This window comes from Oncorhynchus nerka, linkage group LG7 (assembly GCF_034236695.1).
Source record: "Oncorhynchus nerka isolate Pitt River linkage group LG7, Oner_Uvic_2.0, whole genome shotgun sequence".
In the NCBI taxonomy this organism is placed as follows: Eukaryota; Metazoa; Chordata; class Actinopteri; order Salmoniformes; family Salmonidae; genus Oncorhynchus; species Oncorhynchus nerka.
This window is the reverse complement of record NC_088402.1, coordinates 62373205-62434152: the sequence shown is the minus strand read 5'-3', so window position 1 is coordinate 62434152 and position 60948 is coordinate 62373205. Positions and strand designations below refer to the sequence as shown.

Here is a 60948-nt window from a genome sequence, read left to right as displayed (position 1 = left end):
CTTGGCCGTGCAGCATTTACAGTGATATAGCATCTGCACAAGTCAGGGCATTCATACTTCTTGCGCTTCACAGAAGAGATGTTGTGAAAGAAGTGAGTTTGTGTTTATACAGAACCTCCTGCCCCCATCTACCATCAATCAATCATGACATTGCAGAGCTATACTGGAACCCTCCACATTGTTACAGAATTTGGGTGATGCAGTATGGTGCTCAATTTTGCCTCTGCATGCCCTCAGGAGGCTCTGCAAGTGCTTCACACCATCCATACAGCGCCTCCAACCACATTTTTGGATCAAGCATAAATTGGCTCTTAATCTACATGGGAAGCCTGTCAGACCCTAGTGCAGTTGTAAAAGCAAGCGGGTCGGATCTGCTGGTTAGCTAGCCAGTCAGTCTGCGAGTGCTCCTCTTGCTCCAGCAGAAATGTCGGATATGATCCTATTTGCTGATGTTTGGATTTCGTTTTGGACTTTGTGCCAACAATTCAAGTTTCTACAGTAAGCGTTTCGTATTGGTTAGCTAATCAGGTTGAATGTGCGGCTTTTAGTAGCTAACGTTATCTCCTAGCTAATTGTATGAGAAAATGTTTACGTCAGCTAAAGAACCACTGCACTACGAGCTAGCCATCATCAAATTAAATGGGAAAGACGTTAGCTAGCTAGTCAGAGGAAATATGACATTTATGTTACAAGCTTAGCTAAACTAGCTAGCTACATTCCCTTAGGTCTTATGCAAAGAAATTGTGAATTTAGACCCGTTTCAATAGCAAAAATAGACATTTCAGGTGCAAGTCACAAGCCCAAGATAGTCATACAAGATGACTAGCGACGAATTATAGCTGGGACATTTAAAATTATTAGGTTGCCTCGGCATATTGCAAATGTAGCCAACTACCTTTTATGTTACAATTGTAAAAACCATAGCCGATGTTACCCAACAAGCCATATTCTTGTGGGTGTGTGCAGTGGTTAAAGGTCTCCGACATAAGTGTTGATTGGTGGAAAATGGGGATTGGCTGCGTTTACACAATTATGATCTTTAAACCACTAATTGTTTGTTTGACCAATCACATCAGATATTTTCACAAAATATATTTTTCACAGATTAGATTGTTCAAAAGACCAATTAGTGAAAACAAAAGATCAGAATCGGGCTGCCTGTTTAAACGCAGCCTTAGTTACGTGTTGGATTGAGAAGTCTGGGCGCACACACGAGAGCAGGGGATTCACGACAGACAGATAGATACTCATACCACATCGAAATAGTTCATTTCCCTTCTCGGATTTTGACAGCAGGACTGGTACAATAGGATTTTTTTTAAAAGCAGCTCAGTGAAGTGTTGCCGTTGAAGACATTCCACTTTTGGTGTAGGTAGGTAAGATAACAATGTCCGTTGTAGACCGTCTGACTAGCTACGTGATGATAACATTAGATCGTTCTGTTATATGTACTGTTGGCTGGCTTTTTATCAACACTTCCTAAATCAGACGAAAATAAATTGACACTTTGATGAAACCTCAATACAAACGAATTACTGTAGTTATGTTTTGATAAAGTTGGAAGGTTACTTTGTCAGTCAATTTTTCAGTATTATTTGCCCTCAATTATATGGACGGGCTGTCATTTGATAAAAGTTACATTAAAACGCTCCATGGAATTCGGAGAATTTAGCAACACGTGCTGGTTAGCGGTGGCTTATGTAAAGTTATTACGCTCAATAGTACAGCCAATGCAACAAAGTAACCTACTAACTAGTCATTTCTAGTGTTCTTATTTTCGATTAGGAATCTTTGCTTGGAGTTCCAACTTATAAAATAGTCACTTAACGCTCCAGCCGTACTAGATAGTCCAAAATGTCACTATTATTACAATTAGAAAAGGTAAGGTGTGTATGAGGAAGATAGATGCACCTCGTTTCTCCCACGTGTTGTTTTGTGAATGGTTATAACAGGGGTCCTTGCTATCTGGGATCCTTCTGGTGTCACTACTCCATTGAACATGACATTTTAAAATGGTTAAGGTTTTTATGGTTAAAGGTTAGGGTTCAGGACCAACAGTGGTCTTACTGACACGAATGCGCAAAGTAATGACAATCACCCTATTTCTTCATAAAACATTTGTATCTACAAACAGGTTTGGTTAGGTTACATTATACATGTAATCTGTTCTAGTTACCTGTCCCAAAATGATCAGTAATGTAATTTTGAGATTACCCGAACTCGGTCAAATATTCGGATTGCTTTCAGTTACTTTTGCATTACTTTCCAGGCATTTCTCTGGATAAAAAATGGGTTTAGTTGGTGAATGTGGCAGCCCATTCGGGCTTGATTTTAGAGTCCCCCATTTTGGCGTGTAGAGACATTTCTTAGGATTTAAGACTATTTCCTGAAATTCTACAAATTTTGCCATGGACCTGAGAGAGAATTTAAGTTTAAAACTAATTTTCTGCAATTATATTCATTTTGGCTTGGCTAATGCAAAAACAATAATAATAATAACAATTTGTAAGTCGCTCTGGATAAGAGCGTCTGCTAAATGACGTAAATGTAATAACAACATCATTGTTTTGGGAATTTCCAATTCTCCCTGACTGTCCAGCTTTTTATTTGGGTGATTGTTAGTTCTCAAAGATTATATTATTTAAAAATATATATAGGTCCATTTATTTTTTCTACATACTTTGTATCAGGTTGTAGTCATTACATGTTCGCACTTTCCAGCTTGAAAATTACACTTAGGTGTTCATTGGCAGAAAAATCCCTGCTTTACCCATAAGAGGCATTAGAAGAAAACAAAAAGACACACCAAATGTGTTCAATGGAGCCATCATAGTGGTCTCTGACTTGTGGTCAGATTCACTCAGGTGGAACAAACTTGAACTTGCACCTTTTTTCAGTACTGATTTTAATGTAATTGAGAGAGAGAAATTCTCGCACACCTCTTCTGAATTTTAAAGTAATTCAAGACGTAATCTAGTTTTTCTGAACTATCTTTTATCTGAATACTGTAGTTTTGCTGGCAATATAGCTGTTTAGTTTGTTTAATTAGGTTATATGGACCTGATTACATGTAATCGGTTATTCTCCAACCCTGTCAACAAAAATGTTTCTAATTGTTTTTGTTCTTAGTTTGGGGTTTACTTGTGAAAATAAGTTAATCACTGTTAATACTTATCTGACTACAGGTTACTAAGTAACATTAGGTTAACTGTTATGTGTTCATACTAATATATATATTTATTTATTACTAGCTATTCTTACAAATAAGAATGTGTATTAACCTACCTGGTAAAATAAAGGTAAATAAATGCTGTTTAAAATAAAGTCTGTTGGAAGTCAGAGCACCATGCCCTGTCACGACTGTTCCAAAGCCATGGGGAAAAGGGAGGTTGTCTGTGGGGGCAGGCAGTTAATGACAAACATTGCCATCTGTTTCATCCCCAATTAAAGGGATGCACTTTGACCCCACCTGTCGAGGTCTAAATTTGCCCACTACAGCTCCCCTCCTCCCCAACCCACCTATGTTTATTGTGATGAATTATGTTCATTAAGATCTCCATTGTTCTCTTACCACAGGGTCTGAGCCATTACACCAGCCTCTTTTTTTTGTTTGTTTTTTTGTCTTCAAGATATCCATTTTCTGAATACAAAGAATGACACTGATTTGAAAAAAAAATAGAGGCCTGATCTGAAGGGGCGTGTCATTAGCAAGTAAAACCAAGACCCGGGGGCAAAGAAGAAACTCAAGGAAACGAATTATGACTTACAACAACAGAGAACTGGTGGTATACTATATTACCTATAAACTATCACAGAGAGACTACCCCTTCAACCACATTGGGCTCACAGAAGCTCCCAGTCGGACTGAGGGGGATGAGGGGGGACAGGTGGAAGGGGGGGCGGCAGTCACGACACACCCCAATGGCACAGTGAACGGGACGAGTCCTGGGACTCCACCGCGACAGTCTCCCCCCTCGTCCCCTCAGCGGACAATGGGCCTGGACGCAGTGAAAGAGGCACTGCGGGACTCTGCCAACGAGTTTGAGCTGCGTTATGCCAGAGCGTTCAGTGACCTGTCCTCCCAGCTGCACATCACGCCGGCCACAGCCTACCAGAGCTTCGAGAACGTGATGGATGAGGTTTTCCGTGACGGTGTGAACTGGGGACGTGTGGTGGGCCTGTTTGCCTTCGGAGGGGCCCTCTGTGTAGAGTGTGTGGAGAAGGAGATGAGCCCACTAGTGGGACGGATTGCAGACTGGATGACTGTATACCTGGACAACCACATTCAGCCCTGGATCCAGAGCCAAGGAGGATGGGTGAGTCATGACTGAAAGATGTGTTTTGTGGAAAGGGCAGGGGTTAATTTTAGCTCTGGGTTTTTGAAGCATCAGTTTCAGAGGTCATTGATAACAGGATCAGATTGTGCACATTAGCACCCGTTGTCTCTGTGTGTTGCATCATGTCAGTTTGTGTGAACTGTGTGTATCTGGTGCCTGACCTCTGATATGAGAGGCTGCTTTGTCAGCCAAGGAGAACCCAAGGAGAAAGAACCAGAGAGAAGATGGGGGGGGGGGGGGGGTAGATGTTTGCCATTGATCAGCTTCATTGAGTTTGCAGCTGAATCGAAGTGAGCTCTTATGGCTGAGATCGAAGTCTTCATGGGTGGGATGAAGTATAGGGTTAGGCTAGGCTTTACAGATCGCCCTTTGTTTGCCCCTGGTTGTTTTTCACTTTCTCCTCTGTTCTGAGCCAGCTGCCTGCAGATGAAAGCAGTGTTTTCTCTTGGGTCAGCTGAGAGAGGAGTTGTCATGTTCCTGGTGGGTGGGTGTGTTATGGGATGGAAGGAGGACACTGTTAAGGTCAGCACTTTCTCTTTGTGTGGGCTGACATATGATTGAGTGTGGAATGGGAAGGGGATGTTGAAACAGTCTCAAACGATAACTGCCATTTGATTGGGTACATTGTGTGGGTAGGGGCCATCAGATTGGATGGTGTCTTCTGTTGCTTGCAGAGCTGAAATTGATTTTAAATCATTTTAAAACAGGCAGATGACTGACACACAGCTCTGCATCTGTCATATTCCGCCATCACACCTAGAAGCACCAGAATAAATACCTCAAACCACAAGAAGTTTTTAGAGTGAATAGTAACTCATCACTTTCAAGGTCTCTATTTAAACAAAGTCCAGACTGTATTAATGTTTGTGCAATTAATGCTGATAAAACACCCAAGCACATGTCCCTTCCTATACCTGAGCTCTTTTCCCCCAAGCACCTTAATTAATCTGAACATTGTTCTTACTGTTATCAGGTGTTGAATGTTGCCCTGAGCTGAAGACATGAATGGCCAGAATATTGAATGGAATAGTGTGTTCAGTCAAGTAGTTTGGTTTCACTTCTCCTTGTGATGTTGGAATAGCACCTCAGTCAGATGTAATTTCCTCAAAGTGTGTCGTTTGGTAGACACACACACACGCATCCGAACTTCAGTTTGTTTTGCCTTCAAGCCATACAATACTAAGTGATCACAACGTGCATTCCTCAGACCCATACTCCTATGCACATACATTAACATACTGTTTATCTTTGTTATCTCGCTTATACAGGGACAGTCACAATTCATCATTCCATACTGGTCACAAAATGCACTCAAGTCTAAAGTAGCTAAGAGAGATTTGAATTTGTCTGTGGTTTCTATGTCATGAAGAGAACAATCGCACACACACACACACACACACACACACACGTCTCTGTGAGTAGCACCTGGGACATCCCCGCACTACTGGGGGGGGGGATTACCCTATATTTCCTGATAACAAATGCCCACTCATTTACTTATTTCTATCGAACTCTCTTATGTGGTTTTTCTCTTGTCACACTAACCTGTTGAACCACCTACACATTCTCTTTGTTCCTGTCCTCCGGAACAAAGAGACGCGCGCGCGCACACACACACACACACAGCCGTTGGCAGCTGTAGGATGTATAGAGAAGCTATTACCTTATTGTGTCATAAGAGAGAGCGGCTAGTCCAGGGGTACTCCAAAACTATTTGAGAAGGTCAGTTACCACAAATGTCCCTGCTGACTCCCATTTAAAATTATTTGTGTAAAATAAGGGAACTAAGAGGAAAGAAAGAGGATTTGAAAGTGAATGGAAGGAGTCAGTAGATTGAGAAATAAGGACAGGGAGTGAGGTGGAATCCTCATTGAGTGAAAGGGAAATGTGTTAAGCCTTAAACACACCAAGGATACTGACTGCAGTGAGGTACTTAGCACCTCTGCCCAGAGTGTCGGCAGTCAACTTTTTGTTCTTCAGATAGCACAGATCATATGCCAATCAGCCTCGTTAAAATACTCCAGACCACAAGTTGTCAGTACCTTAAGAGATGTTTGGCTGGTGCCTGCTGTAGATGGCGAACTAGCAAGCTGCGCTAATGTTGTTGCTAGCTAGAATTTCTAGTAAGCCCATGTTGATACTAGCGGATGGCCACCACTAGATTACTAGTGTAGCTAGTAACATGATTTGTTTTTGAATGAAACCGCTGCCTGTTTCGCTGCCGAGAATCAATGGAACAGCTAGCGATATTCTGACTGGCAAATGGCGACGCAAACTGTTTAGCGAGCGTTCGCTAGTAGGGTTGGGCGGGATTCGGTTTTAGTTCGACCAATTCTGATGAAAAGCAGGTGGGAAAATGCCCTCTTTCTTACTTGTCACTCCTGTCGGCTCCCTCTCGTGGAGGTTTGTGCGCTCTGATTAGCTCAGTCAAGTTGTCGGCCACTGACGAGGAGGGCGATTCAACAAGTAGAACAGCAAGCTCGGCGGAACGCAGCAGGTATGTCTTTTGTTCTAGCAAGAGAACATCAAAAGCTGGGACCGAGAGATTGAAAAACAGCTTCTATCAAGGCCATCGACTGTTTACTAGCCATCACTAGCCGGCTTCCACCCGGTTACTCAATCCTGCACCTTAGAGGCTGCTGCCCTATATACATAGACTTGAAATCACTGGTCACTTTAATAACGGAACAATTAGTCACTTTAATAATGTTACATATTTTGCATTAATCATCTCATATACTGTTCTATTCGACTGTATCTTAGTCTATGCCGCTCTGACATTGCTCGTCCAAATATTTATGTTCTTCATTCCTTTCCTTTACTTGAGATGTGTGTATTGTTAGATATTACTGCACTGTTGGAGCTAGGAACACAAGCATTTCGCTACACCCGCAATAACATCTGCTAAACACGTGTATGTAATGTAGCCTACTGCTATATTGCCTGTACAGGAGGGATGGAGAGGTGGTGGGGTAGGCTGGCAATGGAGGGAGGGAAGTGCGGGTTGTTGGGAGAGCGAATGCCAGAGGGGGTTTGGGTTATAACCAATTATGGGTGAATAGTATCTGGATGTGCTCGGTAAATGCTTTTGTTCTGACCACACTAGCGTAGCACACCCCCCTGCAGGGTTACACCTGAAAGACAGGCCCCCATATAGCAAATGAACACATTCTCTTTTTTTATTTTATTACAGGAAATGTATTATGACAATGCGTAGATTAGCTCTAAAATGTATCTGACTCATGACAAAATGTGTAAAATAGCACAAGATTATCTATACAACTGCAAATTTCTCTGCCCCAAGGATTCAATAACAATTAAAAATATTGTTTGGAGGGGGGCTATGCTCGGACCTTGCTCTGGCAGACTTGTAATGGATAACTCATTTGGAATGTCAGTGGGAGAGAGCAGCTCTGAGAATGATAGTTGGGACTGGGAAGAGGGGGAGGACGCAAATAGAGAAACTATTCCATTTCCTGCGTTTATCCTTTGTCTCGGAGGTCTTCATGAATCTCCTGTGAAAGTGCTTTACCTCAACCATAGCCTTTACCTAACACATGACATCATACAAGCCATATTTTACTCTTACATCAGACTTTATTCATATCCTATTTATATACTCTGGAACAGCTGAGCTCTTGCCATTGTCCTTCTGTGGGCATTTTATAGGCAGCACATTATTTGCTCCAGTGGCATTTTAAATAAAACACACGTGCGCATTACCAATGCACATAGGATACCCAGATACAGACAACACGCCTATTCCCTGCCACAGTGTCTGACTGACCGAAAGGACAAGGAGATCGTACCCCTGGGACCTATCAACCCTCCCTCCCTCCCTTGTCTTCCTTTCCCAACCACCACACACTAGCAGACGTTTCAGGGAGGACAGGCAACAACACGCCAGCGTCATGTGTTCTTATGTCCCGCTCACCATCATGTTCTTCTGTTTGTTTACTGATCATCCATCCATTTCTTTCCATCCGTTTGACTTGATCACCCATCACGACTGATTGTATCCTCGCCCCTGATAGATGAAGCCTCTGATAAAGCCCCCCCACACACACACACACACACACACACACACACAGGTAATGCGTGACGTGCAGTCATAATGACTGTCACTATGCACTATGTAAACGCATAGTGACAGTCATTGTCATCAATAGATTGTGGATGATCTGGACTTTTGTCTCTGTTTCTCTAACCACAGTGCACAGAATACTCACAGCCTTGTTTGCAGTTGTTCAATGGTAACGGTATTGTGTGCTCAAAAACAACAACCACCATTATCCGTGTACACACTTATTTTTCCCAAGCCTGTGTGTTTTATGTTGGAGTATGAATTGTTTCCTTGTGTGTTCAGTCTTCCATCCATGTATTTTGTGATGGTGTGTCAGTGACTGAGTGAAAATGGCAGGAAACAGATGGTGTGATTCCGTCTCCCTCAACCTTGTCACAGAACCATCAGTCTAAGGCAGTAGGTTTGATGCTGAGGGGAGGAGGAGAGACTGGGCCAATCCATTGCACCGGGATTGTAGGGGGAGCGGATTGGGGGGCTCCGCTCAACTCGCCTTCAAGGAAAGTTGGGCACTCCTCCGGGGTTGGACGGTGATCCCGCCACCATCACCTGTATGCTACAGACTGGATGGGATTGCAGGATGCAGCCAGGGGACAAGACACTAGTCAGTATCTAGGGATCCAGTGCATTGGGAAAGTATTCAGACCCCTTGTTTTCATTCATATTTTGTTACAGTACAGCCTTATTCTAAAATGTATTAAATGTTGTTTTTTTTCCCTCATCAATCTACACACAATACCCAAATAATGACAAAGCAAAGGCAGGTTTTTATAAGTGTGCAATAACTGATCACATTTACGTAAGTATTCAAGACTTTTTACTCAGTACTTTATTGAAGCACCTTTGGCAGCGGTTAGAGCTTTGAGTCTTTTTTGGGTATGACGCTACAAGCTTGGCACACCCATATTTGGGGAGTTTTTTTCCATTCTTCTCTGTAGAGCCTCTCAAGCTGTCACGTTGGATGGGGAGCGTCGCTGCACAGCTGTTTTCAGCTTTCCAGAGATTTTCGATCAGTTTCAAGTCCGGGCTCTGGCTGGCCCACTCAGTCATTCTGAGACTTGTCCTGAAGCCACTCCTGTGTTGTCTTGGCTGTGTGCATAGAGTTGTTGTCCTTTTGGAAGGTGAATCTTCACCCCAGTCTGAGGTCCTGAGCACTCTGGAGTAGGTTTTCATCAATGATTTCTCTGTACTTTGCTCCGTACATCTTTCCCTTGACCCTGACTTGTCTCCCAGTCCCTGTCACTGAAAAACATCCCCATAACATGATGCTGTCGCCACCATGCTTCACTGTAGGGATGGTTCCAGGTTTCCTCCAGACATGACACTTGGCATTCAGGCCAAAGCTGTAAATCTGGGTTTCATCAGACCAGAGAATCTTGTTTCTCATGGTCTGAGAGTCGTTAGGTACCTTTTGGCAAATTCCAATATCATATGCCTTTTTTTTTTACTGAGGAGTGGCTTCGGTCTGGCCACTACTATAAAGGCCTGATTGGAGTGCTGCAAAGATGGTTGTCCTTCTGGATGGTTCTACCATCTCCACAGAGGAACTCTGGAGCTCTGTCAGAATGACCATCGGGTTCTAGGTCACCTCCCTGACCATGGCCCTTCTCCCGCGATTGCTCAGTTTGGCCGGGCGGCCAGCTCTAGGAAAAGTCTTGGTGGTTCCAAACTTACTCCGTTTAAGAATGATTGAGGCCACTGTTCTTGAGGACCTTCAATGTAGAAATGTTTTTGGTACCCTTCCCCAGATCTGTGTGTCTGAGCTCTAGGGACAATTCCTTCGACCTCGAGGCTTGGTTTTTACTCTGACATGCACTGTCAACTGTGGGACCTTTTTATATAGACAGGTATGTGCCTTTTGCAAATCATGTCCAATCAATTGAATTTACTGCAGGTGGACTCCAAGTTGTCGAAACCTCAAGGATGATCAATGGAAACAGGATGCACCTGAGCTCAATTTCGAGTCTAATAGCAAAGGGTCTGAATAGTTATATTAATAAGGTATTTCTGGGTTTTTTTATTTTTAACTCATTTGCAAATATTTTTAAAAAACCTGTTTTTACTTTGTTATTATGGGGTATTGTGTGTAGATTGATGAGAAAAAAATAATATTTTAGAACAAGGCTGTAACGTAATAATGTGGAAAATGTCAAAGGGTCTGAATACATTCTGTGTAGATGGTTGTGTTGACAACAGTGGATCGCTGGTCTGACTTCGTATGTGTTAGTTAGTCTGCGTAATGAGGTCTTGCCTAATTGTGCCGTCCATTTAGCGGCAACTTCCCTCGCTTTACAGTGCCTTTTAGAAAGTATGCACACCCCTCGACTTTTTCCACATTTTGTTGTTCCATCCTGAATTGAAAATACATTTTTGTTGGGGGGGGGGGGGGGCGCAACTACCTCCACACCTCCATTTAGAGCAAAAAGGAGAACACTGTTTGTGAGAATCTCCCCTTTCTATTGTGGGGTCATATTAGTTTGTAGTTCAAACAGTTCGAATGCTACAGACAGTTGGCACATCAGCGATACCAACTTCCGATGCGACCTGTGACACTTTTGGTGGAACACACCATCGTGTTTGTGAACGTCTCATCTTTCCATAGTGGTCATATTAGTTTGTAGCCCCAAACGTTTGGACGCTACCTTTTTTTTTCAGGATTTGTCATGGTCTGACACACACCGCTGTAGCTCGGCCACCTCGGTGGATTTGAGATGCAGCCCATGCAACAAAAAAAACAGAAGATTTCTAGCTAAAACTGATGGAATTTGATGGTCATTTATTTTATTATGTTACTTCGATTGGCGCTTAGGAGCATAGTGGTGGCTGCATCATGTTATGGGTATGCTTGTTTGTAATCGTGCCGGTCTGGAGAGTTTTTCAGGATAAATAAACTGAATAGAGCTAAGCACAGGCAAAATCCTAGAAAGCCTGGTTCAGTATGCTTTCCATAAGACAATGGGAGATTAATTCACGTGACAGCAGGACAATAACCTAAAACAAGGCCAAATCTACACTGTGGTTGCTTAACAAGACAACATTGAATCTTCTTGGGTGGCTGTGTTTTTACTTAAATCTTTTTGAAAATCTATGGCAAGACTTGAAAGTGGTTGTCTATCAATGATCAACAACCAAATTGAAATGGCTTGAAGAATTTTGAAACAAAATGAGCAAATGTTGCACAATCCAGGTGTGGAAAGCTGTTAGACTTACCCAGAAAGACTCACAGCTGTAATCGCTGCCAAAGGTGCTTCTACAAAGTATTGACTCCGGGTGTGTATACTTATGTAAATAAGATTTCTGTATTTAATTTTCAATACATTTGCCGAACTTTCTAAAAACATGATTTATCTTTCATCATGAGTATTGTAGAAATCAATTTTGAATTCAGGCTGTACCACAACAAAATGTGGAATAAGTCAAGGGGTAGAAATACTTTCTGGTGGCAATGTATAGCTTCTATCAGCCAGCGATGTGGAAGACTGACCTGCAGCACTACTGGCTCACTTGGTGTACTTCAACGCAGCTCGCCATCATGCTTAGCATCACCACACTGAGCAATGAGCCATCACTGTGCTCTAAATATGGCTGCATGCATCTGATTCTGCATGGTGCTCCAGACATCCAGCTGTGCTGATCTGGCTCAGTCTCAGTGTGCAGCAGGGTGGTGGTGGCTAGGTCTTCTGCATTTGGCAGTCGGAGTCTGGGGCATCATGTAACCTACTGTACAACCGTCATGCTAATAGGGCTACAGGCAGCAGATGCATTACTGTTGCTACTGCTGGGCCCTGGAGACATACAACCAGGACTTTTTGAGCAGCGTTAGTTAGCTACCTGAGATGGGGCCAGAATGACTCAGCGACACCATGAATGTCTTCTGTGTGTTAGTTGTATAGAACTAGAGCAGCAATAGTCTGTTTTTTGGTGCACTCTTGGTGGAAACATTGGGCCTGCTTGGCTGCTGCTCTCTCTGCTCCAGTTCTGAGCAGGCTTAGTGTGGAAAATCAGGTCATGAGCAATTCTTTCCCCCCACCCTCATTCTCTCTCCTTCCCTCATTTTCTCCCTTTCTCTGCCTCTGAATATCTGCCTCTCTCTGTCCCTCTGAATATCTGTCTTTTGCTGTTTCAATTATTTGCTGCTTTATTCGACTGTATAGACTACATCTAACCCCTCTCTTTAGCATGTTCTTCTCTCGCTCTCTTCTCATAACTGATATCAGATTATGGGATTAGTGTGGTAGCTGTGATGTATGAAACTGACAGATGGTGATAATGGTGCCCAGCAAATATGACAGAATCTGATGGCACTGTAATGATGATAAAGCTGACTATTATCCTCATGATCATTGCCAACCAGTCGAATAACAAGGTAATAACAACAAAGCCATATTGTAGAATTATTTCTTTTCTTTTCTTTCCGCTCCTGCCCTTATTGCTCCCCTCACTATCTCATTAATCTCTTCCTCTGGCATACACTCATGTTCTCTTTTCTCCCCCTCTTTTTCCTCTCTCAGACAGATGGTAGGTCTTTGCCGCTTTTTGTAAGGGGTGTTAGTGAGGGCGAGTTTTTTTTGGGGGGGGGGGTTCAAGTTTGTGGCACTGCTGGTGACAAATTTCTCTGTGTAGTGGCTGTGGTCCCTTTTTTCCTAGACTGTACAGAGTGCAGTAGTGACAGAATGGGGGCTGCGCTGCTGGTGAGACCCAGTGAGAAAGGGAACAGATTGGTGTCTGAGCCTGAATGTCCTGACTCATTAATCTCCTCTTTAATTCATGGATTCACCTCCGGATGGATCAGCAGGGACACAGATACAGAAACCCATTAGAAGAAGAGAAAGGGGTCAGACCCTCAATGCCAGCGCCGTCATGTGTAGAACCTGCAGTAACTGTAACAGCCACCTGGGATGTCACCATAGGACATCATCTGGGTTCAAGTTCCTTGATCCCTATTTACCTCCTTACCAGACCACATCCTAGCTAAAGTATTGTTGTCTCTAACTTCACCCTTGCGTGGGTGTTTTAATTAAAGGGGCATGAATGGCAGAGTTGCTTAGTGTGGACTCTTGTGTTTAATCAGACACCAGTCTTTATAGCTAGATGGTGTTCTCCTTGAGCAGGCAAAGTTAAAGGCAGAACAGAACCTACCCCCGGGGACTTGCCTGGTTTATTAACCCACACACACACTGCAGTGCCCCATGGTTTGGCACAAAGCCTGACTCTCACACTCTCTGGAGGATGACTGTCTGCCAGTCCTCATAGCTAATTATGATGATCTGCCGACAGCCATGGTGAGTTGTTTTCTGAGGAGGGGAGCGGTGCCTCAACTCTAGTCTAGTTTAGCCCTGTATGCGTCAATGCAGCATCACATGATGGCAGATAAGGGGTCATACTGTGTTCAATCTGAGCATATTCAGTTTACCAAATTTGGCCAGCAGCAAGATGACCTCAAATGTCCTAAAACGCCACGGTTACTCAAAAAACAACTCTGTGATATGGAATTGTACTTTTGCACCAGAAGCACAACATGTCCTGTGTGTTGCAATAAGCAGGAAGAGTTGAGCAGGAATCGCTTTGGACTAGACTATAGCCAGTCTAGTGACGGCTTCTTCTTTACACTGTCATCCTCTTATGTTAAAATCCCCCCTCCGCTCTTGATTGTAACCAGCACCCTGTCTACGGTCACACAACTGGGTCACAGAGAGACTTTGTTCGTTATGACTCGGCAAAGGTCAGAGGAAATTCAAAACATGTCCTTCTTATGAGGTGATGTACTCATTACTCAAGTACTGGATTCAATTCAGATCTCCAGCACAATCACTGAAGAATGCAGCATTTGACAGGACATCCGGCCAGTGTGACCAATAGGTTTTGCAACCCTCCATTGTCTTTCGTTGGGCTGGTTTAAAGCCTATTCTGTCTTTTTTTTTTCTATTCAGATGCCTCCCAGGGCCATGCCAGTATTCTGGAGTTCACAGAAGTAGTTGAACATTCTGGGTTACTTTCTGCATTTGAATGGAACACTCCCCTTTAGCATTGTTTTAATTCTTTAGCAACCATGTCCTGCTGCCGTTGATCCCTTCTGCTTGCCAGACTGACACTTCTATTGAAAGAGACCTGACCAGATCAGCTGCTGCTGAGTTGTTTGAGAGGCTCTGGCCAATTCAGCCTTTCTCTGGGGAATTACGGGCTCTATTATGGAGAGAAACACTTTGGTTTAGACTCCAAATATTGCTTCAAGTCTCTAAAGTAACCAATTTCATTAAAACAATTTAAGTATTCTGACTAATCTAGTGGACAGTGTTTCACCATGGAGACATGGTTACAGGTCATGATGGTGGTGCAACAGTGAAGTAACCGATTACAAACTCAGGGGCCGGTGTTGATTGCCTTAATGTTCTGTCTCCGGAATCTAGTCTTGGGCAATCTATCAGATCTGAGCACACCGATCAGCTGCTCTCTGGTAACCATGGCAACATTCAAATGAAATCTTGTTTTTCCTCTGTCCCACAAACCCTTCTCACTCTTTCCCTCTTCCCCCCTTTCTTCAGCTAATGGTTGAAAAACACTGAGAGAACCTGAAGTTGGAAAACACATTTTAGAATGGCTGCTGCTTAGCACATAGCATCTCTGGGGAACAGGTGCTGCTTAGCACCTAACATCTCTGGGGAATAGGTGGAAAAGTCTTTATGGAGAGAGCAAGCAAGTTTAGGCTTAGCTACCTTGCAGTAGTGACTGAGACTGAACCAGTCAAACACGTACACATAAATATTACAATGTGTCAGTGTCATTTACTGCCTGTAATTTAACCTGTAGGCCTTTTCAAAACCCAGTTCACTAGGAAAGTGTGTTTATACAGTAGGCCTATATAGATTCAATTGTGTGTGTGTTACAGGCATGCCTGGGCAGGTACAATGTGCTTCAGAGATCGATAAGCACTGATGACTACGGGGTTGAGTATGTCGCTGCCATGATGATGGATCGCAGGGAGCAGTGTGGTACTATTGCTCCATTGTGCAAGACAAACAAAGATGCATAGATGGTATGGTAGAAAAATAGGGAGAAAAGGACATGTAGTTATTCGGGAGAGGTGAAGTGAAATCTAGTGTGTTTCATGAAGAAAATGACGTTCGATTCCACCTGTCACTAATAGTCTCTGTACTCTAACATGCCTTATCGTAATCACAAACTGCAATCTTTATTCTCTACACCCACAACATTCCTCCCATACCTCTTCAAGGAGTTCTCACAGGGAGCGATGCTCTCCATGGCTTCACCTCTTGTGAAGTGCTGCTGGGTCCTGTGCTAGTTACATGTTGACATTCCTTTTAGAATCTAGTCGCACACAGACACGCCTACAGTAACCTGGTTGTTGTTTTGACAAGTGTTTCCACTGGAATCAATTAGTCAAGTGTGCAGTGATGAATGTGAACACTTTGGGTGTAATTGACAGTATTCATGGGAGAGTATGTTTATATCTGTAGCCCTGCAGTATTGTCTGTCTGGTAGTGCTAGCTGAAGGTCCTCAAGACTGGTCATTTTTAGCATTTCGTTAACTCTCTGTGCCTGATAACAGAGCAATAGAGACGGAGAATCATTTATCTGCCCCCGACATGTCACCGCACCCACTCTTTTTCTCAGAAACGGCCTCTCCTAAGAAATCAATCTCTCGGCTCTTCAGAAGCCCTTTACCAGACTCACACGCATGCATTCATTATAGTAGACTTTTTTTCTAGAGCAACTTACAGGAGCCATTAGGTTCAAGTGCCATGCTCAAGGGCACATCAACAGTGTTTTCACCTTGTCGACTCGGGTTTTGAACCAGCGACCTTTCGCTTACTGGCCCAACATTCTTAATCGCTAGGCTACCTGCCACTACACATGTATACACACAAACATGGCAGTCTTGGCTCTTTCCTGCTGTTTCTGTGCTTCCTTCTTCCCATATTCCATTAAGTTTTCTTCTTTATTGTTGAAGTCAGCAGGGAGGAGGAGTGATGTATCACCCTGTTAGAGCGGAAGGAAGCAGGGTGTCAGACGCACACCACACATCTTTAATCAAATCAGCATGTTTGGAATGTCTCCAAAGATTGCCTTATTTGAGGCTGTGTCTGATTGGGCTCTTCTGAGTCCCCATATGCATGTTCAGTTATGTCAACTATTTGATTTATAGTAATCCGTTTTGTTTCAGAATGATTTTGTTTATTTTACTGCCCAGTCAAGACCGTCCACTATTCACTGCACTAAAGCACCCACCCCAGCCAGCCATAACATCAGTGCCAGACACAAGCGGAGGAATCATCCAATGTGCGCTTGTTCCCTCTTGTGGCTGTAGCCAGAACTGCAGAATGTTATGTCAATGTTCTGGGTTGTTCTCGAATGAATTACTGGAAGGGGTGGGCTAAGGATGACAAGATGGTGGTGAAATTGTCAACAAGGAAAGTTATTCACTTGGGGGTTACTGCAGTTCAAATTAATGGCATGGGGAGGTTTGTGATAGTCGAAGTGCCGGTGACATTTTATATTTTCGTCTGTTGTATCGAAGCGATGATTGATGAAAATGTCAACACTTTTTTTCACCCGCTCATCAGCCCATTGCTTCTTGCTAGTACCTTACTATTGTAGCTTGGAGGTGGAGGGACACTTGTGGGTGTGAGGGGTGGGGATTGATTTTTGTGTGGTTGTAAATTGTCTCAACACATTTTTAAGCCTTGCCAACTAATTCTGATTACTTTCTAATCTGATTTGGCTCTAATTTTAAGATTACTGCATTATATTGTAAAGGGTGTAATTTCACCTAATTCTATTGATTTTTAGGGAGGCTCATGTCTAATGCTGTTAGTGTTGTAGTTGCAAGTTCACTTTCCTCATATAAAGCCTCTTATTTTGCTATAGGCTACCAAGTGCATGCCACCCTGCATACCACGGCTGGCTTGCTTCTGAAGCTAAGCAGGGTTGGTCCTGGTCAGTTCCTGGATGGGAGACCAGATGCTGCTGGAAGTGGTGTTGGAGGGCCAGTAGGAGGCACTCTTTCCTCTGGTCTAAAGGCATATCCCAATGCCCCAGAGCAGTGATTGGGGACACTGCCCTGTGTAGGGTGCAGTCCTTCGGATGGGACGTTAAACTGGTGTCCTGACTCTCTGAGGTCATTAAAGATCCCATGGCACTTATCGTAGGAGTGTTAACCCTGGAGTCCTGGCTAAATTCCCAATCTGGCCCTCAAACCATCACGGTCACTTAATAATCCCCAGTTTACAATTGGCTCATTAATCCCCCTCTCCCCTGTAGCTATTCCCCCAGGTCGTTGCTGCTAATGAGAACGTATTCTCAGTCAATTTACCTGGTAAAATAACGAATAAATAAATTAAATAGAAAGTGCTAACAGTCAATATCTGGATAATGTGTGCAATGCTTGATAGTGTATATGATGTTAACATGACCTGAATATAGACTGGTTTTCATCAAGCTGTCCGCTCAAGAGGAAGCTAATCACTGATTGCCAGTGCCTGTAATCTGGTTCAGGTTATTAATCAACCTACCAGGGTGTTTACAAAGACTACAGGAACTATATCATCTACATGTATTGATCACATTTTTAATAATGCTGCAGAACTTTTTTCTAGTGCTGTATCCAGACCCATAGTATAGTTGCTATATTATATATAGTAATATATTATATATATATATATAGGCTCTGATCAGGTCCTACACCCAAACAAGGGCACTGCGTTCATCCACCTCTGGCCTGCTCGCCTCCCTACCACTGAGGAAGTACAGTTCCCGCGCAGCCCAGTCAAAACTGTTCGCTGCTCTGGCCCCCCAATGGTGGAACAAACTCCCTCACGACGCCAGCACAGCGGAGTCAATCACCACCTTCCGGAGACACCTGAAACCCCACCTCTTTCAGGAATACCTAGGATAGGATAAAGTAATCCTTCTCACCCCCCTTAAAAGATTTAGATGCACTATTGTAAAGTGGCTGTTCCACTGGATGTCTTAAGGTGAACGCACCAATTTGTAAGTCGCTCTGGATAAGTGATAAGTCTGCTAAATGACTTAAATGTAAATGTATATTTAGAAAAGCCAAAATTCCAAAGGCTGTGTCTCAAAATAGTGTATAAGAGATCATACAAGAGGTTTTGTAGTGACTCCGATGTTGACGATGTTTAAAGGATTTGGTCTGATGTATTTAATGAGCTTTCAGACGCTGCACTTGATGCATTAACGAGGTTTCTTCCAGTTATTGACATGCACCTATTAAAGCGACTCTCCAGTACTTTTGTAGTAGTTCTGGAAATGGCACTCAGGAGCCAGTGGTCCCTGAAAATTGCAGACTACGACACATATGGGCACCACATCATTGCACATCTTGCTAGCTGTCACTCAAATTGATCATTTGACCAGATCCAATGCTTCAGTGCAGCCTTTAATCTTATTGAAAATAATCTGTTATTTGGAAAAACGGATGTGTTATGGCTTTACATTCTCTGCAATATAATAGGTTGAGCGCTTTCTGTCCAATAGAACAGTGTCTTCTTTAACCTCTCTGGGATATGTAGCTTCCCACCTGGCCAGAAGCCAGGGAAAATGCAGAGAGCCAAATTCAAATTACTATTTACTATTTATTACTATAAAATTTAAACTTCATTAAATCACACATGCAAGATAGCAAATTAAAGCTACACTTGTTGTGAATCCAGCCAACATGTCAGATTTCAAAAAGGCTTTTCGTCGAAAGCAAACTATGCTATTATCTGAGGATAGCACGTCAGTAAACAAAGAAACTATATTTCAACCATACAGGCGTGACACAAAATGCAGAAATAAAAATATAATTCATGCCTTACCTTTGACGAGCTTCTTTTGTTGGCACTTATATATATATATATCCAAAATGTCAATTTATTTGGCGCGTTTGATCCAGAAAAACACCGGTTCCAACATGACTACAAAATATCTCAAAAGTTACCTGTAAACTTTGCCAAAACATTTCAAACTACTTTTGTAACATAACTTTAGGTATTTTAACGTAAATAATCGATACAATTGAAGACTGGATGATCTGTGTTCAAAACAGGAAGAAAACTAACTGAAGCATGCTTTCTGGTCACGCGCCTCTATCTAACAGTACACTTCAAGTGACCCTTGTTCAAGATGGCTGTACTTCATTACATAAAGGAATAACCTCAACCAATTTCTAAAGACTGTTGACATCCAGTGGAAGCGATAGGAACTGCAAGAAGGTCTCTTAGAAATCTGGATTCCCAATCAAACCCCATTGAAGTGACCTCCAAAAAGAGTGACCTCAACAAAAAAAAATCTGAATGGTTTGTCCTTGGGGTTTTGCCTGCTAAATAAGTTCTGTTATACTCAGACATGGTTCAAACAGTTGTTTTAGAAACTTCAGAGTGTTTTCTGTACAAATCTATTAATAATATGCATATCTTATCTTCTGGGGATGAGTAGCAGGCAGTTGAATTTGGGCATGCATTTCATCCAGATGTGGAAATACTGCCCCCTGTCACCAAGTTTATTTTTTTTATTTAACCTTTTATTTAACCAGTAAGGGCTCATTGAGATTAAAATATATTTTTCAAGAGCGCCCTGGCCAAGATAGGCAGCACCAAGTCATTACAAAAGATTACAGACAGACAACATGAAAAACTACAAGTAAAATCTAGTAAAAACCATTGATTTTACAAGAGTATAAAACAGCAAATTAAAAACATTGACAAGTCAGGGAATCGGCCTCAAAGTCCTTCATCAATGATTTAAAAACACCAATCGGGACAAGTTCTTCCAGTTTAAAAGTATTTTGTAAGGTGTTCCAAGATGATGGCGCAGAGTACATAAAAGCCCTTTTACCAAATTCAGTTTGGACATTTGGAACAGTTAGCAGAATAAAGTCCAGTGACTAACGGAAGCTTCTCTCATGTAAAATATAAAGTGTGGTAATCCGCAAGGCAGCGGTCTTGGCCCTTCACTGTTCTATTTTTACTAATGCTCTACCACAAACTTTAAACGAAATTTGACGAACTGACTTGTTGGAAAGGTGGCATCCTATGACAGTGCCACATTGAAAGTCACAGCTCTTCTGTAAGGCCATTCTACTGCCAATGTTTGTCTATGGAGAGTACATGGCTGTATGCTCAATTGTATACACCTGTCAGCAACGGGTGTGACTGAAATAGCAGAATCAACTCATTTGAAGCGTTGTCCACATACTTCCTTTTTATTTATTTTTGTGTGTGTACTTACCCCACCAGACTTGCCACTAGGGGACTCTTCACAGTCCCCAAATCCAGAATGAATTCAAGGCCACGCACAGTATTGTATTGAGCTATGATCACATGGAACCCATCTCAAATTACTCAAGCAAAACAAAGCACAACACTGCTACCCTGTTATATCTGACCTAGTTAAGGTATATGTAGTAATGTAAGTCTGTTTTTTAAATGTAAATTGTAAAGTATTTTTGTCTGGTGTATTTTTTTGTGTGTCAGACTAGCTAAAGCTGTTGGGGATCTAAATCTAAAACTCTTAAGTGCTAACGCCCTCTCTCTTGTCTCCAGGACCGGTTTGCAGAGATCTTTGGGAAGGACGCTGCAGCTGAGAGCAGGAAGTCTCAGGAGAGCTTTAAGAAGTGGTTGCTGGCGGGGATGACACTGGTTACAGGAGTCATCGTAGGGTCACTCATTGCTCAGAAACGCCTGTGAGATCGACAAGCACAGACGCCATCTTGTAGGGGGGGAAATGAAGGAACTTTTTTACTTTCGTATTTCTCCTTTATTTGCCAAGAAAGGACATGTTTACGGTTTAACCTTACATCCCACAATGCACTGAGGTCTCGTTGACTGTTGAGATTAAAGAGAGTGATGGTCACTATAATGTTACCCTCATCAAACACCTCCCTGCAACACCCTAAAACACAAGAAAATGGAGGCGGATAGAACTGTCTTGGACCAAATGTTCTTCAGTTTCCTTTTTACTCTTTCCTGTATCTTCTCCAATTGCTGTATTCATTTGGTTTTACAAATTTACTTTCATTTTGCATGATGTGCTCCATCTATAGGCACGTCTGTGCTGATGGGGAATTACTAGCCCCATCTCTGAGGTTAGTCTTGTTGATGGTCTCTAACCCCCAAACTTGCCACCTGTAAAAGAAGGGGGGAAATGGCACTGAAAATCAACATCTGTCCACCTCAGTGTAGTTTTGACATGGCTGCTTTGTAGATGCAGTGCACTCTAAACAACCTAGCCAAAAGACAGCCAATATCACACTCACTAGCCCAATGTGTTGTTAATTGTAAATGTGTTTTTTTTTTCATCTCCAAGTTGTAAGTGTAACAAGTGATTGAGACAGATATCGATCTTGACTCTAGTGCGCCACGTCAAGCGCATTGGCCTGTAATGAATGAGGTGATAGTTTTCCATGTGTGTTCATTGGTTTGTGTATTGTTTTTTTTTTTTAAACCATTAAAACCCACGTGATAATTTCCTGTCCTGATGGTGGTAACTGCGTACCTGACACACACACTGCCCTGTCTGGACAGAAAACACAAGGTGCACAACAAACCAAGAGCCAGTGATGAGGAGTATTTATTCTAGCAGCTGTTGGTACAAAGGCTGTTTTCTTATTATAATGGAGGAAAAGATTGTTCAGTATTTACGACTTGCAACACAGCCGAATGATTTGTTTCGCTAATAAGATCGATGAATGAAGCAGAAAAGCTATTTAGTGGGTTAACAGATCCGTTAGACTTCTAACGTGCATATAGCTCTTGAGACATGAGAAACTGTTGGCAGGCAAGCTTCAGGGCGGGACCCATTCAACCTGCCACCTCTGTCTCCGTGCCTTCGTTTCCACACAATGTGGCACATTCATTTCTGTTCTCCCTGTCACCGCAGCTGAGGGCGTGCGTCACTCAACACAGGCCCACCTGCTGTTCAGAGCACATCTCCTGTCAAACCTAGTCGACAGAGACCGGGGGAAACCATTCCTTAGTTTCCAAACATCTTTCATTTAAACACTCAGTCAAGAGGGTGTTTTGTCGTCTGCCGATGTTATGGTGTCATGCTCCTGAGCTGACAGGTGAGGCGAGATGGGTGCAACCCATCTATACTCACATTCTAACCGATCTCTGCTTCAGGGAACGGAGCCCAAGGGACATAGGGGTCCTCTTGTGTAGCAGGTACAGTTGTAAACACAGTCCAGACTCACACCAGCCAGAGGCTCCTGTTTGCAGCTGTTTCCTGTTTCAAAGCTGGATTGATGCTCTCACACTAGCAGTGTTTATCCCACATTTCATTTGATAAGTGTAGTAGAGCTATGTTTGGACTGAAGGCGCAACCGTTTTTCCTATGCTGTATTTTGTCAAAGCTCAGTTTATTCAGCCCATGTTTTCTATGCATTTCCTGCAAAATATTGGTGACATAACAGATTTGAAAGTACATGTCACAGTTGTCTGCTTTTCTCTATTGGCAATGAATAACTGGTTTCATTAGGAAACATTTCTGCCTGCCATTAACCTCCATTATATCAGAGACAAAGCCTCTGACATAGTGCCCTCCAGGGTATTTAGGTGAGTCTGTGTTCAGGTATGCCATCCTGCTTTAGGGTCTTGACGCTCGTCTCAACACATATTGGGGTCAAGGTTTTCACTTTACCAATGACTAAATGCTACTTTTAGATAAATGTTCCCCAACTGATCAACACCATTTCATCACATCTGATTTGATTACATTCCAATACAGTATATTTTTCTAGTGTGTGCCCCACAAAAAGCTGCTTGCAGGCTTTCTCCAATGTTACCTTTTTATGTGAAGAAGTTCCCTCCACTTATGTGAGATTGTGTGCATGCGTGTGGAATGGACTATGGCAAATGTTTGCAGGAAGTACAAGGAATCTAAACCGCATTGACACACGATGTATACTAGTTATTTAAAACAATGATTTAGAATAGTATCATAGCTTAGTAACATATTTAAGATAAGTGACTTTGAAATGTTATTTAAGATATTTAGGGGAAAGTATAGTGTCCCTTCCAATGGCCTGAAATTCCATCTTTGTATATGGCTGCATTTACACAAGCAGCCTAATTTATATTTTTTCCAATCACATGTTCTGAATTGGGACTGTCTGTTTAAATGTATCCTTTGTATTTGTGTTTTAACTGCTAAAATAGTTATTTCCCCATTTGATAGCTTAAAGCAGGGGTGTCAAGCTCATTCCATGGCGGGTCAAGTGTCTGTAGGATTTTCCTTTCAATTATGCTCCAGGTGTGCAGAGTTCATGAATTAGTGATCTTAATTCCTCAATCAAGGACAAGGGAAGTGCAAAAACCCACAGACACTCAGCCCTCTGTGGAATGAATTTGATACCTATAGCTTAAAGGAGTGAACATGTTGAATGGTCTGTCACAATTCCAATGTAAATTACATGAAACTAATAAAGACCCATCTGGAACATGGAGAACACTGAATTTTTATTTCTACAAAACTAGCATTCTTTGCAATGTTAACTGATATTAGGAAAGGAAAACAAAGGCACAAGGATTCGATGTGTACACAGTGATACTTTGAATAGTTGACCATTTGAGTAGAAATTCCTCTAGAGCGTTTCAGCAAGGGGATAAAACAAATGTAGGCTGTTTGTTGTTGGTCCTGACACATTCACTTACGGCCAAACCAGACAGACGACCACAAGAACACTAAAGCAGAAATTAGGTTGAGGACAAGCAGCCCATAATATACTGTTATTTTCTCAGATGGAGAGAGAAGGAAACCAGTTTAGTCATTTATTACTTCAACCGTAAGAGAATGGATGGATTGCTGTTATGGCAGCTGAACAGAGGCTCAAGGTGTCAAGTCAAACCATTCCTCCTTCCAGTAGTGGTCTATTCCCTTCCTTTACTTCCATTGTTTGTTCTTGTAGTCCCACTGGGCAGAGAAGCCCTCGATTGGGTTGATCCGCATATCCAGCATTCTCTGGATCTGCTTAGCCTGCCACTCCTCACCAAAGGTATGAGGTTGGGGTGGGTACACTGTGGGACACACAAGAGAAAAAGAACAGCAAGTTTAAGGACTGAACAATCGCCCATCCATGTGATAATGGCTTTAGGAAGTCTATCAATTTTAGCAATCAACCATGAGAAATGCAGTAGCATAAAATAGTTTAGACTTGGCATAAGGTTGAAGGAATGAGGCATCTGGAGAGCATGCTCCAAATGTTAATACCCTATAATTAAGTCTTACCATAGTGGCACTGCCAAAAGACCAGCAGACCAGTGATGCCAAAGAAGATGAACATCCCACCAATCACAGTCTTCCACTCATGGGACGGCCTCTTCATCTCAGGATAGGTGTGGTTGAACTTCAGCCTGTACACTGGGATACAGAAGGATAAATATTAAGAATAGCAGGATTAAAGGCTCTGACATGAGAAGGAATGAGGGGCTTACAGGCGATTTTCTCCTCCTTGGACAGCGCAGTCCAGGGACCCTTCTCCTGTTTCAGGCTCTTATCCGTAGAGTCGAGGACATCCTTCCATGGTCTGTCTGGCAGAGGGGTGTCCACACGAGCCGAGTACATTGGCTGGGACACGTCCAAGTTGTTGGAGACCTCTACAATACAGGAGATGGGACACATCGTTGATATAAAGTACGTGCGGGAGAGTTTGCGGTGAAGATCTCAGGTATTTGTGCTTGTAGCACCATTCAGTACTTGAAAGTCAACACCACCATCTGCTGATCGTAAATGCAATGGCACAGCAAGCCATGCCATTTCAAATGTGCCTAGCTTGAATAAAAGGGTCTACACAAAACCAGGGCTCACCAACCCTAATCGAGCACACCTGATTCTAAAAATTAGCAGATTGATAAACTGAGGTTGGAGTGAAAACGTACACCAGGGTAGCTCTCCAGGAACAGGTTTGGAGAGACCTGAACTGGGCTGTGTAGTGACGGAATACATTTGAAAAAAATATTACATAAATTTTTCCAGCAGACAATTATGCATGCAGTTCAACGTCAATGATTACCGTGGTGGTCATGGCTTGACATCCTTGCACCACTGTTGGTCAGTGCCAAAACTGCTCGCCTGGAAAGCAAGCACCCCACACATACTTTTGTCAGGTGAAGCATCTGAAAGACGGGTGAGGAAGAGACCGAACAATATTTATCCCTCAATAAAATATGTCTCCACATAACTGATCAGTACAAAAGTGACCAGGTACTTTAACAATATCCCGGACCTTCCCTCTCTGCGCAATGCCGTACAAACAAAGGTTGAGATGAAATGGCCTACTTTCTTTAGGGACTTCAAAGACTAACTTGCAATCACAGAACAAGTCAAATCCATGGGCTAACTGGCTACTGAGTAACAGTTTTGTAGTAGGAGTGCAGTTTGAGGATGGGAAGATGTACCTGGGAGATCTGCTTTGATGTTGCCAAGATGGTGAAGAAAGTGATGGGTTCTGTGGAATCTGTGAGGGGGACCAGGAGTTGAATTTTGTAGATTTCTTTGGTAAAACAAAACGGAGCGTGTATTGCGCCTCACAGAATCAAGAAGAAAGACGTGACTGCTTTCGAATTTCAGAGCAGGGCACCAATCAAGGGTGTTATTTCTGGAGTATTTGTGGAAGTTGGGGCTGAGAAGAATGAAAATGTCTGAAGTAGTTGGGGCTTGACGAATGACGCATATGAAGATAAAGAGCATGTCTGTGTTACAGTTTTTGATGTGGAGACGCTCCCTACACATGTCAAGATGGGATATGTGAGTTACCATGTGAGGGCATTTGTCCCCAGGTTACTGCAGTGTTCCAACTGCAAACCATTTGGGCATGACATTGTGTCAAGTGTGGCTTGACTGATTATTTTTCCTGCGGAAGATGATGACGTTGGATGTCGCAATTGTGGTGGGAAGCATGCACATGACTTCTCTGAATGTTCTGTAAGGGTGAAGGAGGCAGAGATGGCTAGGATAAGAGATGTTCTAGTGGTTTGGTTGTCCTGGAGACACCACAGTCCAGTGATATGGGTGCCGTTCACAAGATACAGGATCCAGATACCCTTGTCGTGAAGAAAGTATAACGTTTGGCATTTATTGCTATGTCGATAACCCGCACTGCAGGAGTGGAAAGATCAATAATCATTGTATCTGCAGCTGAACGCTTCTTGGGAATGAAGGACGTATGGCTTTCTGACTGGAGCAGCAGTTCTGTCCTCTCATGTCACCAGATCTGAGTAGGGCTCTGAGTGTATTTTGAAGGACTGAGCGTTTTTTGTTTGTGTTTTGTATTACTGATGTTTGAGTGGATTAAAGGTCCCGCACAGTAAATAAAATAAAATGTTATTTGTCACATAAATAAACAAAAGTAAAAAATAAAAGAGCAACAATAAGATAACAATGCCGAGGCTATATAAAGGGGGTACCTGTACCGAGTCAATGTGCAGGGATAGAGGTTAGTTGAGGTAATATGTACATGTAGGTAGGGGTAAAGTGACTTTGCCTAGATAATAAACATCAAGTAGCAGCAGCGTAAAAAAAAAGGGGGGTCATTGGTATAGAGGTCCTGGATGGCGGGAAGCTTGGCCCCAGTGATTTACTATGCCGTACACACTACCCTCTGTAGCGCCTTGCGTTCAGAGGCCGAGCAGTTGCCATACCAGGCGGTGATGCAACCAGGATGCTTTCGATGGTGCAGCTGTAGAACTTTTTGAAGATCTGAGGACACATGACAAATATTTTCAGTCTCCTGAGGGGGAAAGGTGTTGTCGTGCCCTCTTCACGACTGTCTTGGTGTGTTTGGACCATGATAGTTTGTTGGTGATGTGGACACCAAGGAACTTGAAGCTCTCAACCTGCTCAACCTGATTGTCTACTACCATTGTGTTGTCAGCAAACTTAATGATGGTGTCCCTGTGTTGAGGATTAGCGTGGCAGATGTGTTGTTGCCTACCCTTACCACCTGGGGAGGCCCGTCAGAAAGTCCAGTGTGACGTAGAAGTCCGTCACTGGCCGCGGGCAGCATTTGGTTCTTTAACGCACACACATATTCATCACTCCTCCCTGCGCCATTATAAGATAAGTTAACAATGTGGGTCGACACACAAATTAACTTCTGTCTTGGTGCATGCATTTCACACTTGTCAATGTTCATATTTGAGAGATACAATAATTATTATACTTATCAATGTTGTGGATGAGCGCATTGTTTGTTTGTTCTGTTCCTCTCTCTCCATCTCTGTAGCTTCCGGGTATGCTGGAAAAGGACCCGAGCTAAGGGAATTGGGTTGGCTTTATAGTGCCTGTCCCAAATGGCTCATTAATGCATATGGGCATATTGAAAGATATTGTCAGTAGTGATGTAATGTTGTAAATGTTATGTTGTGATATTGTTTAAAACCGGGTTGCAATGTATATCCTTTAGTATGTTTAGTTCATGGAAAATGTAGGTTTGTATTGTTAATTGATTAATTAATTAGGGTTAATTGTTCTGAGGGGAGGGGCTAGCCCTACAAAAGGAGCCTCTCTTTCAGTTAGAGAGAGGCATTTTGGATTGAGCTGTGGATGGGGCAGCATTGTTTTTAAGCTGTCCCATAAGGTAGACGTTGATGGCAGTACTGTTGTTTTTTGTTCCGGAATCACTTGTAAATAAACACCTTTGCACAGAAGAACTTTTGCGGCTCCGCCATCTTTTTATTTTGATAGAGGTTAGGTTATCCAGTTTAGCCTTCTGGCCTACTCTACGTGACACCAGGATCCAGTTGCAGAGGGAGGTGTTTAGTCCCAGGGTCCTTAGCGTTGTGATGAGTTTTGAGGACACTATGTTGTTGAACACTGAGCTGTAGTCAATGAACAGCATTCTCACGTAGGTGTTCCTTTTGTCCAGGTGGGAAAGGGCAGTGTTGAGTGCAGTAGAGATTGTGTCATCTGTGGATCTGTTGGGGCTGTATGCAAATTGGAGTGGGTCTAGGGTTTCTGGGATGATGGTGTTGATGTGAGCCATGACCAGCCTTTCAAAGCACTTCATGGCTACAGACGTGAGTGCTACCGGTCTGTAGTCATTTAGGCAGGTTACCTTGGTGTTTTTGTGCACAATGACTATGGTGTTCTGCTTGAAACATGTAGGTATTACAGACACTTGCCAGTTGGTCAGCGCATGCTCGGTGTACACATCCTGGTAATCCATCCGGCCCTGCGGCCTTGTGAATGTTGACCAGTTTATCGGCTATGGCGAGCATGATCACACAGTCATCCGGAACAGCTGGTGCTCTCATGCATGCTTCAGTGTTGCTTGCATCGAAGCGTGCATGGAAGTCATTTAGCTCGTCTGGTAAGCTTGTGTCACTGGCAGCTCGTGGCTGGGCTTCCCTTTGTAGTCCTTAATAGTTTGCAAGCCCTGCCACATCCGCCGGTGTAGTAGGATTCAATCTTAGACCTGTATTTACGTTTTGCCTGTTTGATGGTTTGTCTAAGGGCATAGCGGGATTTCTTATAAGCGTCTGGGTTAGAGTCCTGCTCCTTGAAAGCGGCAGCTGTACCCTTTTGCTCCGTGCGGATGTTGCCTGTAATCCATGGCTTCTGATTGGGGTATGTATGTATGGTCACTGTGGGGACTTCGTCATCGATGCACTTATTGATGAAGCCGGTGACTGATGTAGTATACTCCTCAGTGCCATCAGATGAGTCCCAGAACTTATTCCAGTCTGTGGTAGCAAAACAGTCCTGTAGCTTAGCATCTGCGTCATCTGACCACTTACATATTCAGCAAGTCACTGGTACTTCCTGCTTTAGATTTTGCTTGTAAGCAGGAATCAGGAAGATATAATTATGGTCAGATTTGCCAAATGGAGGGCAAGGGAGAGCTTTGTATGTGTCTCTGCGTGTGGAGTAAAGGTGGTCTAAGTTTTTTTTCTCTCTTTTGCACATGTAACATACTGGTAAAAATGAGGTAAAACGGATTTAAGTTCCCCTGCATTAAAGTTCCTAGTCACTAGCATTTTCTTGTTTGCTTTTGGCTTCATACAGCTCGTTGAGTGTGGTCTTAGTGCCAGCATATAGATGAAAATTCTCTTGGTAAATAGTGTAGTCTACAGCTTATCATGAGATACTCTACCTCAGGTGAGCAAAACCTTGAGACTTCCTTAGTATTTGATTTCGCGCATCAGCTGTAATGGAAAAATAGACACAGTCTGCCACCCCTTGTCTTACCGGAGGCAGCTGTTCTGTCTTGCCGATGCACGGAAAAACCAGCCAACTGTATATTATTGTAAAGAAACAACAGGGAGCAGGTCTCGAACCCTCGACCTTCGAGCCCGAGGTCCGGCGCGCTATCGACTGTGCCGCAAAAGGATGCTCAAACAGCAGTCGATTTCCGCGCTTATAAACCCAGGGTCGTTACACTATCTATGTCGTCGATAAAATAGCACAATTGGTTAGGAGCCCGTCCTACTTTCCAAAAAAAAAAAAAAATGCATGACCAAAACATCACTGCTGTGTCTGTCAGCGTAGTGTCCAGAGCATGGAGGCGCTACCAGGAGACAGGCCAGTACATCAGGAGACGTGGAGGAGGCCGTAGGAGGGCAACAACCCAGCAGCAGGACCGCTACCTCCGCCTTTGTGCAAGGAGGGGCAGGAGGAGCACTGACAGAGCCCTGCAAAATGACCTCCAGCAGGCCACAAATGTGCATGTGTCTGCTCAAACGGTCAGAAATAGACTCCATGAGGGTGGTATGAGGGCCCGACGTCCACAGGTGGGGGTTGTGCTTACAGCCCAACACTGTGCAGGACGTTTGGCATTTGCCAGAGAACACCAAGATTGGCAAATTCGCCACGGGTGCCCTGTGCTCTTCACAGATGAAAGCAGGTTCACACTGAGCACATGTGACAGACGTGACAGAGTCTGGAGACGCCGTGGAGAACGTTCTGCTGCCTGCAACACCCTCCAGCATGACCGGTTTGGCGGTGGGTCAGTCATGGTGTGGGGTGGCATTTCTTTGGGGGGCCACACTTCCCTCCATGTGCTCACCAGAGGTAGCCTGACTGCCATTAGGTACCGAGATGAGATCCTCAGACCCCTTGTGAGACCATATGCTGGTGCGGTTGGCCCTGGGTTCCTCCTAATGCAAGACAATGCTAGACCTCATGTGGCTGGAGTGTGTCAGCAGTTCCTGCAAGAGGAAGGCATTGATGCTATGGACTGGCCCGCCCGTTCCCCAGACCTGAATCCAATTGAGCACATCTGGGACATCATGTCTCGCTCCATCCACCCATCCATCCATCCAGTCTGCACCACAGACTGTCCAGGAGTTGGCGGATGCTTTAGTCCAGGTCTGGGAGGAGATCCCTCAGGAGACCATCCGCCACCTCATCAGGAGCATGCCCAGGCATTGTAGGGAGGTCATACAGGCACGTGGAGGCCACACACACTCCTGAGCCTCATTTAGACTTGTTTTAAGGACATTACATCAAAGTTGGATCAGCCTGTAGTGTGGTTTTCCACTTTAATTTTGAGTGACTCCAAATCCAGACCTCCATGAGTTGATACATTTGATTTCCATTGAAAATGTTTGTGTGATTTTGTTGTCAGCACATTCAACTGTGTAAAGAAAAAAGTATTTAATAAGAATATTTCATTCATTCAGATCTAGGATGTGTTATTTTAGTGTTCCCTTTATTTTTTTGTGCAGTGTAGTATAGACCCTGTCGGTATTAGATAGAATGTCGCAACCCTGTTCACCTGTGGGGGAAACAACCTGTGGTTACCTAGGTTACTATACAAAAACGAGTCGTGAGTGGATTTACAAATGGCAAAGAAAATTCAAGGAGAGGGGGTACAAAAATGGTCAGATTAATACTGCCATTGAGCAAATTCAAAACATGACCATTTTCAAGGTCAGTCTCGCAAAAAGAAGCATTCTTGCGTTCTAACTACCCGCTATTCAAAGTGCTCTGAGCAAATTAAAGGAATCGTTCACAAACATTGGCACATTCTAAGATCCGATGATAGTATTGGTAATGTGTTTTCGGACTCTCCCTTGGTCATATTCTCGCGAGGCAGAAATCTGAGCTCAATTGGTAAACTCTGATTTACCACCCCAAGATATCCCTGCACAACGTCTATTTGCGCCCCAAACTGGATGGAAACTACAAGTGTAATGGCTCTGCTCAATGCAATGATACTTATAAATGTAGATCCTTCAAACACCCCCAAACAGGGAAACAGATCCCAATCAAAGGTGTTATCACGTGCTCCACTAAGGCAGTTATTTATCTTATAACTTGTCCTTGTGGTAAAAAATGTGGGTAAAACAAATAACGAATTAAAAGTACGAATCTCGGAGCATCGAAGCACCATTAGGTCCAAAAACTCAATTTACCTAGTTGCGTCCCACTTTTTGGAAGCACATCACTCTATTTCCCTATTTCGTCCCTACGCTATATTGGCATCGAACATGTCACCCTCCCTAGGAGAGGGGGTGACCTCTACGATTTATTGTTAAAACGAGAGGCTGCCTGGATCTTTAATTTAAAGACCCTTGCTCCCTTCGGTCTCAATGTAGACTTTGATCTGGGGGGGGGGGTGTAGTTGGTCAACTGGAGGCACACAACGTGTGGCTCTGCGTAAGTCTAATGTTACAGTAAGTGTTTTTATTTTTTATTGAAAGATTATTTCTCGCTCATATGGAAGATAAGGCACATATGTTTCAAAAAGCTTTTCACAGCGATGATTGTTGTCTTTTCTAACACAGTGTCGGAATTGGAGTTCACACAGCCAGCCATGGGCAAAGCTAACTGGGTTTTCGAGAGCTAGCGCGCAGCAAACACCTGTGTAACGGTAGAAGGACGCTAGAAACGTGTTGGAACTGAAAAATACTATCGGCTGCAACTGGGTTAAAGTCGGTTAAATAATCATTAAAATGGTATCATCGCTGAGTAACATTTACTTTAAAATGTTACGATATTTGGTGTAAAGTCTCATCAAACGGTCTTAAATTTCGTCTTTGCATTGTGTTTTTGTAAGTAATCGGTTTTTTTGCGTTACATGTTTACATATTTTGCATTATTCAGCTCATATGTGTATATACTGTATTCTATTCTACTTCATTTTAGTCTATGCCGCTCCGAAATTGCTCGTCCAAGTATTTATGTATTCTTAATTCCTTTACTTTAGATGTGTTGTGAAATTGTTAGCTATTACTGCACTGTTGGAGCTAGAAACACAACCATTTTGCTACATACACCTGCAATAACATCTGCTAATCCTTTTATGTGACCAATAAAATGTGATTTGATTTTAGAGAAAAAACAAGGAACTCCATGGTGTATAGTCTGTTTCTATGTCTTACGATTCCAATCTAATGTCTTAGATTACATGCAGCGACCAATTTGGAACATGGAGAGGACACTGACATTTTATTTTGGTGCTTTGGGAGGGATAAGGGGAAAGGCCAGAAGACATTCATTAAGAAACTCTAAAAAATTCATGACTTGTTCCTATAGGAGAACATCCACATAAATGTTAATTTAATAGTGTCCCTTGCCTGTAGTAAAGCTGCTCAGAGCGTCCGGCCATACATGATCGTTAACTTGTTAGCCATCCATCTTCACTCCTAGACTTTTTAATAGTTTTCTACAGAAAATGCTAATATTCTCTGCAATTTTGGGACTGATTTTTAGGGAGTGAAAACAAAGGTACAAGGATTGATTTAATCTTTTTGTTGTGTTTTATACATTGAATACGGTGGACCATTTTGGAGTAGAAATTCCTTTGTTAGTGTTGAATGTGTCAGGACCACCAAGGCAATGGCACATCTCACAATACTCACTTACGGCCTAACTAGACACTACCACAGGAACACTAAAGCAGAAATTAGGTTGAGGACAAGCAGCCCATAATATTATACTGTTTTCTCAGATGGAGAGAGAAGGAAACAACCAGTTTTTAGTTATTTATTAAATAGTAAGAGAATGGATTCAGATGGCTGGATTGCTGTTATGGTGGCTGAACAGAGGCTCAAGGTGTAAAGTCGAACCATTCCTCCTTCAGGCAGTGGTCTATTCCCTTCCTTTACTTCCATTGTTTGTTCTTGTAGTCCCACTGGGCAGAGAAGCCCTCGATTGGGTTGATCCGCATATCCAGCATCCTCTGGATCTGCTTAGCCTGCCACTCCTCACCAAAGGTATGAGGTTGGGGTGGGTACACTGTGGGACACACAAGAGAAAAAGAACAGCAAGTTTAAGGACTGAACAATCGCCCATCCATGTGATAATGGCTTTAGGATGTCTATCAATTTTAGCAATCAACCATGAGAAATCTTACCATAGTGGCCCTGCCAAAAGACCACCAGACCAGTGATGCCAAAGAAGATGAACATCCCACCAATCACAGTCTTCCACTCATGGGACGGCCTCTTCATCTCAGGATAGGTGTGGTTGAACTTCAGCCTGTACACTGGGATACAGAAGGATAAATATTAAGAATAGCAGAATTAAAGGCTGTGACATGAGAAGGAATGAGAGAGGGAGTGGCTTACAGGCGATTTTCTCCTCCTTGGACAGCGCAGTCCAGGGACCCTTCTCCTTCTGTTTCAGGCTCTTATCCGTAGAATCGAGGACATCCTTCCATGGTCTGTCTGGCAGAGGGGTGTCCAGACGATCACTGTACATTGGCTGTGACATGTCCACTGAGTCGGACACCTCTACAGTACATGAATATATAGGACACGAGACAAGTCAAGTGAAGGGGAGGTTGAGGTAAAGGGAGTGGTGGTAAGGTGGGGTTTAGAGTAGAGGTCGACAGATTATGATTTTTCAACGCCGATAACGATTATTGGGGGACCGACAAAAAAACGATAACGATTAATCGGCTGATTTTTTACACATTTATTTGTAATAATGACAATTACAACAATACTGAATGAACACTTATTTTAACTTAATATAATAAATCAAAATCAATTTAGCCTCAAATAAATAATGAAACGTTCAATTTGGTTTAAATAATGCAAAAACAAAGTGTTGGAGAAGAAAGTAAAAGTGCAATATGTGCCATGTAAGAAAGCTAACGTTTAAGTTCCTTGCTCAGAACATGAGAACATATGAAAACTGGTGGTTCCTTTTAACATGAGTTTTCAATAATCCCAGGTAAGAAGTTTTAGGTTGTAGTTATTATAGGAATTATAGTACTATTTCTCTCTATACCATTTGTATTTCATTAACCTTTGACTATTGGATGTTCTTATAGGCACCTTAGTATTGCCCGTGTAACAGTATAGGTTTCGTCCCTCTCCTCTCTCCTCCCTGGGCTCGAACCAGGAACACAACGACAACAGCCACCCTCGAAGCAGTGTTACCCATGCAGAGCAAGAGAAACAACCACTCCAAGTCTCAGAGCGAGTGACGTTTGAAACACTATTAGCGCGCACCCCGCTAACTAGCTAGCCATTTCACATCGGTTACACCAGCCTCATCTCGGGAGTTGATAGGCTTGAAGTCATAAACAGCTGCTGGCAAACACACAAAAGTGCTGTTTGAATGAATGCTTACGAGCCTGCTGCTGCCTACCATCGCTCAGTCAGACTGCTTTATCAAATCATAGACTTAGTTATAACATGATAACACACAGAAATACGAGCCTTAGATCATTAATATGGTCGAATCCGGAAACTATCATCTCGAAAACAAGACGTTTATTCTTTCAGTGAAATACGGAACCGTTCCGTATTTTATCTAAGGGGTGGCATCCACAAGTCTAAATATTCCTGTTACATTGCACAACTATTCAATGTTATGTCATAATTACGTAAAATTCTGGTAAATTAGGCGGCCCAAACTGTTGCATATACACTGACTCTGCGTGCAATGAACGCAAGAGAAGTGACACAATTTCACCTGGTTAATATTGCCTGCTAACCTGGATTTCTTTTAGCTAAATATGCAGGTTTAAAAATGTATTGATTTTAAGAAAGGCATTGATGTTTATGGTTAGTACACATTGGAGCAACGATAAGCACCACAACGATTATATGCAACGCAGGACACGCTAGATAAACTAATATAATGTAATATCATCAACTATGTGTAGTTACCTAGTGATTATGATTGATTGTTTGTTTTTTATAAGATAAGTTTAATGCTAGCTAGCAACTTACCTTGGCTTACTGCATCCGCGCAACAGGCAGTCTCCTCGTGGAGTGCAATGTATTCAGGTGGTTGGACTAGTTAACTGTAAGGTTGCAAGATTGAATCCCCTGAGCTGACAAGGTAAAAATCTGTTGTTCTGCCCCTGAACAAGGCAGTTAACCCACCGTTCCTAGGCCGTCATTGAAAATAAGAATGTTGTTCTTAACTGACTTGCCTAGTTAAATAAAGATTAAATAAATGTGTAAAAAAAAAAATCGGTGTCCAAAAATACAGATTTCCGATTGTAATGGAAACTTGAAATCGGCCCTAATTAATCGGTCATTCCAATTAATCAGTCAACCTCTAGTTTAGAGGTTTATAGACCTCAGAGCATTGTCTTACGTCAGATGGTGTCACTCCTACGTGGTGCTTGTCCCTCAACAAAACCAGATCAGTGCAGACGGCCATCATGCTATCTGACGTGAGATAATGGACCTCAAGAGAAGAAGACTACACTGGGTGGTAAAGCAGGGACGGATTACGAAACAGCGACGCAAGGCACGTGCCACGGGGCCCCCATATTCCTTTTTTGGGGGAGTTCTGGCCCCACTGGAGGACTGGGGGCCTCCAGATAGCATATGATAGCTAAATGTGTAGAATTGCAGGAAATAAGCTTTAAAGCTGCAAAATTCATGACAAAATGTGGACAAATGTTGAGATGAGCTATTAAACGCCAATGAAAAAAAAACATCTGGTCCATGACAAAAAGTGTAGAATTGCAGGAAATGTCCTTTAAAATGGTAACATTTTCTCTTAGCCTCATGACAAAATGTGTAGAATAGAATTATAAAACGGTGTATTTTTTGCTCTGCACCATGGGAAAATGTGTAAATGCAATAAATGAGCTGATCAAAGAATAGTACCGTGGTGGCCATGGCTTGACATCCTTGCACCACTGCTTGTCAGTGCCACCACCGCTTGCTTGGAAAGCAAGCACCCCACACGTCCTGTTGTCAGGTGAAGCATCTGAAAGACAGGTGAGGAACAGAGACAGAACGAGATTTATCCCCCGTCAAAATATATCTCTTAACTGACCAGTAACTCTGGAGACTCTCATGGTGACTAGGTATTTTAACAATAACCCAAAACCTCCCCTCTGCACCATGACGTAAAAAAAATGGTTACTGATGAAATAGGAACTTCAAAGGCTATTTGCAAAAGCAGAGGAAGATTTGGTGTGAGTCCTCAGATCCTCAAAAAGTTATACAGCTGCACCAATGAGAGCATCACCTCCTGGTTGCATCACCTCCTGATATGGCAACTACTCTGCATCCGACTGCAAGGAGCTACAGAGGGTAGTGCGTACATCACTGGGGCCAAGCTTCCTGCCATCCAGGACCTCTATACCAGGCGGTGTCAGCGGAAGCCCCTAAAAATGTTCAAAGACTCCAGCCACCCTAGTCATATACTTTTCTCTCTGCTATGGCACGACAAGCGGTACCAGAGCGCCAAGTTTAGATCCAAAAGCTTCTACCCCAAAGCCATAAGACTGCTGAACAGGTAATCAAATGGCTACCCGGACTATTTGCATTGACCCCCCCACCCCTTTTTTACGCTGCTGCTTCTCGCTGTTTATTATCAATGCATAGTCACTTTACCCCTACCTACATGTACATATTACCTCAATTATTTCAACTGACCTATACCCCCACACATTGACTTGGTACCGGTACCCCCAGTATATAGTCCTGTTATTGTTATTTTATTGTTACTTTTTTCATTTTATTATTATTTAGTAATATATATTTTCTAAACTCTTTATTTTTCTTAACCTGCAATGTTGTTTAAAGGGCTTATAGGTAAGCATTTCACCGTAAGGTGTTGTATTCGGCGCATGTGACATAAAACGTTATTTCAAATCCATAGGCATTACAGCCAAAAAGCACAGGCTCACCTTCTTCTTCTATGGTATTATGGCGTCTGCAAACAAGCGTTAAAGGTGCATGCCGCCACCTACTGTAAGGGTGGCAAACTATAGAAAAAATAACACTGTGACACAAAAAGGGAAGGGAAGAGGAAAGGGGAAGAAAAATTGCCCTACCGACTAACCCTACACCCATTAAAACCTCACCACTATTCCACTACTTAGTCCTATCTGATACTACAGCATGCCAACAGCCTGGGAGGATGGGACACTATCGTTCAACACATCTTGTAAATCTTCTGCAGTAAAATCTTGTACACCCAAGTCATTCTCGGCAACTTTCTGTGATTTATGTTCCATTTTTGCGGTACAGCTGAAAACTAAGGCTATTAAAGCTAACAAACCAACCTTACTGAAGCACATTATTCCTATCATTCTCTATTGGCCTTGGCTTACTCACAGGGATCCTCTCACCCTGGACCCATCTTCCTCTACTACTCTCTTCACTACCTCAGCATACGACACCTTCTGCACTACCCTGATCCTGGCAACCTCAACCTGTCATTCTCTCACCAGACACGTCTGATCTCCAGGACCATGGGTACCCCTACAGTTAACACACACAACTTTTTCCACTGATACTACACATTCCTTTGTCTCATACCCTCCTGCACACTTCTCACATCTAGGAATCTCCCTCATACACACTGCTGCAACATGACTATAAGCTTGGCATTTAAAACACTGTAATTGGTTCGGGACAAAAGCTGTCATCAAAACTCAGCAGAACAGACAGTGTCTTCTCTGTTTCACCACGCTCTCCACCGGGTCTGCGTCACACCAAATGGGGGTCCCAGACACCGGGAATCTTCCATTTCAGTTCACCCTCCTCAGCACTTAATGCCACCCCTGTTATCACTACTTTCAACAGCGACCTGCTCCAGAGAGCAAAGTAATTCACAGTTCTTGTCCCTAGTCGCGTGATGCGGAGCGCCTGCTCTCTCTGGACGGCATAAACAGTTCCCAATCTCTTCTCCACCCAACCAGACACCACACATGGATCAGCCAGAAGGCAGGGGTCCACTTTCTCCAAACATGTCACTCCTTCATGACCTCCATTGCGAGGTTCGGACACAGAAGCCTTCTCCACACCTTCCTCCCTACACAATTCATCCTCACTCTCACGCAATTCACCTCCAGAGCTACTGGAATACTGCTCACCCCACTGGCACTAGACGCCACTCACCCTCGCCCCATTGTCTCCCTCGGAACTCAACTCCTGATTTATCAGGGGGTGCTGCAGCCTACTTCCCTTGGCTATGGGCTAGCCACATCTAAACTTAATGTAAACAAATGACAGAAGTTACATGCACAACTGGCTTGTTGCCTTTAAAATATATTTAATGAACTTATTTAATTTAAAATCACAAAAAGAATAGTGTTTTATTGTCTAGTGAGCTGTATGAATATTTTAAAGCCTCATTACCCTTGATTTGATAATGGACTCTTTGAGAGAGAGACCATGAAGTTGCTTGGCACCAATCTGTTATTTATGGTAGGTAGGTTTAAAGGTCTTGTCATGGTGCCGTAAGGGGCCTTGGATGAATTTAAAATCCAGGCTTTGTCTGGACACCTACAGTTAATTACACTTTAGACCCCATTTCCAGGCTTACAGTAAACTATATCAGAGGGGTATACTACGAAACAAGTTTGAGGAGTTACCAAGATAACTTTAGTCAACTCTGAGTTCAACTCGGGATAACTGACGCCACAAAAGTGGCACACCTTTTAGCCAGGTACATTTCTATGGAAACAACGCCTTCAGAACTAATTTGCTCCAGGGCAGGCTAACTCAGGGCTAACTCCATTCATCGTGAATGAAGTGCCTGAGCCGCAAGTTGAGGACCAATGAAATCATATTCCCTCGTTCTCGTGAAGATTGCATCATCATCCCCTTCATTTGCGTATTTGTTTTATTATATACAGTTGAAGTCGTAAGTTTACATACACCTTAGCCAAATACATTTAAACTCAGTTTCACAATTCCTGACATTTAATCCTAGTAAAGATTCCCTGTCTTAGGTCAGTTAGGATCACCACTTCATTTTAAGAATGTGAAATGTCAGAATAATAGTAGAGAGAATGATTTATATCAGCTTTTATTTCTTTCATCACATTCCCAGTGGGTCAGAAGTTTACATACACTCAATTAGTATTTGGTAGCATTGCCTGTAAATTGTATAACTTGGGTCAAACATTTCAGGTAGCCTTCCACAAGCTTCCCACAATAAGTTGAGTGAACTTTGGCCCATTCCTCCTGACAGAGCTGGTGTAACTGAATCAGGTTTGTAGGCCTCCTTGCTCGCACATGCTTTTTCAGTTCTGCCCACAAATTTTCTATAGGCTTGAGGTCAGGGCTTTGTGATGGCCACTCCAATACCTTGACTTTGTTGTCCTTAAGCCATTTTGCCACAACTTTGGAAGTATGCTTGGGGTCATTGTCTATTTGGAAGACCCATTGCGACCAAGCTTTATGTCTTGAGATGTTGCTTCAATACACCCACATAATTTTCCAGCCTCATGATGACATCTATTTTGTGAAGTGCACCAGTCCCTCCTGCAGCAAAGCACCCCCACAACACGATGCTGCCACCCCCGTGCTTCACGGTTGGGATGGTGTTCTTCGGCTTGCAAGCCTCCCCCTTTTTCCTCCAAACATAACGATGGTCATTATGGCAAAACGGTTCTATTTTTGTTTCATCAGACCAGAGGATCTTTGTCCCCATGTGCATTTGCAAACCTTAGTCTGGCTTTTTTTATGGCGGTTTTGGAGCAGTGGCTTCTTCCTTGCTGAGCGGCTTTTCAGGTTACTTCGATATAGGACTCGTTTTACTGTGAATATAGATACTTTTATACCTGTTTCCTCCAGCAAGGTCCTTTGCTGTTCTGGGATTGATTTGCACTTTTCGCACAAAAGTATGTTCATCTCTAGGAGACAGAACACGTCTCCTTACTGAGCGGTATGACGGCTGCGTGGTCCCATGGTGTTTATACTTGCGTACTATTGTTTGTACAGATGAACGTGGTACTTTCAGGCGTTTGGAAATTGCTCCCAAGGATGAACCAGACTTGTGGAGGTCTACAATTTTTTTTTGAGGTCTTGGCTGATTTCTTTTGATTTTCCCATGATGTCAAGCAAAGAGGCACTGAGTTGAAAGTAGGCCTTGAAATACATCCACAGGTACACCTCCAATTCACTCAAATTATGTAAATTAGCCTATCAGAAGCTTCTAAAGCCATGATATAATTTTCTGGAATTTTCCAAGCTGTTTGAAGGCACAGTCAACTTCTGACCCACTGGAATAAAGATACAGTGAATTATGAGTGAAATAATCTGTAAACAATTTCTTCATCTGTATATATACCTATCACATTGCACATTTAGTAATGACAGAATGCATTTTAAACTTCATGCACAGTAAAACATTTGTAATAAAATTATTTTATCATAAGAGTGGGGGGAAAAAATGTTATTGTGTATTAACCTCTACGGAATCGGTGTCCCTAAACCGTGATATTTGTTGCGCAATATGCAATAATTTGACTAGAATGACGTTGTAAACAACAGCCAACTTTCCGGGACATAGACATGTCTTATATGGGCAGAAAGCTTAAATTATTGTTAATCTAACAGTGTCCAATTTACAGCAACTATTACAGCAAAAAAATACCATGACATTGTTTGAGGATAGTGCACACCAACCATTTTTATCAAGGCAACTGGTTTGATACATTCACCTCTGAAGGTAAACAATGTACTTACATTCAGTAATCTTGCTCTGATTTGTCATCATGAGGGTCCCAGAAATAAAATGTAGCATAGTTTTGTTTGATAAAATCAATTTTTAGGAACTGGGTTCTACAGTTTCACCCCACTGCTGTCTCTGGCTCCACACCCACCCCGCCCGGCCATCTAGATGTGTGAAGGTTAGTGTATTTTCTGTAGGGAAGCTAATGGTCCATCATAAATGACATTCCTGGGAGTGTGTAAACGTAATTGTTTTATTACCATAGCATTTTTGTATATTCTCTATAGTTATGTACTTGAAAATGTATAAATTGACCAATTCGGCACATTTGGGCAAACTCCTGGCAGGCTTGACACAAATATTGTGTAGTGATGTAATTCTTTACTGGATCAGTCTGCACACTTTGCACACACACTGCTGCAATCTTGTGGACAACATCTAAATTACAACTTGAATCCTATCTCAATGTATGGCCTTTCTCTTGTATTTGAGACTATGGAACGAAACATTTTTTTAAAAACATTTTTTAACTGATGTTTTTTGGTTTGTATTGTCTTTTACCAGATCTAATGTGTTATATTCTCCTACATTAATTTCACATTTCCACAAACTTCAAAGTGTTTCCTTTCAAATGGTATCAAGAATATGCATATGCTTGTTTCAGGTCTTGAGCTACTGGCTGTTAGATTTGGGTATGTCATTGAAGGCGGAAATTGAAAAAAGGATCCGATCCCTAAGAGCACATCAAAGAAGGCATTAACGATATGTAATAAAAGAAAGACAGCACTTCTGAAAGCCTATTTCACACCACAGCTTGATGAATTTGCAAGATAACTTTTCTTTCATTTAGATTTCAACACAAATTAAAATGTGGCTCTGACTCGCCCGTGGATTGATGTTTCAGCATTGTCTCAATGAAGAGTTTGGCATTTGACTAGCCATGTGTGACATGTACATGCGGTTACAAGACTGTTAGAGTTAAGCCTTTCACAGGCTTCCCAGTCAAAACAGTTTTTCTTGAGGCAAGTCAAAATTCGGTAGCTGAAGTCTAGGCCCCTTCGTCAGTGATTGGTCAACAGTACTACTTCTATTAGGAGTGGGAACTATGGATGGGATTCTTCAATTAAGTGTTTCTTGTCATTTAACAAGACAACTAGTTTTCATGCACTTTTTCTCACTTGAGTAATACTGCAACAAACAATAAGTTAGATGTAAAATTGCGTGACTAAGACCTCCTAGGCAAAAAGAACGTTACAATTTATTTCAGATTTAGATTCATTCTGGCTATGTTGTTGCTACAGCGTCTCAAGAGTGTTTTTCAAGCAAAGTTCTTTGAGTATGCTTGACTTTCACCTAGCTGAGTTCTGCCAGGAGCAAACCAAACTTAGTATGTGGGCATCTTTTGCGGCAAGCGGACGAGCGGATTAAGCCTGAGCTGGAATGTGAAGCTAACTGAAGCTAACTAGCTTTAGAACACCCTGTGTAGACCTGGCTTTCATCATAGTATACCCCTAAGCTAATTTGTTTGTATTGCAGAGTCTAATATGGTCTCTCTATCTCTCTCAGATTCAGATAAGCTCTATTAGCATGAATGGCAAGGTGACTGTTGCTCACTCTCTCTCTCGCTCCTTCTCCCTCTCTCTCCCTCTCCCTCCCTCTCACACACACACACACACACACACACACACACACACACACACACACACACACACACACACACACACACACACACACACACACACACACACACACACACATACTGAAGCCAATAAAAATGGTGGAAACTGGCAGTTGGTCAACATCAGCAACCATGTCGCCACGTCCTTAATGACCTCCACACACAGTTTGGTGGACTGTCAAACAGACACATCCATTACATTACCCACTTTATGAGACCTTTATGCAAAAGAGTTTTACATAACTTTTGAGTGTTGTTCTCTATAAAATGCACAAAGAAACTATCTTGTGCAGACATATTATCAGTGTGTACAGTGTGAATTGATGTCCAAATATGGAGTTGTGTCTGTCTTCTGTTGTGGAGATGTTTACAAATTTAACTTGTGGAGTCTTGAGTTGACACATATGCCCCAATGCCCGAATGCATCATCTCAAAAGGCATTGAGAGAGATGACAATTATTTGTTACCAAATACAGCACTGCATGCTATTAACACAATCCCTTTCACTTTCCCTCCCACAACAGCCTGAGTTGGTATGTTACCAAGGATCATGCCTGTCGCGCATTTGAAAACATTTTTGTATTCTAGAAGTCTGTCTGCAGAATCTGTGTTAGAGTTGACTTAACTCTGCATGCCCGTTCCTGACCCAAGTAAAGGGTCTAAATGACCGCCCCACCCGCCCCTACCTGACCCAAATAGCCAGTCCTGTTAGACCCCAGAAGTTCGGAAGCCTTCAGCTACTCACAGTTGTCCTGAGAGGGGACCTTTAGGAAAAAAAGACGGACAAATAAGAGCAGCCCCTCTTCACTTTGCTCTGGCACACTGTCACTGTGTCTCACCCTTGGATCTTATCGCCAACAAACAATCACACTGACCAGGAAAGGCGGGTGAGAGAAGGGGAGGGATAGAGGCGGGGAGGAGGCGGGTGAGAGTTTAGACCTAGAGAGACTAAACTAGTGCAAGTAAACAATCTGAGAAAGCATGTGATGCTACTGGCAGACTGGACCAGGACTAGGGTTGCACTGTAAAACATATTTCACATACCCTATATTTGAGGCTCCTGAAAACTCTCTTTAATAATCTTCTCCTTTCCACCTTCACAGAAAACTCCACAGTGACAGAAAGAGGGAGCCATTGGAATGCAGACAGGTCAACTTTGGGTCAGTTTATACAAGGAGGGATCTTAATGAAGAGTTGCTTTCACAGTGAAGAGTAAAACATCCCTAGAGAGAGTGAGATACAGAGTGGCCATGCGAAAGGCTGAAATAGTGTGGCCAAGAGAGAGTGAGAAAATGCGAACCGTCAAAGTTTGTGATAAGGGAAAGACGAGGGACGACATTGGATCAAGTTCAGGCCTGATTTAGGTTTAGCCATGCAGGACCTGGGCCAGTATTACCCCTGGCAGTTGTTTGGCTGCTAGTATGTGATTCACAGGAGGGCAACCAATGGTTGAGGGCGCTGAGGGGAAAGGAGGGGAGTGGCAAGAGGGGTGAGTTAAGGACAGGCTGGCTGCACAGTACTGTATGCTGTTGCTGTTCAGCCAGCAACCATAAACAGCAGCTGTTCAAGTATTTTTTTGGTCAAGGTCAATGTTACAGCAACCATACCATCTTTGGCAGTACAATTTACTTTGCTCTTTTAGCAGAACAATGTAAACTAATGACAAAAATACTAGTCAAAATATAGTCAGATTCTTGAAATAATAATACAATCTATAATAGAAACTGGGTGGTTTGAGCCCTGAATGCTGATGTGCTGACAGCCATGGTATATCAGACCGTATACCATGGGTATGACAAACATTTATTTTTTACTGTTCTTATTATGTTGGTAACCAGTTTATAATAGCAATAAGGCACCTCGGGTGTTTGTGGTATATGGCCAATATACCACGGCAAAGAGCTGTATTAGGCACTCTGCGTTGCGTCGCGCTAAGGAGAGCCCTTAGCCGTGTTATTTCTACCATATACCACAACCCCTTGGGCCTTATTGCTTAATTAACTCAGAGCCCATCAACGCAGAGCCGGCCAATGAGATTCAGATAGTCTGTAAAACTGTGACTGTCCTCAGATTCACTGATAAACAGTGTTTTTGCTGGTACATTACATAACCCTCAGAGTTCACCTTACCTCTGGAGCACAAGCAACCAGTGTCAGCTTAATTGGGGAGGACAGGCTCATAGTAATGGCTGGAGCAAAATAAATGGAACGATATCGAACACGTCAAATACGCTGCGTGATACTATTCCATTCACTCCGTTCCAGTCAATATTATGAACCTTCCTCCCCTCAACAGCCTCCTGTGCTCTGGAGTAACCCTCTCACTGTTTGTCTCATATGTTGATGGTTTGTATTATGTAACTACACTCAATCTGCTTGCTGATCTTTCACTAGCGCTGGACACGTTTTGCTTTTACTGCAATGGTAGACGGAAATGAAGATGCAGTCGATGTGATGTGTACATGCTTTCATGTGCTTCAACTTATAGTTCATGATTATTCACTAACAGGAGTGTGCTGCAGACCAATGGTTGTTAGAAATACAAAATGGATAAATAGTGAAAAAGTTCAGCCTTAAGCCTTAAGTCTTCATGCTAGTTATTATACTTCTCAATGGTACCGGAATTTAATTGTGGTTACTACATTTAGACACAAGATGGCAGCATGAATGTATCCTTAGAATCAACAGTATTGCCAGAGATTATTGGTGTAGCATTGTTGGCTATGCCGAATATAGATACATTTAATCTGTTGGCATTGTATTAACTTGTCTATCAGGAGGCTGTCAGAGACCAAAAACATGTACTCGCAGAGCTCTAGTCCTGGACACAAAGATAAGGCTACTGGGATTTGTTTTTTCATGGATTTGGTGGATAAACTGAGGCTGTCCCATGAGTTATTAGGAATAAGTCAGAATGTTGTTTTTCTAAATGGGAAGTGGATGATCAGTTTTATATTTTGACCAGTGGTGAAACACAGGAGCCTTATTGGATATAACAAGGTGTGTGACAGGCCTGATCCTGTCTACTATACAGCGCCTTCAAAAAGTATTCACACCCCTTTACATTTTCCACATTTTGTAGTGTGACAGACTGCTTTTAAAATGGATTAAATGTAGATTTGTTTTGTCACTGGCGTATGCAATATCCCATAATGTCAAAGTGGAATTATGTGTTTTCTACATTTTTACAAATGAATTACAAATTAGAAGCTGAAATGTCTTGAGTCAATAAGTATTTGACGCCTTTGTTATTGCAAGTAAAAATGTGCTTAACAAGTCACATAATAAGTTGCAAAGACTCACTCTGTGTGCACTAATAGTGTTTAACATGATTTTTAAAAGACTACTTACAGTTGAAGTCGGAAGTTTACATACACTTAGGTTGGAGACATTAAAACTTCTTTTTCAACCACTCCACAAATTTCTTGTTAAGAAACTCTAGTTTTGGCAGATCTACTTTGTGCATGACACAGATGATTTCACTTATAATTCACTATATCACCATTCCAGTGGGTCAGAGGTTTACATACACTAAGTTGACTGTGCCTTTAAACAGCTTGGGAAATTCCATAAAATGATGTCATGGCTTTAGAGGCTTCTGATAGGCTAATTGACATCATTTGAGTCAATTGGAAGTGTACCTGTGGATGTATTTCAAGGCCTACCTTCAAACTCAGTGGCTCTTTGCTTGACATCATGGGAAAATCAAAAGAAATCAGCCAAGACCTCAGAGCAATTTCCATACGCCTGAAGGTACCACGTTCATCTGTACAAACAATAGTATGCAAGTATAAACACCATTGGACCACGCAGCCGTCATACCGCTCAGGAAGGAGACGCGTTCTGTCTCCTAGAGATGAACGTACTTTGGTGCGAAAAGTGCAAATCAATCCCAGAACAACAGCAAAGGACCTTGTGAAGATGCTGAAGGAAACAGGTAGAAAAGTATCAATGTCCACAGTAAAACGAGTCCTATATCGACATAACCTGATAGGCCGCTAAGCAAGGAAGAAGCCACTGCTCCAAAACCGCTCTAAAATAGCCAGACTACGGTTTGCAACTGCACATGGGGACAAAGATCAAACTTTTTGGAGAAATGTCCTCTGGTCTGATAAAACAAAAAATAGAACTGTTTGGCCATAATGACCATCGTTATGTTTGGAGGGAAAAGGGGGAGGCTTGCAAGCCAAAGAACACCATCCCAACCTTGAATCACGGGGTGGCAGCATCATTCTGTGGGGGTGCTTTGCTGCAGGAGGGACTGGTGCACTTCACAAAAGGAATGAAAATTATGATGAAGGACAATGATGTGGATATATTGAAGCCACATCTCAAGACATCAGTCAGGAAGTTAACGCTTGGTCACAAATGGGTCTACAAATGGACAATGACCCCAAGCATACTTCCAAAGTTGTGGCAAAATGGCTTAAGGACAACAAAGTCAAGGTATTGGAGTGGCCATCACAAAGCCCTGACCTCAATCCCATAGAACATTTGTGGGCAGAACTGAAAAAGTGTGTGCGAGCAAGGAGGCCTACAAACCTGACTCGGTTACCCCAGCTCTGTCAGGAGGAATGGGCCAGAATTCACCCAACTTATTGTGGGAAGCTTGTGGAAGGCTACCCGAAAGGTCCTAACTGACCTAAGACAGGGATTTGTTCTAGGATTAAATGTCAGTAAATGTGAAAAACTGAGTTTAAATGTATTTGGCTAAGGTGTATGCAAACTTCTGACTTCAACTGTATCTCTGTACCCCCCACACACCCCTCAGTCAGGCAGGGAATTTCAAACACAGATTCAACCACAAAGACCAGAGAGGTTTTCCAATGCCTCGTGAGAAGGGCACCTATTGGTAGATGGGGGACCGGGGCATCTTTGTGCATGGTGAAGTTTTTAATTACACTTTGGATGGTGTATCAATACACCCAGTCTATAAAAATATACAGGCATCCTTTCTAACAGTTGCCAGAGAGGAAGGAAACCGCTCAGAGATTTCACCATGAGGCCAATGGTGACGTTAAAACAGTTACAGAGTTTAATGGCTGTGATAGGAGAAAACTGAGAATGGATCAACAACATTGCAGTTATTCCACAATACTAACCTAAGTAAAAAGAAGGAAGCTTGTACAGAATAAAAATATTACAAAAACATTCATCCTGTTTGCAACAAGGCACTAAATTTAAACTGGAAATCCAGTGCAATACATTACTAAGTACCACTCTCTATATTTTCAAATGTGGTGGCTGCATCATGTTATGGGCATGCTTGTAATCGTTAAGGACTGAGGAGTTTTTCAGGATAAAAAATAAACGGAATGGAGCTAAGCAAAGGCAAAATCCTAGAGGAAAACCTGGTTCAGTCTGCTTTCCACAAGAAACTGGGAGATGAATTCACCTTTTAGCAGGACAATAACCTAAAACACAAGACCAAATCTACATTGGAGTTGCTTACCAAGAAGGCAGTGAATGTTCCGAGTTACAGTTTCGACTTAAATCCACTTGGAAATCTATGACAAGACCTGAAAATGGTTGTCTAGCAATGATCAACAACCAATTTGAAAGACCTTGGATGAAAATGTTGCACAATCCGGGTGTGGAAAGCTCTTAGAGATTTACCTAGAAAGACTCACAGCTGTAATCACTGCCAAGGTTATTCTTACAAAGTATTGACTCAGGGGTGTAAATACTTATGTAAATTAGTTATTTATGTATTTAATTTTCAATACATTTGCAAAAACGTTGAAAACATGTTTTCACTCTGTCATTATGGGGTATTGTGTGTAGATGGGTGAGAGACAAACAAATCCATTTAATCCATTTTGAGTTCAGGCTGTAACACAACAAAATGTGGAATAAGTCAAGGGGTGTGAATACTTTCTGAAGATGGTAGATGGTTAGATGGTTTACTGGTGTCTCTGTCTCAGTCTCACATGGAGGGTTAAACTTTGAGCTAAAAACCCACTTGAGTTTTCTTTTTAGAATAGATATTTTAGGTATACACTCGCACACAACTCATCATAGTCACATGCTCACACGTGTTCATAAATCATCTCTTGTTCTATGGTACAGGATGTGAATGTGGTGATAGTAGAGGTGAGGGTTTTGGGCTTTTCTTTATGACATGTATGTTACGTTGGCTATTGATATTAACAACAGCTGCGAGGACAAAACAGAGGCCTGACATCAACGTCGCAGGCCATGGACCCCCACTAACACACACACACACATGCATGCACGCATGCGGCACGTGTCCCCCTGATTCATTCATGGAAAATAAGCATAAACCGTGACGGTGCACACATCCACCCCACCCCCCATTCGATTCCCCTATTGTCCATCCCCCACCCCCCTTTTGTGACCTCCTGCCTCTCACTGCCTCCCCCATTAGAATTGTAGATTTGAGCGTTTCTCTCTCCAGAGGAAACACGGATGCCATTCTGCATTTTTTTCTCTTTGTTCACGTTTCTCTTGTCTCTTTTTATAACAATAAAAAAGCAGAAATGAAGATTGAAGGAGGAATTAGCCCCTGACTGTCAGTTTGAAGTCAATCTGGCACACAAGCAAACGACAGACGCCACGCTTGCTATCCCCCCTAAAGGCACATCCCTTAACCGCACTCACTACAACATCCATCTGATGTGAAGAGATGATACATATTCAACCCACTGGTTCCTGATACTTATGTCTCTGCGGAGTGACTGCTGCTCTAAGGGCAACGCTCTAAGTTCTCCATTATCTATGAAATGTCCTTATTCATTAAAAATACTGCTTTTATTTTATTTACCCTGCTTACAGGATTTGGTTTCTGTGGCAACTTCCAGTTTTATAGAATGAATACCGATACTAAAAATGTGGAGTATCTGTGTACATCAGGAAATTGTCAACACCAACCTAGCCATGTGTTAATGACTTCCTCTATTTCCAGTACTTTATAAAATAAGTCACAATTTATCATCACACATTCTGTGATGTACACTGAATCTAGCATGCACCAAATTACCAGAGGTTATTTGTTATCTGCATGCAGGAGAAGGTGATGGAAAACACTGTAAGCAGCATCCCAGAGACGGAGAATACATCATGGGTCTAGTGTTATAGATTTTCTTCCACACATCTGTGTGGTCTGCCTCAGTCATCCATGAGATTTCATCAGACTATACAGTACATTATCTGCCATATTCTGCCCTGCTGCTTTGTGCTATTTTTCGGGTTGTGCCTTCCCTTCCCTTCCCTGGAACCCCTTTCTAAGGGGATATCGATGCGTGCAGGGGGATGTGGACCTGGATAATGATGAATGAATGTGCCATGGAGCCACTGTTGTGAGTCTAGTGAAGACCTCAATTAGTGCCTCATCACTGTTTGTTGCGTTGGTTTCTCTGTTGTCTGTTTCTCTGGTGCACCACAATAACATTCTCAGTTGTCAATCTTATCCAGGGCAAGTCACCTAGGTTGCAGTTTTACATATGATCTACCTAATGACGCAAATTGGGTTAAGCATCTTGCCTGAGGGAAAGACTAGCGTCCTTCATTCTACTTGATGTGGCCCTAAAATATTTGTGCTGTGCTGTGCCATTAGGCTACTGTTTTTCATCGATTTTTATTAATTCATTAAATTAACTCATGAAATCCTCATTACATTGTATTACATCATACATAATAAAATAGATAAACTTCAAAACAATATAACTTGTGCACCAAATCAAGTTAGTTTGTAAGTAAAACGTGGCAGTTGGATTTTTTTCTTCAGTCTTGAGTATTCCAGACGAGTTGGTCTTTGCAGACTTGTGTCCATTGCCAAGGCAGCGTAAGGTCTATTCTGTGCATGGCCTTAGAGTTAGGGCCCTTCCTTTGGGTGTCAGAGAGTGTCCTGTGCCTCTGAATAATCACCTGGGACACAATGCAGGGGGAAAGCACCAGAGGGTCTGGAGAATCTTTATCCCAATTAATCTACAGGACAAACCACCCATTCTGTCACTCTTTGTTTTTAAATGGGTTCAAAGAAGGAAATATGGTGGAAATGAATCAGCTTTAATTTAATTGGTGGTAATGGATTCCCCTAAAGTGAGACAGGAATGTTGAATGATCACTGGGTTATGTCCAGAATTGGAGCAGCTCTTTGAGTGTCTTCCTGCACACACTGATGAGTTAGGTCAGCATGTCACCGCAACGGCGATGGGGGTCACTGGTATGTACAGAATAAGTGTGGGTAGCAACGGCGATGGGGGTCACTGGTATGTACAGAATAAGTGTGGGTAGCAACGGCGATGGGGGTCACTGGTATGTACAGAATAAGTGTGGGTAGCAACGGCGATGGGGGTCACTGGTATGTACAGAATAAGTGTGGGTAGCAACGGCGATGGGGGTCACTGGTATGTACAGAATAAGTGTGGGTAGCAACGGCGATGGGGGTCACTGGTATGTACAGAATAAGTGTGGGTAGCAACGGCGATGGGGGTCACTGGTATGTACAGAATAAGTGTGGGTAGCAACGGCGATGGGGGTCACTGGTATGTACAGAATAAGTGTGGGTAGCAACGGCGATGGGGGTCACTGGTATGTACAGAATAAGTGTGGGTAGCAACGGCGATGGGGGTCACTGGTATGTACAGAATAAGTGTGGGTAGCAACGGCGATGGGGGTCACTGGTATGTACAGAATAAGTGTGGGTAGCAACGGCGATGGGGGTCACTGGTATGTACAGAATAAGTGTGGGTAGCAACGGCGATGGGGGTCACTGGTATGTACAGAATAAGTGTGGGTAGCAACGGCGATGGGGGTCACTGGTATGTACAGAATAAGTGTGGGTAGCAACGGCGATGGGGGTCACTGGTATGTACATAATAAGTGTGGGTAGCAACGGCGATGGGGGTCACTGGTATGTACAGAATAAGTGTGGGTAGCAACGGCGATGGGGGTCACTGGTATGTACAGAATAAGTGTGGGTAGCAACGGCGATGGGGGTCACTGGTATGTACAGAATAAGTGTGGGTAGCAACGGCGATGGGGGTCACTGGTATGTACAGAATAAGTGTGGGTAGCAACGGCGATGGGGGTCACTGGTATGTACATAATAAGTGTGGGTAGCATCGGCGATGGGGGTCACTGGTATGTACAGAATAAGTGTGGGTAGCAACGGCGATGGGGGTCACTGGTATGTACAGAATAAGTGTGGGTAGCAACGGCGATGGGGGTCACTGGTATGTACAGAATAAGTGTGGGTAGCAAAAATAAAAATAGATGCTCAATATACACTCCACTTGCTCTTCTGTTGTGCTAGCGAACATGGCATATTTTTTTCAACTTTGTCTGTTCAGAAGCAAACAAGGCCACTTGTCAGAGCCGTGTGTATATGTGGCAGGGGAGTCAGGCGCAGGAGAGTCAAAATGGAGTGTAAATGGAGTCTTTTAATAAATGTCCACAGAACATGCTCCATAACCCTAAACAGTACAGACGTGAAAAAACATGGGTACGAGGACCCATCGCGCACCAACACAACAAATAAACAACACTGACAATAAAACAATCTCTGACAAAGACATGAGGGGAAACAGAGGGTTAAATACACAACAGGTAATGAATGGGATTGAAAACAGGTGTGTGGGAAGACAAGACAAAACCAATGGAAAATGAAAAATGGATCGATGATGGCTAGAAGACCGGTGACGTCGAACGACGAGCACCGCCCGAACAAGGAGAGGCAACGACTTCAGGAGAAGTCGTGACACCACTGCTCCAGGGCGTGTGTGTTTGCGTATCTGTATGTGTGTGTGTGTGCTTGTGCCATGCATGTGTTCATTTGTTTGCACACTTTCTGTGTCAGAGGGGCTTGATTTTGAACCTACTGAACTGGTCCTGGGTGTCAAAATACAACAATCTATTAATACACAAAAAATATACACTCAGACTCACACACACTCGCTTATCGCATTCCACCGTGCACATAAAGTCAGCCACTCATGTATTTACGGTGTAGTACGGTGTAGTACGGTGTACACTCACATTGACTTAAATGCACTCAAACAAAGAGTTAAAAAGCACTCTACTCATAGTCACATGTTGGCACCTCCCACTCAACACACAACATAAAGGAGAAGAGGTGTGTCTGGGAAATAGCCAAGAATTCTCTGTGGAATGCCATTAGATCACTTTGAGACAGGTGACCTGGAGAGAGATCAGGAGCTTGGGAAAGGCTGCAAACAGCCCAAGGTGGTTCGGGCTAGAATGGGAAGACCCTGGTACTGTATGTGTCGCATGTTATTGCTTCATTTTGTATCTCAATTATGAAATTGTTCACACATTAGACTGGTTACTGGGATAGTGAATTCTCCAAAGAATAAATGAATGGGACAGCCTTCTCTGTCCATAGGACTGTGTTCTGTGAGGCAGTCAGGAGACAGTCGCATGAACCAAGTCTCTTTTTCTCACCATTCAGACACCTCTGCTTTACCCCCTAAAATGCTGTTTTTCAGACATATTCATCTTCATTTCCCCCTCCTTTCTCACCTCTGCCTGTGTTTGGTAAACTATGTGCTTCCTCTAACACATGTAGTCACATCTCTGCAGTCATATCTCTGTAGTCTGACCTTTTCCCTGTCGTCTGGTACAGGATTAGGCCTACTGACTTCATGGCCTTCCTGTGAACAACCCCCTGCCCCCTCGACTGTGCAACGGGGTCTGTCTGCTGCATAGGGTGGCCTAGTTCTTTCTTGTAATTTATTCTCGTCAAACATTCTAAGCTTTGCGTGCCTTGACTGTCAACGGTGGATTTAAGCAATAGTATTGACATGAGTGATGAGAATAATCTTTATGAAAGCAATACATTTCTGTTGCTAAGGTTTTTTTATTCAGGTCAGCATATAGAGCTGATGATATTCTGTATACACACTCCTTTGGAATTCTGCTGTAAATTCCAAAGATTAGTGAAGTATAGGTGCAGCAGATATTATGAAATTGGCTGAACTAATGGCTTAAAAGGTCATAAACAAGTGTCCAATCCAAACTTGTCCTCACTGTTGTCACTGCTCAGTGCTGATTCAGTGGCGTTCATAGTGGAGTGTCAGCCATAATTACACAGCTTCAGGACAAATATATTATCTCTGATCTATTATTCATTCCTTTATGATCCATAATTCATAATTTGGTTAAGGGTCCTTATGCATCGAGTCTCGGCTGTGTTCCTTACAGCAGCATGATGGCTTCAGCTACTTCAGACACAGAGTATTGGGGGATGTAGGGCAAGTGTTCTGGTGAGGATGGAGGGGGTGATCATGACGTTTTTCTTCTCGGGCCACCTTTGTGATCATGGCCCAGTCCCCTGGGTTCTGAACCCTGTCTCTGCTGATCGACCCAGTAATGAGTGTCTGTGGGAGTGTGTGTCTGGCCGAAGTGTGTTACTGTGTGTGTGTGGGGGTTCAGTGACTTCACAGGGAGAGAACACAAAGAACCCCGGTGAATGCAGGTCTGACCTCCGAACCTGAGGCGTCTAGTCACACCCATCCGATCCCTCCCTCTATCCCCTCATCCTTCTCTCCTGGGACACTGCTTTTGCCCATATGGAGGTGTGGAGAAGCAGCTGGTTGTCTGGTGAGAGAAGGAAAGTGGAGGTGGATGGATAGCAGGAAGGCACTGAGGGGCGTGTGGCTAAAAGAGAGGGATGGACAACAACAACAACAAATACTTTGTTTTAACCTTTGGCACAGTTTTATGCTATGTTGGGTCACCCTGGCTTGCTCTTTAGCTAAGTAGATTTAAATGTATCACCACTCTTTGTAGGCTTCTCATCATCTACAAAGCCACTGTTTTAATGACATTTATGCAAATATAGATATGATAACTAACACTGACTCAAATTCTACAGAAATTCATAGAAATTGTGGATTTGATGGGTTTCTGGGTTTTTGTGCTTTACTGCACTAAATACATATTTTTAGAACTTCGACATATTACAGGAATAGATTGTAGCAATGTAGATATTTATCCATAACTATCTTCATACCTCTCTGCACCGGCTGTAAATCTCCATCTGTCGCAACTGTGATCACCTGACCCTAAACTGACAAGACCTTTACCCCCAGCCTCCTACTCTGCCAACAAACGAGCAGGCCTGCTGGTCTGTTACCCCATTAGAGACACACACACGCACACAAATCAGTAGCCCTCAACGTGCAAAGTCTCAAACACACACAGAGACACTCAAGTACCTTGACTGTGGATATAATGTCAACACAACAGCAGTCAGCAGCTTTGACTTTGTCTCTGTAGTCCCTATGTCTCTGAGCCCCTCCTCCTCCCCCTTCCTCCCCAGGTCCCTGTGATGATAGGGGGAGTGGGTGGGTGAATCTATTTAATCCAGAGTGTGCCTTGGCAGTTTAGCATCTGCTGACCCCCTCCACTGGGGCTGTGTGGTGAAGACCCCTAGGGACCAGGGCAGGCCCAAGCCCAGGCAGGGAGAGAAAAAGGGATACCGAGGTGTTGGGGTGGAAGGAGAAGGGGGGAGGGGCAGAGCATGGGGATATTAAAGGGAGAGAAAGAGGGATACTGAGGTGTTGGGGTGGAAGGAGAAGGGGGGAGGGGCAGAGCATGGGGATATTAAAGGGAGAGGAAGTATTGCGACTTTCTACCTGTATAATTGAACAAAGGATTCTTCTTCTTTGTGAAATAAATAACAGAAAATGGGTTACAACACATAGCAGAACATGCCAAAATCCCCTCAACATTGTTCCCACATGTTGGTAAGCTTGTTTTGGTTATTATATGCCTCTGAGATTTAGTGGAGCTGGAGTGGCTGTAGAACTGTGTGATGTCAGTGTTTCCATTCTCTCCCATTCCAGAGTGGGAAGGTAATGGAGCTGTGCTGTGCTGTGCTCTGCTGTTATAAAACCCTAAAGAACTTTATGGTCAGGTTCTCTGGGATGCTCTGCTGTTATAAAACCCTAAAGAACTTTATGGTCAGGTTCTCTGGGATGCTCTGCTGTTATAAAACCCTAAAGAACATTATGGTCAGGTTCTCAGGGATGCTCTGCTGTTATAAAACCATAAAGAACTTTATGGTCAGGTTCTCTGGGATGCTCTGCTGTTATAAAACCCTAAAGAACTTTATGGTCAGGTTCTCTGGGATGCTCTGCTGTTATAAAACCCTAAAGAACTTTATGGTCAGGTTCTCAGGGATGCTCTGCTGTTATAAAACCCTAAAGAACTTTATGGTCAGGTTCTCTGGGATGCTCTGCTGTTATAAAACCCTAAAGAACTTTATGGTCAGGTTCTCTGGGATGCTCTGCTGTTATAAAACCCTAAAGAACTTTATGGTCAGGTTCTCTGGGATGCTCTGCTGTTATAAAACCCTAAAGAACTTTATGGTCAGGTTCTCTGGGATGCTCTGCTGTTATAAAACCCTAAAGAACTTTATGGTCAGGTTCTCTGGGATGCTCTGCTGTTATAAAACCCTAAAGAACTTTATGGTCAGGTTCTCAGGGATGCTCTGCTGTTATAAAACCCTAAAGAACTTTATGGTCAGGAGGGACTGTTATAAAACCCTAAAGAACTTTATGGTCAGGTTCTCAGGGATGCTCTGCTGGATGATGCTCTCTGCTGTTATAAAACCCTAAAGAACTTTATGGTCAGGTTCTCAGGGATGCTCTGCTGTTATAAAACCCTAAAGAACTTTATGGTCAGGTTCTCAGGGATGCTCTGCTGCTATAAAACCCTAAAGAACTTTATGGTCAGGTTCTCTGGGATGCTCTGCTGTTATAAAACCTTAAATAACTTTATGGTCAGGTTCTCTGGGATGCTCTGCTGTTATAAAACCCTAAAGAACTTTATGGTCAGGTTCTCTGGGATGCTCTGCTGCTATAAAACCTTAAATAACTTTATGGTCAGGTTCTCTGGGATGCTCTGCTGTTATAAAACCCTAAAGAACTTTATGGTCAGGTTCTCTGGCATGCTCTGCTGCTATAAAATCCTAAAGAACTTTATGGTCAGGTTCTCTGGGATGCCCTGCTGCTATAAAACCCTAAAGAACTTTATGGTCAGGTTCTCTGGGATGCTCTGCTGTTATAAAACCCTAAAGAACATTATGGTCAGGTTCTCTGGGATGCTCTGCTGCTATAAAACCCTAAAGAACTTTATGGTCAGGTTCTCTGGGATGCTCTGCTGCTATAAAACCTTAAATAACTTTATGGTCAGGTTCTCTGGGATGCTCTGCTGTTATAAAACCCTAAAGAACTTTATGGTCAGGTTCTCTGGGATGCTCTGCTGCTATAAAACCTTAAATAACTTTATGGTCAGGTTCTCTGGGATGCTCTGCTGTTATAAAACCCTAAATAACTTTATGGTCAGGTTCTCTGGGATGCTCTGCTGCTATAAAACGTTAAAGAACTTTATGGTCAGGTTCTCTGGGATGCTCTGCTGTTATAAAACCCTAAAGAACTTTATGGTCAGGTTCTCTGGGATGCTCTGCTGTTATAAAACCCTAAAGAACTTTATGGTCAGGTTCTCTGGGATGCTCTGCTGCTATAAAACCCTAAAGAACGTCATGGTCAGGTTCTCTGGGATGCTCTGCTGCTGGGGCATTTTCTTCTCTGCTCAGGTTTTCGAAACCCAAACCAAGTTCATTACGTTTCTTCAGCTCTAGTGTGGACTGTCTCTGTTTTGCCTGAAAGTCTGTCTGTTTTGTATCAAGTCTCTGCCAATCTGCCATCGGTTTGTGGGCAACACTTAATTTTAAGGGGTCCTTATTACAGTGCAATTACACATGTAATTACACTGTAACAACTATTGTAATTAATTGTAATAATTAATAGTTACACTGTAATAGCATGTAAGTTTTAAGTTCCTCAGCGTACACATCACAGACAAACTGAATTGGTCCACCCACACAGACAGTGTGGTGAAGAAGGCGCAACAGCGCCACTTCAACCTCAGGAGGCTGAAGAAATTTGGCTTGTCACCAAAAGCACTCACAAACTTCTACAGATGCACAATCGAGAGCATCCTGTCGGACTGTATCACCGCCTGGTACGGCAACTGCTCCGCCCACAACCGTAAGGCTCTCCAGAGGGTAGTGAGGTCTGCACAACATATAATCCGGGGCAAACTACCTGCCCTCCAGGACACCTACACCACCCGATGTCACAGGAAGGCCATAAAGATCATCAAGGACAACAACCACCCGAGCCACTGCCTGTTCACCCCGCTATCATCCAGAAGATGAGGTCAGTACAGGTGCATCAAAGCAGGGACCGAGAGACTGAAAAACAGCTTCTATCTTAAGGCCATCAGACTGTTAAACAACCACCACTAACATTGAGTGGCTGCTGCCAACATACTGACTCAACTCCAGCTCACTTTAATAATGGAAATTGATGGAAATTGATGTAAAAAAAATGTATCACTAGCCACTTTAAACAATGCCACTTAATATAATGTTTACATACCCTACATTACTCATCTCATATGTATATACTGTACTCGATACCATCTACTGCATCTTGTCTATGCCGTTCTGTACCATCACTCATTCATAGATCTTTATGTACATATTCTTTATCCCTTCACACTTGTGTATAAGGTAGTAGTTGTGGAATTGTTAGGTTAGATTACTCGTTGGTTATTACTGCATTGTCGGAACTAGAAGCACAAGCATTTCGCTACACTCGCATTAACATCTGCTAACCATCTGCTAACCATATGTGACAAATAAAATTTGATTTGATAACTGGTGGTAATTGCAGTTTGTATTTACAGGGGTGTAACAACAAATGTTTGTTACCATGCTTAGTTACAAATGTCAACGTGTCCGATAGCATCACAACACACCTTATTTCTGCCTGTACAAATCAGGTGATAAGGGTTAGCCAATTGAAAACTGACCACTCATTGACACAACTCTGCAATAAAGGACTCTGAAGTCTGATACCCAGGCCCAATGCCAAAAACATGGGTTCACAAATGGTTCACATACAAAAATACTTTAAATTGTTAAATCATTTAACAGTGCATTTGACAATGGAGAAATTACATTAACCATCAAAAATAAATAAATTGTAAGCCTATTTATCTTGGTTGAATAGTGGTTTATAAATGCACTTAAAATTGTCATTTGACAAGCTCTTATTCTATCGTGCAACCTTGCAAGGGTTTGACTGTTGAGGAACATTCTCACATTTGGTTGGGATTTTTTTAATGTATCCCAGGAATTAAGGCATGTCGAGATCTGCCCATCTGCGCAACACGCTTGAAATAAAGAAGACCTCGAATGTGAATGCATGTGTTGACACTGAGGTCATGTAACAGTGTGCAAAATCCAGACACGAAAGAAACAAAGTGTTGTCAAAAAGAATAGAAAGTAATTTGTTTTGCTTGTTTGGATACATTAATTCTGCTGGATGATTTAGCATAGGTAGTTAGATAGTGTTTGCTAGCTAGATAGCTAACTGTAGTTAGCCAGATAGAAATTGTTAGCTGACATCTGTGTTGGGCCTACCAATTAGGCTAGCTAGCTAGTTACCATCTACAGAATAGACTTCCCATGCAATCGGTTGAGTTGTTTTTGATTAGGTAGCACACTAGCTAGTTGGCTAGTCTTCTAACCTTGACTAGCTAGCTAAACAGGAAAATATGTTATGGTCGCTACTCGCTAACGTTAGATGGTCTTATCTTCCCTGAACCTTGTTCTCAGGATATCCGTTACCCAATGGTATTACATGAGACACACCCAGCATGTTAACGTTAGCTAATTAGCTAGCCACTTGTGTCAACACACAATGAGTAACACTAGTTCCTTTCAATGTGGCTAAACATTAGCTAATTTATTAGTGTTAGCAAGCACTATTATTGCTCGCTGGATAACACAACAACTTGCTAGGTAGCTAGCTGGGCCTAGCTAGCTATATGCCTAAACTATAGAAATCATGATGATAACTAGGGGTCATGTAGTGTCTTTTCTAAATTGGCATTCATTCTTTTTCACTACCACAGATTCTCACAAGATATGAAAACGATTGCAAGAAAAAAAACGATGAAGTCAGTCAGAGACAGAGTTGGTGATTTCCATTGTTAGTTGTAATGTTAAAAAGGGAAGAAAAAACAATCCCATTTTTTAAATCTTTTTATTATTTTGTAAGAAATGTAAGGTATTTTACATGTTGCAATAAAGTTGACTAAAGTAGAAACTCATCTGTTGTTTGTAGGTATTTTCACTTGTTAATGAATAATAAGGTCTCAACCAGATGGCGCCAGAGGGGATGGCTGCCGTTTTACGGGCTCCTAACCAACTGTGCTATTTGGTAGTTTTTTTTGCATTGTTTGTAACTTATTTTGTACATAATGTTGCTGCTACTGTCTCTTATGACCGAAAAGAGCTTCTTGACATCAGAACAGCGATTACTCACCTCGAACTGGCCGAATATTTTTTCTGTAAAACCTCTAGTGACTCCCAAACCCGCATGCGGGAGCGTAATCATCGCCTGAAACGAATTAGCATAACGCAACGGACATAAATATCCCTAGAAAATATTCCTATTCATGAAAATCACAAATGAAATATATTGAGACACAGCTTAGCCTTTTGTTAATCACACTGTCATCTCAGATTTTCAAAATATGCTTTACAGCCAACGCTAGACGAGCATTTGTGTAAGATAATCGATAGCCTAGCATAGCATTATGATAGCCTAGCATAGCATTATTCGTAACAACCCATAACTGCGTAGCCAAGCACGACTCTAACACCATCATTAAGTTTTCTGGCGACACAACAACGATGAGACAACATATAGGAAGGAGGTCAGAGACCTGGCAGTGTGGTGCCAGGACAACAACCTCTCCCTCAATGTGAGCAAGACAAAGGAGCTGATCGTGGACTACAGGAAAAGGAGGGCCAAACAGGCCCCCATTAACATCGACAGGGTTGTAGAGGAGCAGTTAGAGAGTTTCAGGTTCCTTGGTGTCCACATCACTAACAAACTATAATGGTCCAAACACACCAAGACAGTTGTGAAGAGGGCA

General features: G+C 42.7%; 3 protein-coding genes across 5 annotated transcripts; 1 reads left to right on the top strand and 2 right to left on the bottom strand.

Moving 5' to 3' along the window:
* Positions 1–343: 343 nt before the first annotated feature.
* On the top strand, positions 344–23875 carry LOC115132136 (bcl-2-like protein 1). Of its 3 annotated transcripts, none has more exons than XM_029664409.2 (3): positions 344–498; positions 3577–4316; positions 20982–23875. In XM_029664409.2, exons 2-3 carry the CDS (start codon positions 3759–3761, stop codon positions 21123–21125), a joined length of 702 nt encoding a protein of 233 aa, XP_029520269.1. In that variant the 5' UTR covers positions 344–498; positions 3577–3758; the 3' UTR covers positions 21126–23875. The 3 variants fall into 3 exon arrangements, with proteins under 3 accessions (XP_029520269.1, XP_029520267.1, XP_029520270.1); XM_029664407.2 differs by lacking the exon at positions 344–498 and adding an exon at positions 552–1372; XM_029664410.2 differs by lacking the exon at positions 344–498 and adding an exon at positions 552–1376.
* LOC115132137 (cytochrome c oxidase subunit 4 isoform 2, mitochondrial-like) lies at positions 23874–27635 on the bottom strand. Its single transcript, XM_029664412.2, has 6 exons — positions 27596–27635; positions 25833–25891; positions 25448–25550; positions 24870–25031; positions 24664–24795; positions 23874–24452 (listed from the first exon to the last, which is right to left on the bottom strand). Exons 1-6 carry the CDS (start codon positions 27618–27620, stop codon positions 24319–24321), a joined length of 615 nt encoding a protein of 204 aa, XP_029520272.2. The 5' UTR covers positions 27621–27635; the 3' UTR covers positions 23874–24318.
* A 5714-nt stretch (positions 27636–33349) lies between these two features.
* Positions 33350–43822, bottom strand: LOC115132135 (cytochrome c oxidase subunit 4 isoform 2, mitochondrial-like). Its single transcript, XM_029664406.2, has 5 exons — positions 43692–43822; positions 36459–36561; positions 33948–34112; positions 33734–33865; positions 33350–33615 (listed from the first exon to the last, which is right to left on the bottom strand). Exons 2-5 carry the CDS (start codon positions 36559–36561, stop codon positions 33482–33484), a joined length of 534 nt encoding a protein of 177 aa, XP_029520266.1. The 5' UTR covers positions 43692–43822; the 3' UTR covers positions 33350–33481.
* Positions 43823–60948: the final 17126 nt, after the last annotated feature.

Bases quoted from the DNA above. Each gene is read 5' to 3' on its own strand.
- LOC115132136 (XM_029664409.2), top strand. From the start codon at position 3,759: ATGACTTACAACAACAGAGAACTGGTGGTATACTATATTACCTATAAA. The intron at 4,317-20,981 runs GTGAGTCATGAC...TCTTGTCTCCAG, and splicing joins TCCAGAGCCAAGGAGGATGG to GACCGGTTTGCAGAGATCTT.
- LOC115132135 (XM_029664406.2), bottom strand. From the start codon at position 36,561: ATGCTTCACCTGACAACAGGACGTGTGGGGTGCTTGCTTTCCAAGCAA. The intron at 34,113-36,458 runs GTACTATTCTTT...CATGTACTGTAG, and splicing joins GTCAAGCCATGGCCACCACG to AGGTGTCCGACTCAGTGGAC. The intron at 33,866-33,947 runs GTAAGCCACTCC...TCTGTATCCCAG, and splicing joins CAAGGAGGAGAAAATCGCCT to TGTACAGGCTGAAGTTCAAC.
- LOC115132137 (XM_029664412.2), bottom strand. From the start codon at position 27,620: ATGCGCTCATCCACAACATTGATAA. The intron at 25,892-27,595 runs GTATAATAATTA...TCCCCCTCACAG, and splicing joins CTCATCCACAACATTGATAA to ATTCCACAGAACCCATCACT. The intron at 25,032-25,447 runs GTAATCATTGAC...CCTGTATTGTAG, and splicing joins GTCAAGCCATGACCACCACG to AGGTCTCCAACAACTTGGAC.